Below are 72,089 nucleotides of genomic sequence, written 5' to 3' on the forward strand. Positions count from 1 at the left end.
GTTTACTTTACTCTCAACGAAAGGAAGTAAGACAAAAGTGTGAAATATACCTACTGAAAGTCCACAACCCAAAATAGATATGTATATAAGTCTCATAAAACAACAAATAAAACCAAGGAAAAAAAGTATATTCTATCAAATTAAATATTATCTCAAGATGATTGTACGATCCTTGGACTTAAAGAGCTTCTACTACACCAACTCTTCACAATCGATCGCGGGCTGTGAGGAGTTAAAGCTATACATTCAATCTGTGGCAAAAGGTAAACGAACGGACAGACATCATCAGGCAGTGATCGTGAAACAACAACAACAACTACAACAATAACCCAACCAACCAACGATCATCGATCTTCCATTCGTATCCATCTCTTCGCTCTCGACGGATGACGATCAGTCTGCCATAATATCTATAATCAGGTCCACGTACATATAATATTGGCAAAAAGCTGTTATTAGGATAATCAAATGGGAATTATCGTGCCAACTGATCGATCGTGGCAGATCACCGTCATTCGCGTCGATCATCTGGTATAGAGATGGACAACACGGATCATGTGAAGGATATGGCATCAGTCATCTCAAATGCCAGAGAACTATACCTATTACCTATATCTTTGAGTATATATATACATTTTCTTTTGGTGCGACACTTGAAGTTATAGATGCCGATGACTTTGACTTTAGTTTCTGCGACGACGATCGAAGCGACGGCCTGCATAGAGGCTTTACACGCATATTTGAGTGCTTCTGATTCGAGATTTAAGCTCCTATATTATAATAAATCCCCTTGATCCCTAGATGGTATATTACATAAATCCGTGCATAAATCTCACTTGGTGTCCGTTAAATTATATGCTGCGTAAAAGCCTTTACCGGGTTTTGGGGCTATCGGCAAGTTCTTTCTCGCTCCCTTCCTCTTTCTCTCATAGCTATACCAACTCCTTTATTTTTTGGGGGGAAATAAGTCTTAACGCGATTGTTTATGATACAAATTAAACAATTTATGACAATCGCCCTGCCAAACAGAAGCTTCCGGCTATATCTCCTTGCGCGCGCAGTCCACGAAAAGTGTTTGAAATTATATACACACACAAACGATATAGAAAGAAAACGGTTCGTAGCAAAAGCAGCAGCAGCAGCAGAAATACAACAGGCAGCCCGCACAATGCCCATACATACATCTGCATCTGAATTTTTGCGTTATTTTCTTTCCTTTGAGTTGGATACTGGCTGTGCAGAGGCCCAAGTTGGGGCTCTGTGCAAACGGACTATTATCTGGTGTATTTGCCTCCTGGATAAGAAGTCCCATACCATACTTTTGAATCGTCGATGCCAATATTCAAAGGATCGCTGCTGTTGCTGATGCTGCATCTCACCATGCGCCGCCGCCATTGCGGTGATGTATGATCTTATTCTTTGGCGTAATTTCAACTATTAAAAAGCAAAAATGTTTATTACAAAAAATTACATACCCTCTGGTGGTTTATTTTATATTGATTCTATACCTATTTTTCTTTCTTTTGTTCTTGTTGTGTTTTTGAAAATAACAAAAATATTTATAAACTAATAATTTTTGTTTTTTTTTTTTTGTTTTATTTTAGCTTCACGAATGCCATCGTCACATACATCGCCTCAGGTATGCCGACCACACTTTCATCCGCCCTTAAGTTCATGGTTAACCAGCGATCATAAATCATTTCCGCCTGGCAGTCCGTGGGGTAGTCCGTTTGCATGTCCACAGGATCCGCAGGATAAAATTGGCGGCCAAATACAAAGCCATCAAACGGGCCAGCATTCATTTCCATTCCCTCCAACACCGCCAAAGGACTCTACGCCCGATTCAGTACAAACAGGCCCATCCGAATATCAGGTAACGGTTTTGTTCCTTCTTTGTTTTTATATTAATTAAGATCTTTTTTCAATTTCAATGTATATTGCCAGAATTATGCCAAAAAATTTATGAAATTGAAATGAACATTATATAAAATGAAAGAGTTGAGCAGCGATCTTCATTTTACAATTTAACCAAATATTATGAAGTTGTGAAAGGTTTTCGAATATAATTTGTATTGATGCTTGTTTAAAACCATCGTTAAACCTAAATAATTTATAGAAATAGGCTCATAGATCATAGTTCTGGCAAAATTTTGCATCCTTAAAATTTAAAAAAATTAATTCTTGTTGTTTTTCTCTCTTTTTTCATACAAAAATCAACACAAATTTTAGGCTGCTGTGAACGCATTCATGCATCAAGCACAAGCATCAACTACCTCACTTAACGATACAAGTTGCGCATTGGATATCAAACCAACGATACCAAACGGTAATGTCGGAGTTGGTGGCGGAGGCGGCATCGGTGGAGTATCAAATCAAGTTCCTGCGCCCAAACAACGCGAAGGTACGAATGCGGGTAACAGTAATAGCAATAACAACAACAATACCAGCAGCAATAATCACAATACGCATGGGGCTAGCAATAATAATAATAACAACAACAATAATAATAATAATAATCATTCAACAAGTAATAATAATAATAATAATAATAATTCAGCATTAAATGGTGGTGCAAGCAGTTTATTTGATAGTACACAAGCTGCATATGGGGTAGGTGGCGGCGGTGTAGGTGTAGGAGGCAGTGTTGGTTATGAACCTAGTTATGCTGCAGCATATCACCATCACCATCATCACCACTCTCATCATCAGGCAGCAACGGCTGGAATGTTTCAAACAGCAGCCAGGCAAGCGGGTATGAGCAGCCAAGATGTGAAACCACAAAGGACGAAGCCACGCACAAGTGCCGGTAAGACTAAATACATATGGTGTGGGTGAATATTTATTGTTTTTATATCAAAAAAAAAGAAGAAAAAGTAACTTAAAGTATATGTTTTATTTTTTTTTTACTTATTTTATATATTATTTGTTTAAATGTTTGTTTGTTCAATTCAATTCTGTATAGTTTCCCATTTGTTTCTTTTTTCTCTCATTTATTTATGATAATTTGTTTATATATTCTTACACAAAATTTTATGTTTTAAAGAAGACCAAAAATAATAAGAGGACAGAGGGTATTTTCACACGAAGAATAAATCTTAGATTACACTTTGCAATCCACAACGTGCATTTCTTAAAACTGCTTGACACTTCCTTTTTATTCTAATCCGACAAAAATGTTTGTTTTCTAAAAAAAGCTAAACAGACTAAGGTCCTTTAATTTGTGTGAAATAATTATTTAAATTAATTATTGCAAGAATTTCGGCAAAATCAGGACTCCAATCACCTTCAGTGTATGTGTACTATGTACGTTTATTTTTGCAAAAACAAACTAAACATGAATTTAGGAAAAATACGAAATACACGGATTTTAATAACTCACCTTGATTCAAGGCTTTCACACGATGTTTTTTGCACCCTTGAGCACGATTTCCTGTTTTTTTTTTTAAGTCACGCACCTCATTTGAGGTGAATCGCATATTTACATATGTATCCTCTCCCCATACGGGTCCATATATAATGACTTTTTTCCATCATCACAAAATGACGTGAATTAGCATGAGAACAAATTCTGACGCATGAAATTTGCCCTCTTTTCACTTACTCGTAAATATCTTAAGTTCTTATACCTTTATATAAATTTTGCTTGCATAAAGTAATAAATGTTTCTGCACATTATTCCTTGAAGAGCAACAACAACAACAAAAATTCACCCACCCATCTCAAGTATGCAACAAAAACAGACACAAATTTCAGCACCAGCTTCTTTTCGAACTGTGATGAGATGAGTTTATAGGAAGCTTTGCATATCTTATCCTTAAAATCCACACCACCCGCATATTATTTTACCTCGTGTATTTTTTTCTTTTTTTTGTGTGTGTTCAAAAATCGAAAATAACAAACTATAAACGTAATAATGAATAGGATGATTCTGGTACAGCACACAGCACACAGAAGCACCAGCATCAGTAAAAAGAGGGAACTTCGTAAGCAACCAGGATGGGAAAATTTACTGACGCTTGCTGGGACATATATTTTCAGGTGACAGCGCCTTTTTGTCTTAACGACAACCAAGAAGTCGACGATACGATACGACGACGACGATGAGGTTCTTCTGTGTGGTGTCGTTTTTTTTTGTTTGTTTCTTGAGAATCCTTCTTTACGACTTCTTTTTCCTTTTCGATTCCCAAAAACTCCCTATATCTATACAAGTGGAGTCTTTAAAAACTGTCTTTGCAATCAGCCAGCAGAATTTTTACAAGGCCTTCTTCTCTTGTGCACTATCGCAGTTTGTGCTTATTTTTGTGTGTTTTATTTCTGTTTTTGTTGTTGTTGTTGGGTTGTTTTGTGTTTTTGGTATATGTCTTTTGTGTCATCCTCTCGTGTACCCACAACAAGATACTACTCGGCTCGAAATAACATGTGTCCAATCGATGCAGTTAACCTTTATGGTTATTTTCATTGTATTTTAGGCGCATCTCTCGTATAGCCTTAAACTCTTGAAAAAAATAAACACACTCATACACCGTTTATTGTTGTTGTTGTTCTTTTAATTTTATTTTTATTGAAGTTATGATACTCAGAGGTATAACTTGTCTATATACCGCGCCTTTTTTATTCGTCTGCTCTCTTATAGTCAGGTGCAACTATACACATTCAATTCAAAAAACCCATCATCAAGGTGCAGATAGTTACCACATTCTTTGCATTCTATTTTTGTTTTGTTCTTGTTTATTATTTTCTGTACACACACCAAAAAAAAGGAGAAAATCAAAATAAAACATTATGTTGATTTATATTCATGATTTAATTTTATTTAAGTGTTGAATTTATTTTTTGATCTTTATATTGTTTCAAAAATTTCTTCGATTTTCGTTTTATGTTCACTTATTATTTCTCTTTTTAATTTTTGTGATGTTTTGTTTTCTGTTCAAGTTTACTCACATCATGTGTCTTTGTCTTGCTCACGCACACAAAATTTTATGCTAAGCTTTTGTGTTGATTTCGGCTTCTGATATCAATGATTGATGTTGATAAAAAAAAAACAAATTTAAATTATAATATTAATTAATTGTGGTGTGTGCATGCACTTGATCTCTCTTTGCTTTTATTCGCATAATTATGTGTGAATATCTACATATATAATACCTTAAAACCACAAACATTAAATTAAAAATTAACAAAATTAAATACGTTCATGCACGCAGTATGTGTAATTAAATATTAAAGAAAATAATCAAACAATTAAGAACGTCAAACATTATTTTCCAAAAAAAAAACTCTTAGAAAACCAATTAAGCCAAAGGCATTCTCAATCTTATAGGAACTAACTTGAAAGTCTTCTAGGTTTTAAGAACAAAAATTAACCTTATCTACATATATGTTTCAACTTTATTTAATAATAGAAATTCTTAGGAAAAACATAATATTCATATAACAAATGAAAGAGCTGATACCCGAACTTGATTTTATTTTAAATCCTGTAGAATTTGTTCAACTAAATATATAAATAGGCCAAGTTACAAACATTTTAGAAGAACATAATTTAAAAAGAAAATTCAAAAATATAAAAGTAAATTTTGAATATAACATCATTTTGAAATTAATGAGAAACAAATAAAAAATAATCTAATTTTTCCAAAATCATCAAAACATCATATTAAAATTCTCCCATATTATAATCCCTTTCTGAATTATTGTTTTTTTCTTCAAATATTTAATGAGAAATAGAACCAAATTCTTCGACTTCTCAAAAATCAGAAAACCCTAAGACCTTTTTAATGTTTAAAAAACAAAAAACACGTATATTTACACTTTATCAAACCATAAAATATTCACTCGATCTCTCTCTCGCTATACGTAGCTATATAGGCAATATAATAAGGTTATAGGTAATAATAATTACTCACTGTTGTTAGTATAACCTTGTCTATAAAAACCATGTCAATCTCTCGCCTGGTTACAAACATAAATCTTTTAAATGCCCTCGAAGCGCTCTACAAGTATCCCTGATTTTTTCCTTTGAAAAAAGACTCACTCCTGTTCTCTTATTTCCAATTACAGTTATATTTCGTAATAATTGTAACCAAAAATAAGAGAAAAAATATGTCAACTATGATACACTGCCCACAAAATAACAAATACAAAAAAATAAAGGAGGAGGCTATAAAAGACTTGAGGAGACACAGTAGAAAAGGTCACACACAACAAAAGCAATTCTTATTATTACATTTTTTGTTTGTTGTTTAAAGGCAACATCATTAACTTACTGATTTATTAGCGGTCACCTCGTAACCAACAGGTAAACCAACTTAAATACAATAAAACAAAAAATGAATTCCTTATAGCTGGCTGGCTGGGCTGGATGGCTTCCCTCTTAGGCTATAGTGAGAGAGAGGTTCACATTCATATACCAACAACAGCATCCACCACACATTGTCTTGAAATAATAATAAAACAAAAACAAAAATAAAATAAAACAACCCAAAAAACAAACAAGAAACAATAAAAATGAAATTAAAAGGAAAAATCAAAATTTTGAAATCTACCGTTTTACCTGTTTATAATTGTGTGTATTTTTTAGTTTAACGACAACTAAAATAATTTAAAAAAAAGAAGACAATTTTTTCTTAAAAACTGTCTGGGTCAGGGTCTATAAGGAAAACCATCGTCATCATCATCCAGACGTTGTTGCTAGTTGGGTTGTTTGGCCAGAAGGCAAATCATTTTCCACGGCCATGCCATTAACCGCGACCACAACTGCGACTTCGACTGCGACCACTGTGCACCATGCCTGCCGCGTTCCATGAGACATTTCAACAAGATTTCAAATTTATATGTCGTCCGCGTGTCGTGTTGTCACAGTGTTGTCTCGCACGGTGCAGCATGGTTCTTCAGCGTCGTATTTGTATATTTTATATCAACCATAAGCAGTAAGCACCATCAGGTAACCAGCAGCAGCAGCATCATCTGCATCTTATGGTATCTGAAAGAAAAATATAGCAGTTTATAGAAGCTCCATCCAGCTATACAACAACAATAAAAAGAAAAACACACACAAAATTCACTGAATAGCCAGTGGTCATCTTCGTTATAATTATTTTACCGGAATTCCTCGAAGTAAAGGCTTCTTGCCATGGTTACCAACTGATATTTATGCATTCTTATTTAAACAACATTCTCATTTAAACAACATTAACGTGTTGTAGACAAAAACTTTGCCAGGCAACATCTTAAAAGCTATACTTTCTTAAGTTGCAAATGTTTGTTTCCACTGAAAGTTTTTTAAGGACATTTTTATTAAATGAAACTAAGGTTAACCCTCAACTTGACCTCAAAAAATTTAAGTGTTTTAATATGGAATTATCCAAGTTGGCAATACTTTTCTCCCTAAAGTCGCATCTGTTATATTGCGTGATTTTATATCCGTTCAGTATTAACATATACATGAGTATGCATATATTTTTTGGATGATCCCGATCCTCTAATATCCATATACATATATGTATACCTTTGCTATATATGAAGATACCTTTGGGTTGTCTTATCTTGTTTTTATTTGACTTGTAAATTAATAAAAATTTAATTTATTTAACTGCTACCGAACCAAAAGCAATAAAACATAAAATATCGAGAATTATGGATTTTAAAAGATCCCAAGACAACCCAGCATCTTAAGTCTGAGCCTGGTTTGATTTTGTATTTGTCCCTTTTTTTGTTTGTTTAAAAATATAAAATTATTTAATTGGTGGCGTTTATGCTGGCGACAGACATTAATATGCGACTAGCGAGAAATCGACTTGGAGTATCAGCTAATTAGTTGTTAAATGAACAATAAAAACAAAACAAAAACATTATGCAAAACACTATAAAACAAAATTAAATAAATAACAAAACCCACACCCCAAATACAAACACAAATGTGACTTCGAGTGACCATCATATCGCATCAGACGATAAGAATGTGATATGTGCGATTAAACAACTTGTAATTGAAATCGTTTGACATTCCACTGAGTAACTGTGTTTCTGTTTCTGTTATTATTATTTTTTTTTGTTATAAAACAAATGAGGAACTAACTTTTATACTCACTGATTAAGTCGGTGAATAATTAGTAAGAAAGTATCATCATTATTCTATTCTTATTACACCTTCCTATATGAAGTATAAAAAAACAAACTATACAAGCTACGAGCTGTTTATGACAATCCTTAAAATTCCTGGTGGTAAATATTTTTATATTTTTTATTTTATCTACTACTACACTACATCATCGTTGTAGCACGTATTTAAGATTTATTTGTCGTCATAGTCTTGGGGTTCTTTATTTTTTAACATACTATATATCTATCTATACGAACCAAAAAGTGACATTCAGAACCAGGTTAAATAAAAATATAGAAGGCCCAGGTTGGTTGGGATTTCGGATTTCCACGAAATTGAAATCACTAAAAACCTAAAACATACTTTCATACATTCGACTATACGAATGAGGAAGAAGAAACTCGACTCGGTAGGGGTTCGCCTTAAATAAAGGACATCGTGTCTGAATTGTGTCACAACACCATAGCCCAGCGACAGTCAGACAGTCATACAAAAATGATAAAAATATACAAAAATATACAAACATACCTATACAATACATTCGTATGTATGTATGTTTGTTTATAAAAAAAAAAAATAAAAAAAAAAAACAGAAAATGTTTAATGACATTTGGTCAGGGAAGACACCATGGACGGAAGCCATCCATAATGAACAAAACTTCAAAAAAAATATTACTATAAAGCTGCGCTGTTGCATGCATGTCCTTGTGGACAGATCAATAAAAAACCAAACGCTCTGTATGACAGTTCTTTTTTAAAGAAATATTATATTTAGTTTAGGTATTTTCAATATGAAGCTTATGTATGTCCCCATTTATACATCAGCCCCAGAAGAAAGTAAAACTCATCGCGAGTTATTAATGGTTCTGACAAAAAGGATATGTCAAAATATTACTTCTTCTTATAAAGTCGGAAAAAGAATGTTAAGTTGTATGTATGTATGTTGGTTTTATTTTTCATGTCAGTTTTTAAGTGAGAAGTTGGATATCAATCATCAAGTTTTATTTAGTGCCCATCAGTTTTGTGTGTTTTTCGACAGAGTTGTGCAAAAGTTATCACCCATTATTGGAAGGTGCTCCAAGCACTTTCTATGGTCAACAAATTATATTTAAAAAATGTACACTTAAATAGATTTTTTGTTTTAAAGTAAAACATACTAAAGCCTCCTGTACACGGCAACTTCATGCAACCTGTGACTACAATTAATAGTTCTCCGTCTTATTTTCTTTAAATGAAGCCTCTTCGTTTGAGACAAAAAGCTCAAATTTCAAAATTTTCATTGAACACTTATTTTTAATAAAAATCGACCAACATACTTCTGTAGGATTTTATACACACATAGATGCACAACACATGTGTTTTGTGTACCACTCTGTTTTGAAATAATCTTAGCACACATAAAATCTGCACAGAAATAGAGAATGTTGAATAAACCTTGAGTTTTTATAACAATCTGTTCTAATTTAAAAAGTTGTTCTACTCATTTTGATTGTTTGGGGCTTAAATACCGTTATAATGGCTCTTAACTCACAATGTTTGACTTTTTTCTTCAACAAAGAGATTATGGTCCTCCGGCATTACGAATACATATCAGTATACCCTGTCAAATACAGTAGAGATTGGTTTCTTAACCGTACAACATGAATGTGAAAGGTTTAACCAAACTTTTCTGGTTACTGTAGGAGTCATTCAAGATTACAACCTTTTAGAAAATTACTCTGCAAGAAGGTTGAATTGTATACCCTGTCAAAAACCGAAGAGATTGGCTCCTTAACCGTACAACATGAATGTGAAATGTTTAACCAAACTTTTCTGGTAACTGTAGGAGTCGTTCAAGATTACAACCGTTCGGAAAGTTACTCTTCAAGAAGTTCGAACTTTCTTAGAAATTGAGAACTAGGGCCTAGTGACTTACAATTCTTAATCTTTCCTGTGTGCGAGTTATGTTGTCAGATATGAAGGGGACATATTGTTTTAAGCCGAATCCGAAAAACTAATTTGAAAAACCACATTTTATGACAAGAATTACTCTTGGCGGTGTGTCAATGCCTCGTGAGAGGCAGTATCCGTGAAAAACAAAACTTTAGGTGGCACAGGCAGGCATTGAACCCAAGACCCTAGACAGTCCTACGCACTAAAAATGCCACGGGTAGTACTTTCTAATTAAGACATTTATTTAAAAATTTAAAGCTTCAGCTTCATCTTTATTTTACTTGAATTAAGAAAATATTGCGGGATTCTTAAGGATGGGACGTCTTAAGTCAAGAAAATGCATTTCGGGTTTTTGATTTTGTGTGACAACCTTTTAGGTATTTTGTCTCTTATGTTTAACAACGACAACTTGTTTAACAACGACAACTTGAGTCTAAAACAAAGTGTCCAATACAATTTTAGTCTAGTCTTTAGACAAAAAGACAGACAAATTAATATTTGTTTTGGTAATAACGACTTGAGTTGATTAAGTCTGTGTAACCAGCTCACAGCTGATTCGAGCCAAATAAAATGACATTTGAATCGCTTAATTAACTCTGTAGTTCACCACCAAGCGTTACTAATCCAAAAAGTCATTCTTAAATTTAATTAATTATGCATATGTCTATATACGAAGTATGTATAGATATAAAATAGAATGAATTAAATTATCAATTTAAATTATTTTAGACTTTTTTAGAAAAAACCTTTCACACATCTAATAATATCTAAAGGTTTACCAGATACCTTCTATGCCTATGCAACTTCCCATAAAATGCACATATTTACAGACAGTAAAAAGGTACTCAACGTTACGAGCAAGCAAAGCTCTTTGGATGTATCAAACGACACACAAACAACGAGTATCATCAAAACTAATGACCCTAAATGCTAATTTGCATTCGACTTTAGCGCGCGGTCATGCTGCGGGAACACGTTGTTTTTGGGGGCTGAAAATTGTTAACCAGTCTTAGCCACAAGTCGCAGCCGTAGTAACATCATCAGCTACAAAAAACTATCTACCATACATATGTATGTACGAGTATGTAGCTGTTGTTCAACGCACTCTCTTCGAATTCTTGGTGGTTTTAGTGCGCGGGTGACTAAGACCTTTATTATATTATGAAGAAAAGGAGAAAAAACCATGGAAGCGGAAATGATGGATACATTCTCTCATTTTAATAACTTAAAAAAAATAAAAACAAAATTAAAATAAAAGGAAATGACTTAAAACCACCTACAACAACAGAAACTCAGAAACTAACTACGACTACAAATTCCACCATGCGCTTCTACCTTAAGACCTTAAAGTTGGTTATTTGTTTATAATGGCAACAACAATAAAAAATCGCAATGTGCTTCTCTTTTAATATATGTAAACGAGCGAGAAATAGCAAAAGCACCGTAAAGAAGTTACGGAGTCTAGAGAATTAGTAGAGTAAGGTATTTGTTGCATAATTATTTGGGAAGCCTCAATCTAATAAATCAAGTGGTCAGTGATGTAGTGCACTTTATTAATGATTTTACTTGTAGCAATTTTTAAATAAAAACAAACAAAAAATACCAGAACAAAAAACAATTATGAATTTCGTTGATATGAAATTTTCACTAGAAGGAGTTATACTCATCTAAAGCTGCCCTTACACAGCCGAATTGCTAACACAGAACCAATTCGAAAGTTGTGATTAGACTTTTTCAATTTTGATTTTTCGTTTAAGAAAAGTCTCAGGGTGTCTGGGGAAGATTTTTGTATTACGTATTATGAAATACGATTATTTCAAAAACTACTAAACGGTGCGGGGGGGGTCTTGTCATTATAATCAGTGATCGTGCAGATTTCTCAGTCAGTGCCCAAGCGAGCATCATGCGTTCGGAATTGAGCCATTTTTCAAGAGTAAGGATTCGTTAGGATTCGTACGTAACTGCGCGTCTACAGTTTTGATCATACTTCGGTATTTGACGAATAAGTGATGGTCAAAGACACTTAGGCTATTAATATTCCGGGCCCCAGTCGATCTTCAAGGACTCCCTAAAATATTGAAGTGGTTGAAGAGAGTTTACGTAAAAATCCATGACTTTCGATACAAAAAAAGAAGCCTCACTGCGACTTCCAAGAGCGGTTTTTCATGAAATTTTAAACGAGGCTCATTTTCAGGGCACGTTAATAAACAAAGCTGCCATTATTGGGTTCCAAGAACTCCAAGAATCAAGGCGACAAATGTCAATAGTGACAATTACTGACGAATGATTTCATTTTGACGAACCTGTAAGTTTATTCATCGCTTTCAACCAACAAGATGGTTTGACACACGGCTAGAGATTAGATGATTTTGCTTCGGGAAGTTTTCGAAGTTCTTGAAACTTATCAGTTCTTGAAGTTCTAGAAAACTTATCAGTCCCTTTGGGGACATCTCGTAGCCACCAAGGTTCCCAGACTTTACTTTCAATAGAGAACCTAGAAACTCTTATTCTTCATAGAAAATAAACAATAGTTCGAAGTTTCACAGAAGAATTGTGAGATCAGCTATTTCCTATTAGAAATTAGAATCCCTATAGTATCTGGGAAAATAGGGCAAAAGGTTCAAATAATAATAAGTTCAAGAAATTTAATGTTTTTTAATCGGCACAAGATGTCATCTTTAGTACCACAATAATGGACTTTGCTGGGTCTTCTCCTGCTGCTACTAACTACTTTGAACACATTTCAGAACTTTAAGTAAAATTTTAAGCTCATTTTAGTAAATTATCAAGACAAAATTTAAAAAATTGTAACATCTTTCCAACGTTAACATTTTAGTAACTTACTTAAGGTGATGCTACAGTCCTGTGTGAACTAGGGCCAACTAAACTTCTCCCTAGGTAGATGTCTCCAGTTGTGCGCACTAAGTTGGGTGGGATCACTTTCCACATGTGGGCACCACATGATCCACGGGTCTTCCTCTACTGTCTTGTGGGTGTGGATTCGAAGACTTTCCGGGTCGAAGTATTTGCTTCCATGTGCTCTACATGACCAAGCCACCGCAGTTGTTGGACTTTTACCCTTCTGGTTAAGTCTATGTCGCTGTGCAGCCCGTTCAGCCCTAGGTGCTTCCATCCGCTTTTGTCATAGTCTATGCTTTTGGACCGTAAAGCAGGACTGGGATGATGATTCTCTTATATAGCGACACTTTGGTCTTTACTACTCAACTGCTTTTTTAGCCTAAAGAAACAGCGGTTAGTAAAACATCTTGTACATGAGCTACGAACTGCGAACTTTGGAAGATCGCATATTTTGACTTTTCTTTCACATGAGCTTTATTTCTATCCGCAGACAGCGACAAATTGTCAATTTATAATTACCCTTTTCGACAAACAAAACAAGAGTTGTATAATTTTGGGGTTAATTTGAGCGCGAACAATTTATTCGTTGCAGTGTGGATGTGTATGTAGTGTATGTGGAACGCAAATAGAGTTTGACAGTTCGTAGCAACCACACTGCAATTCGTTACTTCCAAGTTTTTACAAACTTGTCTTGTTTTAGAGAACAAAAGGCGATAGCAGACTTAAGCCCTGTTAACACCAGTTATTGAAATCATGATCGTTCCTCATATTGCTTTTGTTTGCTTTTTTACCATTGATTCAATTTGAAAACAAAAAAATAAATATTTTTATATAAAAACAATAAATTACAAAAGTCATACTTATTAAACTTAATCAATTTTTTTAAACGTTTTCCATTCTTTAAAAATTTAAAAAATATCTATGAGATATAAATTTTCCTTCTTTTTTGATTTTTCATATTTTGTTTTTTTTTTTTCTTTCTTTTTCTCTTAATTTAACAGAAGGACGAGAATGTGTAAACTGTGGCGCCACATCAACGCCATTATGGCGAAGAGACGGAACCGGACATTATCTATGTAATGCATGTGGATTGTATTATAAAATGAATGGACAAAATCGACCACTGATAAAGCCAAAGCGAAGACTGGTAAGTATCTACAACGAACTGCAAATTTTATAAACATAAAACTTAGGAAATAAATGAGAAGATTTCTAAAAACAAAGGAACAACCGATATAAGTTTCTACCCTTAGGTTAAATTGTTTAAACGGTTTCTGAACAAGACCATACAATTTTTTTAACAAAAGGTGAATAACCTTATTTTAACCCTTTAACATCGCGTCGTCGTTGTTATGATGAGTTGAGATCTTCAGTTTTTCGATCATCTCTCTCAGGATACCATCTTGTGCACATTTTCTTACCAAATTCCTTGCCAATATTATAGCCAAAAGGGCGTGTAAAGTTGTCCCTACATATATATTCGTCAATTAAAAAATATAATATCAGACCTCTATTTTTCATCCAATTTTTTTATATAAATTTTGATGAGAAAGATGAGAACCAAAACCTTCATCCAAAGAGGAGCCTTCTTAATTACACAAAACAAATCATTAGAAAATAAAGAAGAATCCATAAAACAAAAAATAAGAAGAAAAAGAAAAAAGAATCTGAGAAAAAAGGTTTTTTTTGGGAATTTCTTGTTATGAAGAAAATCGATTGCCTGCACGCGTGAGTTTTATGTAAATTTTTCTATCTCCAGGGTGGTTTTCAAGAGACATTCATTGAATTGGACATCTCAAATGTCATAATAGTGTCGTCTGTCTCGACATTGTGGTCATTTTCGTTGTCGTTGTCCGTCGTCGTCTATATATTTTTTTGATTCCAAGAAAAATTCCAAGAGAGAGGGAATGAATCCAAATCCGAATGGACCTACGACCTACCTTCCAAATGAAGAATAACTCTGATTTCCCAAATTCGAAAGTATCACATATGTGATAGCTTTTTTGATTGTTGTTTTGTGGGATGCGTGGCGCCATCACCTCCATATCATCATCATCCAATATCCCAAAAGAAAAAGACCCCAAATTGACACGAAAGATTATAGTGCGCCTATATCGTATCTCTGCTGATGCTGATGGTGATGGTGATGCCCATCATCTGCATCTCTATTCTCTTACCTGTAAATGCATATATGTGCGGGGCCCGGCCGCAGCCCCTCCTCTCTGGTGCTTCTGCGGCTGCTGCTGCTTCTGCTGGTTGGTGATTTCCATAAATTTCCTATCTAAAACCTTCAGATTGAGTGTTAAACGGTGAACATAAATATTTAAATTAATTAACGAGGGTTTTTCACCGTCTCATCGCAACTTGGTCTCCGTCTCCGTCTTCGTTTTCTTTTTTTAGTCTTTTGTGGTATTTGAAGACCATTCAAGAAGACTACCTTTCTATAGGTTTGTATGTAGCAACAGCAGCAGCAATTTGAATGATGTGCAGCCATCTTTATTCTTTTGTTTTGTTTGTTTTATTTTTTGTTTTGTCGCCTGAAGAAGGAAGAAAGTTCCATTACTCCTTGAAGCGGTCAGTAGGTAGGTATGTATAGGTATAGGTACACCTTTGTAATACTTCTGAGCTGAAAGTTGGACAGCGCAAAAACTTTTGCATGGTTCGCGGTTGGACAGCACAGGAGACACATTTAACTTGAATATACCCTCCTAATTACCATTCGAGCCAGCACAGTGCATCAGCACCGCGCAGCGCAACGAGGACCATCCATCCGTTGATCGCGTTGGAACGGAAGTCTTTCTACTTCTTTTGTGCTTCTTTATATTGTTCTCCCCCTGAACTATCTCAAGGCTTTGCGGACACAAATACTGGGTGGCAATTGAATTGATTTAAGGTTACAAGGCATATTTCGGTTTCGATTTTGTTTCTTTTTTGTTTTTGTTAGTTTCTGATGCCACGGTTGACGCGTATCGCCATTGTTCGGCAGCTGTTTGCTGCTTCTTATGCTGCTGCTACTGCTTTTGCTGATGTTGTTGGTTTTTTCATGCTTATACTGATGTTGCTGATGTTACTAATGCAACGCTCTGTGCGGCTCAATGATGTGCCAGTGCCATGGCTTGAGCTGAGCTAAACTCAACTGAGCTGGCGGTCTTTCAAGTTAGCCCTGGGTTATACATAAAGAGGGCCAGGCCAGGCCATTTCGTTGACTTATTTCTTATTCAATGATAATTTATAGCTCACTTTAAATATATAATTTTGTGTTCCGTTTGTGATGATGGCTTGTGTTCATGCCGCGCGCTTGAGCTTGCTGGTACTGATACCTAACCTAACCTATACCTAAAGCTGGTTGAGTGCTGTTTGGTGACATTGATGGTTTTGTGCGAATTTGCAGAATGGGCTTTTCTTTTGGGGGATAAAACACTAATAAAGTATATTTTATGTGACATTTTGATGTCAGAAAGTCTCGCTGTCTATCTCTCTCTCACTCTTTATATTGTTCTTTGAAATTCCGCCAGAGGCACCTGTAATTAAAGTTTAAAACAATCACCATGGAGCAACTTTATAACACCAACAATATACATACAACATACAAAGGCTTGCCGATTGGTTTACGATGAAATGGTGGTTCTCTCACCTTGACTCACTTGGTCTGGTCTTGGTACGGTTATACGGTGTATATAGGTATAGGGTTCCTTATGTTTTGCTTGTAACACGTAACGAACATATGCCCCAGAGGTGGTGGGCCATATCTATAAGTTTCTGCATGGTGCATTATATTACCTATTGTGTGATGTGTGGTGGGTGGGTGGTTCCACATGAATATGTTCTTACCTTGCCGCATGTTTCACATGCAAAGTAACTTTATTTCACGTTTGCCTTACCTTTATACCGTGTTTTCATTTTTTCCCTTTCTTGAATGTGCTTCGTTGTGTTGTAAGAAGCTTCAAAAAAAAGGTATTGCTTCTAATGAATATAGAGTTATCGACCATGTTGATGAAAAAAAAAACAACCATAAAGTTCTCTAACAAGAACTTAAAGAAGCAGGAGTCAAGACCGTTTTATTAAAATTTGATATATATTTTTTTTTAATATCGGTTTGGTTTTCTTTGTTCTTATGTTACGTTTCTGAAAGCTTTCATAAAACTAAAAGACAGATTATAAAAAATGTGAATATCGAATTAATTATGTGTCCTGTACAGAAATCAATAAACGGATAAACGGAACTGTTTTGTTTTTTCCTTTAGAAGGTCAAGTTTAAAAAGTCCTATCGTATTTTATTATTTCACTGAATTTAACACCACAAATATTAAGTTAGGTTAAGTAAGGTTAAAGTGCTTGTCCGTGATGGAGTACGACGCACTAAGGCCAGTTTAATAGCCCATAAACCTTGAGGCTTTCTTCTAACCTAAATCGAACCAGTTTACGTTCCTTGCGAAACATGAGAGGTTGATTATTTTAAAATGATTAAGATCATTTAGATCGTTATAGGAGAATTCTTTAAGAGGTGAAGATCTGTTTCCCCCTCTTCTTTATCTATACAGTTTCTGGAAAAGTCATTGAAGAATAACGCTGTCCAAGTGGTTTGCTTGCATTAGTCAAAATTGGTAGAATTTGTTATATTGTACCATTTCTGTCGAGTTCATCTATCTTACAATTTCCTGGAATGTTTCTATGGCCCGGAACCCAACAAAGGTGAATATTAAACTGTTGTGCCATCTGCATTAGAGATGATCGACAGTTATGAACTGTTATAATGTTTGTAGAGACAGAGTCCAGTGATTGTAGAGACAGATTCCAAAGATCTAATAGCGACCTGAGTATTTGAGAAAATCCACATATCAGATGTTGATATGACGTTTTCTTTAAGTCAGGAAAAGACTTCTCTTATCGCCAGAAGCTCCACCTGATACTCTACAATGATTCCGAAGTCGGAATGAGAGACTTAATTTCAGTCGTTTAAAGTACACACCTCCACCAAATAGCTTCCTTTGTTTTTGATCTATTTGTGTAAAAGTCTTCTAGGAATGCCCTATCCTGTCAGGAAGGTATAGAAATATAAAATTTACTGTCGAATTGCAGATAGGGGATGGTGAAGTCTGTGTGGTTTGGTATTGATTTTAAATACTTAAAAATCACGAAATCGCCAATGATGTTGTTACCAACTTAAAAGTGGTTTGTTTGTTGTCTTTCTTATTGAAATTACTGCTCAAATTTTATCATAAATAAGCAACAGAGCATACAATTGACGGTTTTAAATAGATCTAATATTCTACAACTGTTGCCGGTAAGTTAGCTCAAGCCCTTTAGTTCCTATTGATCGACTTACTTAAACATAATTTTTCGACAACGTCAGAACTATAATTTTGAAATATTTTATTTTAATTGAAAGAAAGACTCATTGTCTAAATTCTATCCACCAAAAAGAACCTCTTCATAAGAAACCAAGCACACCCTAAGGACAAATCTTAGATAATTAAAAAAGTTCCACCTGTCTTGAAAAATGCGTTATATTTGTCACTTGCATGAGTGAAGTTATAATTTTGTGACAAAATAAAAAAGAAAAGAAACAAAAATGATTTGAAACAATTCTCCTTGGTCACAAACGACATGTTCCATGACCCAAAGTCAATTTACACGCAACTCACTTAAAAAGGTGAAGAATATATGTATGTGTAGGTAAAGGCACAATACAAAGTTGTAATTTTAGCGGCAAGTTCAAGCATAGTGATGGTGGAATTAATCACATCTTGGCATTAAAGAAAAAAAAAGTCATTCCCTCTTTTTTTTGTGTTTCCTTCAAATTAACAAAAAATAAAAAAGGTGACGCTTTGTGTTATCGATCGCGACGAACAAGCTTCTCAAAAAAATCATCTATTCTCGTTGACGCCAACTTTTAAACACAACAATCCTGTAAAAATTAAACTCGTGACTTTTGTGTCCAGCAAAAACACACACAACAAGCCCGTCCCCAGAATATCTGCAGTAGACAATATGTCATAATAAAGCACCTTTATAACACTGAGTTGTGGTGACGGCGGCGGCGGGAGTGGTGGCGGCAACTCGCAACTACTACCGGCCGGCGGTGGCGGCCGGTGTGCTTTACAAAACAGACTCGACTTGTATAAGTATCTACAGCAAGTACCTACCTACCTACAACTTACCTACCTTTAGATACAATATTTTACATTATTCGTAATTCATGCAATTAGCAGTGATTTTCCCACAATAAATATTGTCATGTTGCATATTCATGCGGTCATCGATTCGTTCAATTTTAATGCATTTGTCGTTGCAGTCTCCATTTCCATCTCCGTCGCCGCCGCTGGCAGTAGTCATAGTCGTAGTCGTATAGTCGTTTTGCTGTAGTCAAAGTCGCCAAAGTTGATGCCTCGTGTTATTCATGTTTGCAGAAAATTAATTAATCGATAAGCAGGTGGTGTGCTAAGCTAACTGCTCACAGTGCTCACTGACATTGCCTCAATATTATTTTATTTTACATTCAATGAACGAATGGACATTCTCTTTTTTTGACATTTTACAATGAAGATCTTCATTGTTGTATCTATTTAATATAACTAAGCATAGAAGATTATAAAGGGAAACCATAATGACAAGTTTATAGTTGTTGATTAGGTTAACGTCAGTTGTCAATTGAAAAACATATGAATAGTTAAATAGTAATAAGGCTTCTTTATAAGATGCTTCATATCAATGTAGCAAAAATTAACTAGTTAATCATGTTTATTTATACTATTTTCTTTAACAACAAATATGTAATTACGCCTCCTCGTATTATGCTGCAAGTTCATCAACTTTAAAAATGTATCAAGAAAATCATAAGAAGACCGAAAGTCTTGGAATCAATTCCTAGAATTCTATAGAAAAATCCCAGTAAAAAGTACTTTATTCAAATTTGACAGAAATCCGCAGGTCGTCTACATTTTAAAATTGTTGACAGAGCCTTCATTTTTCTATGATCTTCCATTACTTATTCGTCCACAAACTTTAGAACAAATCTCATCTTTAGCAAGTGTGTTCCGATAACCGACTTGAGTCTCTCTTGGACAGAATAAAAAACAACATAGGAGCTCTAGAAATTTCAGCAATCAGACAATTACACCACAATTTCAAAAAAATAGATACTCTTGCGAGGGATTGACAAATCCTCTTGTCATGAAAAGTTCTTCTTAAAACTGTAGGTCCCCTCTATCCTTCTACCGCAAACAGAAATGATTGAGTGTTGTAAGTTACTTCGCCCCAGACTGTTTTGCCACATAATTGAGATCTGTAGAATTAGCCAGTTGCATTTCTCCCTCAATCAAATGAAATACTTATCAGCTTGACATTGAGCTCAATTCCAAATGTACTGTAAAGAGATTCTTTTCTTAACCGCACATCAAGAACATAGAATGCCTTACCCAAACCAGTTTTTTCCTCACATTTTGATATTACAAATTTTATCCACTGGTATCTCATCCCTTCAATCAAATGAAATACTCATCAGTCTGACCTTGAGCAAAATTTCAAACGTACTGTAAAGAGATTATCTCCTTAACCGCACATCAAGAACATAAAAAGCCTTACCCAAATCTGTTTTTCCTCCCATTTTGATATTACAAACTTTAACCACTGGAATATATCATCTAAAATGATATAAGCTTGCACTTTTTTTTAAATGTAAACATGTTAAGGGTATTAATAACCGCTTGAGTGCCTGTAAATTATTTAAAAATGTCATAGCCTGAGTACGCGGAGCCTCAAAATTCTTTTTTCTCAAACATCAATGTCTGACATCTGAAAAACCTGATCGTACTATACATTAAACTCAGATATTTGTTAAAGGTATGTGTACCCTTGAGGAGAATAACCTCTAATCCTATCTACCTGTCTTGTATTTGGCAGAAAATCGTAGGTCCCTTCTTGTCAAACGTGATAATGAGTAAAAATAAAAATCAATAAGTATACCGCAAATCTCGCCAGTTTTCTTGTCTCTATATATATACTCCTTCCCTTCTTTCCCTTTCCCATTAAAAACCATCGTAGTATGACAGGTGTTTTGACACCTTAAAACAGGTCATTTATATTCGAATTCAAAATCATTTTGACACTTCTTCAACACTCTTTTATATATACACGACTTTATTCCCATACACATCATACAAATATCTAACCATGAGCGTCAAAATTAAAAAAAAAAACACCCGGTCTGTTGCGCATGAATAATGTGATGTCATTCGATTCGGCTTTACTCTACAATACCTTACCTTACCGTCAATAGGGATGCCTATTGACTTGACACACACATTGAATTGTAAATTGAATTATTAATGATTCAATCGAATTCATTTTATACCCATAAAACATTATCAACCAAGAGAAAGGTATAATAGGTACCTTATATAGGTACCTACTCCTGAATGTGTCTACAGTATGTGTGTTATGTTTCTCGAAGTTATAGAGGAGCGGGTGCCATACGCGCAATTACATTCATTAGCGTCGAATTCGAATTTTACGATATCCCCCCGCGCAACCAAAAAAAGGTTTAATGTACATTTATGTAGTGTAGGTACGCTGATATGCCGCTTCAAAAACGACAATAACAAGTTAAGGGCAAGCATTTTACTATACCTATAACGACCGTCTAAACTATCCAGCGAGTTGACTTTTTGTACATAGTATATGTAGGGCCATCCCCATCATCAGGATAGTCTCTATTATTCGAAGTCCGAAGCCGAACCGGAGTAATGGAGTGCATACATTAAAATTGAGTAGAAACGAGGCACGAAAAGTGTCATTAATATTTGTCACTAAACACACGTTCTCTGTTCTGCAGTACCTATAAAGTCATAGAGTCTATACCATATATGACAAATCCAAGCTCGGATAGTCCTTGCATAGCAAGCATATGGATGCCCTTCCTTACCATACCTATGAAAAGACTGTAGTCTATGGTATTTCTATCGATTTGCTTTCATATTTTTCATGCGCTCTATTGTGTTTTTTGTATTATGGTATATGGCAGGATGGTTTTGAATTGTTTTGTTGTTGTTGTTTCTATCTATTTATCTATATCTTTATCTATACATAAGTATAACTTTATATAGTCGTATCTATTGTGGCTACTGTGTAGACATGAACATGCATTTTAATCGATAACAACAATTGACCATCACAAACTCACTCGACTATGGTCATATAGCTCGAAGTCGTCAAGCTTCTGGAGGGTTAAAATATGCGCCCAACTTCTCTAAACCAACCATCAACCTACACCTTCCCTATAAAACGAAACGAGAATAGGTATAGACTTAGAGAGAGGTATATACAAGAAGGTCTTTGATAAAATAAATAGGGTTGTTCTTCCTTCGCTTAAACTCTTAAAACCCAAACCTCAAAAAGATACTTTAGCGCGAAATATTGTATAGGTAAGGTACGTAAAACTTCGTTGTAGGTTATAAGTAGTTAATGTGTTGACCGGTAGCACGGTGGCGGTGGCGGCGTTGGAGGCAGGAGATGGGGGCCAATGGCTACCGCGGCGACGACGGTGATGACGGTTGTTCTTACATAGGTTTGACTATGCGCGGTCGGTGGTTGTTTTATAGTGCTTAAAGAAGTTGACTGATGATTACCCAGAATGGAAGCGCTTGCATGCTTAGCGGAAGCTCGTATAAAGTGTGCAGCACAGACACTAACTTATCCTCAAAACCGTTTTTGTCTTTTTTTTCATTGGAATTGTTGGAGTAGGTATGTGTACAGTACATATTTAGGTATGTAGGTGCGCTTTTCTTTGTTCGTACCCTTACAAACTTTGGTTTTAAAAGTTCTTATAAAGTTATGAGCGGCTTTGATTGACTTTATGTACTCCTTATAGTTCCGCCGCCGCTCTCGATATATGGTCATCATGTTTGAAGTTGTCGCATTTAATATTATATAGGGTGTTTGTCGGTTTCTTTATAACGAATGGATTCAAGGACGTAAGTCTGTGTGTAGACCTTTTAACGAACTACGAAAAAAACAAATTTTCTTATAACTATCAGTTTTTAGAAATCAAGCTTAGTTTCTTATTAAACAAAAGGTTTACATTACGTCTCTAAGATTCCGACCGACTAAAAAGCACTTTTAGTGCTAAACCAAGTGCAATGATCATGTAATTAGGATGATCCAATATGTCTGTGAACAAAATTTGGGGGCTCAACCCGAGCCATTTCCATTTATATTTCTTTTCTTTTGTGTAATATTCTGGATGAATCAATCGCATTAATTCAGTCATACAGGTTCAATCTATCAACTTGAAGGTTTTTAAGAAAGAAGGTTTCAAACAATTGTTTCAATCTTCTTATTATTTGTAAGCTTAGACTGAAGTACTGTGTAAAGTTTCCAAATATCTAAATTTCCTTGTGCCAAAAAACTCTTTAGACATCCTTGCATATCTGAAAAACTGAATCAAAAATATTATGAAAAAGAATACTGGTCTAAGCATTTAAACTTTCGGCAGTAAAAAAAAATGGTCATTAATTTGAGTTCAACTTGAATTTCTTCTTACAAATTTGGGGGCTTAACCCGAGCCTTTCCATTTATACTTATTTTGTTTTCTTTTTTTTTCTTTTGTGTAACATTCTGGACGAATCAATCGCATAAATCCAGTCATACAGAGTCAATCTCTCAATTTGAATGTTTTCAAGAAAAAATATTTCAAGAAATTAGCTTAACGTGTTTCAACCTTCTTATTTTTTCTAAACTAAGACTAAAGTACTGCATATAGTTTTCAAATACCTGTGTCAAAAAAACTCCCCAGACATACTTCTTCTTATTCTTAAGGTGGCGCTACAGTCCTGTGTGAACTAGGGCCTCACCCAACAAACTTCTCCATCTAGCTCGGTCCCTAGCTAGATGTCTCCAGTTTCGCGCTCCAAGTTGGGTGAGGTCACCTTCCACTTGTGCGCGCCACCTGATCCGCGGTCTTCCTCTACTGCGCTGTCCTGTGGGTGCGGATTCGAAGACTTTCCGGGCCGGAGCATTGGTTTCCATGCGCTCTACGTGACCCAGCCATCTTAGTCGTTGGACTTTTACTCTTCTTGCTAAGTCTACGTCGCTGTACAGCCCGTACAGTTCGTCGTTCCATCTTCTCCTCCACTCCCCTTCGATGCATACGGGACCGTAGATCACACGAAGAACTTTTCTCTCGAAGCGACCCAAGGTGCTTTCATCCGCTTTTGTCATGGTCCATGCTTCTGCACCGTATAGCAGGACGGGGATGATAAGGGTCTTATATAACAACACTTTGGTCCCTCGAGAGAGGACATTACTACTCAATTGCTTTCTTAGTCCAAAGAAACAGCGGTTAGCAAGAGTTATTCTGCGTTTGATCTCAGCGCTGGTGTTGTTTTCAGCGTTTACAGCGGAGCCTAGGTAGACGAAGTCCTTGACTACCTCAAAGGTACGTCTGTCGATTGTGACGTTTTGACCAAAACGTCGGTGTTGTATGTCCTTTCTAGACGACAGCATGTACTTTGTTTTGCCCTCATTAACCGTTAAACCCATTTTTGCCGCCTCTGCCTCAATACTCACAAAAGCCCCATTGACATCACGCTGAGTTCTCCCAGACATACTTGCATACCTGAATAACTGAACCAAAAATATTATGAAAAAAAGAACACTGTTCTAAGCATTCAACCTTGCGGCAGTCTTCATAATCTACTTAAAAATTCACATTCCGTCATGTGCCTATAAGTTGTATTTAGATGGACGATGTGCTAATATGCTTAAACCACATCTGTTACCAAATTTTTTGTTAAACTGATTAAAATACAGCTTATAGTAATATATCTATATCTACTACCTTCGTTCTTATAGCCATTTATTGCACAAAATGCAAACTTTCTGCAGTTAGTGATGTGCTGTATAAAGCAAGATATTATACTTATATATTCTCCATCATTGTACAAAACGAAGCCCAGAGCAAAAGATACAATATAACAAGAGAGAAAAACCAAAAAAGAACAACATTGCAGCAACAGCAAGAGCAACAACAACTTTTTGCCTTGTTCATTATGTTATTGGCACGCCCAACTTCTCGAGATGCTTTCGTATCTACATACTAAAAACAAAAACAAACGCATATAGGTTGTTGTTTTTTTTGTTGTATGTATCTTTTGTAAACTCTAATTTCAGATATCGTTAACTTTTTAATTGATCAGCTCAAACACATACAAAGTAAGAAGTAAAAAAGTTTTGTGCATCTTCATCGACGTTCTCGTCGTCGTCGACATCATCGACATCGTCATCATCATCGGCATCGTACATCCTGGTTGTCGATATAGGTATACAAAGTGCAAATGCAGATGATAGCCCTCTCCTCCGCCCTCCAAAGCTGCATCCTTCACAACAGCCTGAAAACCTGCTACTCAAAGTATAGGTAGAAATAAAAACCTATAACCAGCACGGAAGAGGGAGATTCCTACCTTACCTTCCTAATATTTTCACGTTACAGCCCACATAAGAGATTCCCAACACATCCAGCGCATCTCTCGCATCGCATCTGAATCAGATATTGAAAATATCGTCTCAACTAGGTGGATCCTCATAAAATCAAAATAAAGACAAAAAAAACTGATACCTTGAGAAATTCCCACGATCGTAACGAATTGATCGATTCTTATTTAAAATTCCCCCAAAAAATAAAAATGAATCAAGTTCGTCGCTCAACTCTTTTATTTAAAAGGATGGAATAGAGAGGTAATCATTAAAAACAATGTGCTTGTGCTTGAGCTTGTTCCTGTGCTTATTGCCTTGCGCCATATGGAGGGTGTATTGATTTTGTCTTGATGTATAAACACTCTCGTTGCTGTGTTGTGCATATCCTTGATGCTGATGTGATGAACAGAAGTTTGCGTGAAATTCCTTCGCATTTTCAACAAGAACCGCCTTATACACAAAGTCTCTCTTTCTGTTGTTTTTTTCTTTGTATACTTTGTTTTATTTATGTTAAATATGTAGATATTTATTTAAGGAGTGAGATTGTTGAGAGGATACGGTTAAGTTTCTGTCCTGATTTCACATTGCACATTCTGTGCACTTAGAAGGATACATAAAAACAAGCTAAAAACAACAACATTAAATGACGACATCAGAGAAAGAGAGACAATAAATTTATAATATCGGGTTTAATGTTCACAGAACACAAAACAAGAGCACACACAATCAAAGTTTCGACTCGACTTAGTCGGTATTTGGGGGGTGGTGGTGAATATTGTATATCGACCAATCATGTGACTCAAATAAGGCAAAAGGCACCCTAGCAACCCGTAGTTGTCGGAATGTGCTCGTAAGCATCATCCTTAGCAACGACAACGAACATTATTTACCACGCCCTGGGGAAATTTTCGTCCTTGTTTTCGTTTTCCTTTTTTTTGTTTTTGTTTTCTTTTTGTGTTGGTACTATAAGTTTTTAAAGACGCACTCTGTGTGTACATACCTATCTAGACCACTCCATTCTGTGTGCACCACTCGTACGTACCTATACCTCTATCCATACTTTATGCTTTATTCTGTTTTAAGGAGGCTACACCCCAGCTTTGTAGTCTTAGTTATTTTTGTGTACTACCCTAGTTCCGTCTATAAAGAGGACGTTTTTTTGTTTTTTCTTTTTTCAAATCTTGTCATCTTAACTGTGTGGCATAATGAGTTGGAATTTTATTATATAGGTAGTATCTATGTTTCTGCCCTGCTCTCATCTCATCTCGCATCTCATCTCATATCATCTGATGTTGGGTTATGCGCATTAAGATGCTGTCTTATAATATCTTCTATACTACATTGTATCTATAGAAAGGACGAGACCAAGAATAACATCCCCCCATCATAGCACATTATTCAACAACCACCGCTACAGAGCTATAGAGCATCCTTTGCTTCCCTTGTCCAAAAATTCATAAGATAAACATACCACCATAGTCCAAAAGCACCCATCAGGCCCCCCGCTCCAACTGTATATAGTATGTATGTATGTATATATCTATAAGACGAGGACGATGACTATTTTGCGCAGACAATCTTTTATCTTGCGTGCCTTATCTAGCAAACATATTAGAATCAAAGAAATCTATACAAGAGATGCTTTAGTTAAGATGAAAAAGATTGCAAAGGGCATTGCTACTTTATTCCTTTACTTTTTTTTTACATAGATACCTTATGTACATAAAAATATACATATGTATATAAAAGCTATAGGTATATGCTTATATGAAAAAGATGTTAGATATACGACAAGTGTAAGGGTATTTATAGAAAGATATAGAGAAAAAGAAAGATACTATCGTTAAGATAGATACCGATGGGTTTCCCCCTATTTTCTATTCAAGATAGATTCAGGGTGTAAATCTATGTCGGATTGCCGAAGGGATTTTCAAAGCATACTTCTGTATATAATAGAGAAAAAATACTCATGGTTTTCATGTAACTTTTTAGGTATAGATATAAGAGTAAGTATCTAAAGATTTTCCTTAAAGATTTATTTGAGGTAGATACGAGAAGGAAGTTATGATCTATATATTTTATATGGAATTTATACCTATGTGTGTAATTAATATTGAGGATTTATTGTGATGGTTTACTTAAGTTCTTAAAAATTATAAGGTACTTAATAATACTTATAATTATTTATACTTTCGTAGTATAAGTTATGTTATTAATTAGTTTGTATCTTTTGTAAGATTTGTTTAATATTTTAACAAAGCAGCCATAATTTTCCTATATTAAGTGGGAGTTATTGAGCCTCGTAAGGCATTCCACATTAGTGTAGTACGGCTAAAAAAAGAATCCCTATACTTAACAATATGCTTCCGAAATCGGGCTCAAGAATAAACTGATGAACATTCCTAGAAGTTCGGTTGTTATGGTTGAATTTTTCAAGGAGAGGATTCAATACCTGGCTGTGCGAGGAATTGACAAATTTTCCAAAACTAATTCTTGTCATAAAAGGTGCTTTCTCAAATTATCCGTTCGGATTCGGCATATAAACTGTAGTTCTCCTCCATCCCTGCAATTACTCGCACACAAGAATGGTTGAGAGTTGTAAGTCACTAGTCCCTGGTTCTCTACGGACTGTTGCTCCACCTAATTTATTTATTTATTGTTTATACAAATGACGATATAACAATGATGGGCATTAGACCTTGCGGTGCTGTTCAAGAGAAGCAAATGTCTAGGTAAGAGAAGGATCAAAAGACTCAAGTAAGTTATTGGGGAACCCACCCAGATATGAGAATTATACTCGAGTTTTAGACGAATAAAAGCCTTGTAGATTACAGCCACATTAGAGAGGGTAAGAACTTCTTGTACCGTCGGAGAAAACCTAAATACTTACTAGCACTTTTGGTCGATGTCGAATATGTGATCCATAAAAAGTGGTTTTTGATGGACATACCTAGAACTAAAAGCTGTTAAGTCTCTCGATTCAAGTACCACCCAACGATAGTGGCGTTTAGGGAGGGTTACGCTATTGCGACAGTAGACGGCATTAAGTTTTTAAAGCATTAAACTCTACACGTTTTTTCATTCCCCATTGGATAAAATGCTGTCAAACATCCAAAGAAAAAAGTATTAGAATCTAAAAACGAATATGAAAAGCTAAGGGTACTGTCATCAGCGAAACAATTTAGTGGGTAAGAAGTTTCACACAAACCATCATTTCCAAAAATTAGAAAGAGTGCGGGAAAAAACGGAGCCCTGAGGCACGCCAGTTTTTATATTGTAGATGTTAGATTTAAAACCGTCCAATACTACTTTAATTAAACGGTACGAAAGGTAATTTCTAACAGAACAGAGAAGAGATTCATCAATACCAAAAGCAAAACATATACGATAAGAGAGCTTGGATGGTAAACTCTATCAAAATAAAGTCAAAAATGTAAACTCACTTCGGTAGCCCCGATCTATATTTTTTAAATCTTACCACAATAAGTATTGACAATCAACATTTGACTCAGTAGTTTTTTACTTATACATTTTATTTAATATTTACAGTTTATTGTCATAAGATTTCCGATAACATGAATTTCAATTTTTCATATCTAATCTAATTAGTCTTATCGAATAAGCTTATTAAAAAATAACTATAACATCCGTATAGTAGAATGATATATTTTTTTAAAGTATAAAATTACTATTTATAAAGATTAAAGATGACTTGCATAACTTTCCAAAAAAGGTGTGAAAATCAGTTGATTAGGTTAGACTTTCGACATACACATTGGTACGGGGATGGTTCTCAGAAGCATACAATTATGTATCCATTTCTTAAAATAAAACTTCAGAAATTTAAACGAATTACTAAAGTTCAAGTATTGTAGCGGTAGATTATCAGTCTTGAAAAAACAGCCTTATTGGTTGAACAGAGTTCAAAGATCACTGAAGTCATAAGATACGTCTCTTTTCTACAGTTCTGCATTGACTTTCCATTAAAATTAAAAAAAAAACTTTAACTTTCTCAAAACAACACTAAATGTGGGTTGTTTTAATCAATGTTTTTTAAATGTGCTTGAAAATATTGAATTCTTCAGTAATTTTCCTTAAAATCATTTGTTTAACAGCTGAATGTTCTTTCTTCCTCATCTTAAAAATGAATAGCTCCGAACCTTGGAGCCTTGTTTACTCTAAAAATTGATTTTTTTCAAAAGTAGATAATTCCACACAAAAAAACAAAGATTTAAAAGTGAAACCAAAAAGCCCACCCAATTTATGAAATTTTTTAATAATATAAACTTAAAAATTAAATTAATTAATCCCAACCAATAAAAATGCAAATTTAGGTTAATACAAGTCTTGTTTGTTCTTTTTTTATATGAGTAAAATTTGTTAATGTCTGCTGACATGACATTTAAAAATCAATAAAAATCACGCTAAGTATCATCATCATCGTACTCGTATCAAATTGTTCAATAAAATAAATATTTTAATTGAGTTTATCGACTTTAATAAAAAATAAAATAATTATCTACCCTTACAAAAAAACTTCAATTAAATTATTTGTTTTTTGAAAATGGCAATTCGTATAAAATAAAATAAAATCTTCAAGTACCCAAATAAATTGTAACTTAAAACTAAAACTGAAAAAAAAAGAAATAAAAATAAAACAAATTTCTTTTTTATTTTATTTTACTTTAATTTATTTTATATTTAAATTCAAGAAACGAACAAAATATTCATATCAGAGATTCAGAGATGATGTCGTTAATTACTCTGCTCTCGCTGATCGTTGGCTGTAAGATAAAAATTTTTATTATTTAAATTTAGTTTGTTGTGATTTTAAATTTTTTTGCGCAAGGCGTGAGAAGAAAGCCGAATGAGCTTAAAGGTGTGTTAAAGAAGATAGTTTATAATATGATGTAGATATCTATGTAGATATTGACGTGGTAAAAACAAAATGAATAAACTTAAGACGACACAAATATATCTTCCGCGTCGTCGTCGGTCGTCAGCAGCAGTGCGGCGGCGAAGTTGATTTGTCTTCTTTTATGATACCGTCATGTATGAAGATTCCTGTCCCGAAAAGCCAATAAAGCATATATCACATCAAAGCCATCAGATCTTAAAGTATTCCCTTTGAGTTGAGAAGTTGAGCTGATGTGGGGGCCATTTTGATTGGACAAAAAGAAAAGCTTAAAACTTTTGATGCTGTATCTTTTATGTTTCAGAGATGTTATTCGCCGCCGCCGTCCATCGCTCGCGTTGTTTCTTTATGTTTATTTTGCTGCTTCTTAAATCTTAACTACTGTTGGCTCTTGGCTTTTATTATCAGATCTGAGAACGTCTTAAAAACCTTATTTCCATATGTGTGTTACTCTTTCTTTCTGTGACTTTGTCGGCATCGTCACAACAATGTTTACCATTGGCCAAAGAGCTTTGAATTTTAAATCGATTTTTATTTGTTGTTGTGTATTTTTAAGCTTAATTTATTCAAGATTTAGCATCAGGTATATAAGCACATCGCATAGGGCTTGTATATTGTATAGTAAAGGTCTTCAAGAGACCAATCCAAACATTTTGACGCACCACATAATTCTTTTATTTCGAGTTCAATTTATGATTAAATCAAATATTATCGATTTGTTCTTGAAATCGATAAAAATGAAAATTATTATTTCAAAACCGAAAACTAAAAACAAACAAAAAAAGAAATAAAACTAATAAACAAATAAGGAACAGGTACAAATTTCTTGAAGCAGAAGCCATAATATTTGTGATATTTTAGTGCGATAACTTCTTATCGTATCGCCACTATTTTTCTATTTTTTTAGGTTAAGAAACAAAATTTTTGTATGTATTTCTTTCCTATCACCGAAAAAACACTGATTACTTTTAGGTATTTTATCTAAATATCAATCATAAGATAATGTTTCTTCCTTAGATAGAGGTTTTAGGAACCTTTTGTTGTACGAAGAAGAAGTCTGAGAGGTGGAGGGGGGTAACACAAAAATTGAAAAAATTAATTTCAACTGAACAAGAAGTTCTACAAAAAAAATAATTCAAATGTAGATCCTTATCGCACCATATCAACGTCGTCGCTCGTCGTCGCCGTAGTCGTCGAGGACAAACTATAAAAATTGTTCAATTGATAAGACTACATCAACATCAGGTAGATTATTTAAGACTCCCCGATGTTTGTGATTGGTGTTGACATAAAGTATTATCTTTTTTTTGGTCGATTTTTTGTTGTTTGTCATTTTCGTATGAATCCCGTCGGCAAAAGGTATACTGTGCAATAAAGTAAAATAAGCGCCTATATTGAAGACTTTATGATCTGAAATCTACAAAAATTGTAGTGTATATACGGTAGGTATATACGGAGTAGGAAGTTGGTAGCAAGAATTACGCAATATCAAGAATCAAGATAACAAAAGGTACATACATCTCTATCACCTGCACAATTTAGACATCAAGAAAGAGTCTCATATGGGGGTTGGGTACACGTTTGAATAAAGGGTTTTCTTCGGTAAATACTATGAATCTTAAAGAACTACCGTCATAAGGCTTCTTTTTTTATCAGGATTCTTTCGCAATAAAAAATTGGCTAAAAGTTTCATTATTTAAACCTCGAAGAAAAAGAAGTTCCTACATTTGGGGGAAGCAGTGTCATATTTTTAGCACTGATTCTAAATACTCAAAGTCTTTTGCATTTGGGCATGAATCTTAAGGAACGAATATTAAAGAATCAATTTGAAAAAGTTTCAACGAAATTTCTTGTTTGATCATTCAATTGATCTTCTAAAAATTGTAAAATTGCTATAATTCTCCAAATACATACCCTGGGTTCGTTGTTTGTTAAGCAGCTTTATTGTATTATACTCATAAACTGTGAGGACATCCCTTAGACCTACTGTCTTCTACATTGTCAACAACCTGATAGGTCCTTATCAGTGTGCGGTCTAAGACCAGGAAAGTTTATAGACGATTAAATATTCACATTACGGTAGATCCTCGAAAAAAAAAACCGCGGATCAGGTGGGGCACACAACAGGAAAGTGACCTCATCCAACTTTGAGTGAAAAACTAGAGACATCTAGGGACCTAGGGACCGAGATAGATAGAGAAGTTTGTTGGATGAGGCCTAGTTAACAGCACTATCTTAAGTAAGTCTTCTAAGGTATAATTCGGTTTGCATTGATAAGCAGCCAAAGCACTTCGCTCGGAAGACCAGACCAGCAAAAACATCCATAGTCTAAAAGTTCAATCTAGAACATCTTGAAGAACTTGATAGATAGTTTTGGCGATTGACAAATGCGTTTTGAACCGACTACTCTAGGACATTATCTTCGAATAATATAATGCTCCATGTTAGCTTATAATAAAACCTCTTCTAAGAGACCAAGTCTGTATCAAAAGAATAACATTTATAGAACTAAAGCTTACAAAGGTCTCTGAATAAATTCCAAACCAAAATTGATTCATTGATCAAGCAATTTGGTCAAAAAAACACCAAAACCATCAAACCAAAGGTACGAAAAACAAAATTAAACAAAAATGATTGTCACTCCAAATGACAAAGATGAATGAATTAGCTGTCAAATAATCCTACAAACACCCGCAAAATATGCCTCAAGCTTCAAGAACGATTCATAACGTATTCGTATGTGCTTTTGATCGATTTTAGGAAGTCCTTTCTTAGAGGTTCCACTTATAACATTCTGTCACTTAAAAAAAAGACATCATATCCATAGCCCTGATCCCAAAACAACACAAGACACAAAATATAATAAAATAACTTAAACTGAAGACTGTCTTGTTTGTTAGTTTCTTTCAAAAAAATATTTCATGTCGCCCAAGCCTTATTTTTTGGTCTTCTTGCAAAAAAAAAGTCTGAGCCATTATCATCAACAACAACCTTTTGCGATCATGTCTGACGTTGATTTTTAATTGATGTTTTTCCAATCGTTTTGTTAAAGAGGTGAGGTGAGTTGAGTGTACCTAAGTCTCTCGTACAACTGTGTCTTGTGTTATGTTGTGCAAGGTAGACCATCATCAGAGACAGTCAGAGTCATACAGAGGGATTCCTCGTGTCTTAACTTGGCTAACTCGAACTTGAAATCCGCAATCCAAAGTTCCAATTTTAAATTAAGGTGTAAAATAAAATGTTTTTGAATAAACGAATGAGAATGCCTGAGAGTGAGACATAACACTCTGATACACGATCAATTCTTCGTTTGTCCCTCTGTTCCTGATGGAAGACAGTCCAAGTCCAAACCGTCTTGTCCAGGTCCAACACCATCACCACCGACTGACCGACTGGCCGTCTGACCGTTTCGTAGTATTCTTAGGTAAGGTAGTTTAGTTTCTGCTGTTCATCTGTTATGTTAACGATGTTGTAACATTTTGCTCATTTCATTTGGATTGCATTTTGCATTGGATAACAAAAATAAAAACATTAAAAGATTGAATTCGAAATACGAAATTAATTTATACTCCCACAAGCCAAATGTTTGTTTTTTTTTCTTTTACACAATGATTTGAATATGGATGACTTGAGAAGAGTATATTTACATTTTTGTATACCTTCAAAGATACACAATAAAAGTCCCCGGTTTGAATGTGATGCATACATTGTTGTTACCTGTTAAATTCCTTCGATCAAAACAAGGACACAATATAAAACAACTGTAATTATTCGACCTGAAGTATAAATTAAGTAGTTTAACATGACATTTCAGTTGGCACACATTTCAATGAGTTGATTTTTTGCATCGAATTTCGATTAAAAATAGCAAGTTCATGATTTAGACTTTTTGAATGATGGTTTTTTTCTTGGAATTTGTAATTTGATTTATTTTTCTACTTCAAAGAATCGTCATTAGGTATAGTCGTGGCACCGTCTTGTGGAAACCACATATTTTGTTCGAAAAATCGCCGTCCACCGCCTGTTGTTCAAGCACCCATTCGATGTATCTTTGACGTTGTGGATGGTCAGCTGACTTCAGTTGTTGTTTGAGCTGGACTTTATATGGATAAAGATCCAAAATACTCCATAATATGCCGTAAGACAGTCCTAATTCCTAAGATCGAGGAAACGGCATATTCGGGTCTTCGGCAATACTGTCACTTACAGCAGCGATATTTTCAGAAGTACGAGCGAAACGATGTTGCGAAGGCCTTAAAATATCTGTAACCAATCCAGTCTTTTCAAATTTCTTTCTGGATATCTTTATCAATTTGTTGTAAATTCTGGTGACCCTCAGGGAAGCCATTTAGGTCCAATTTCATTTACAAACGACTTGATTTTGAAAATACAAAATTCGTCCGACCTTATTTATATTGATGACATTAATCATTTCAAAAGTATAAAATCAACTTCTGACTGTTTAGTTTTGCAACAATACTTTATTATATTTAGGGAATACTTACTTACTTACTTACTTAGACCAGTTAAGTCCGTTGGGAAACCCTTAAGGGGCATAGGGCCTCTACGCGCCATCGTGTCCGGTTTCCGGAGATGTGTTTCAGCTCCCTCCAACTTTTGCCTAGTGACGCTATTTGCGCCTTGACTGCCCTGCGCCATGTGTTTCTCGGTCGTCCAGCTCTTCTTCTTGTGTTAGCGGATTCCACTGAATTGGTTGGCCTGCAATAATGCAGTTGTTACCTTTTCGAAGCGTATGACCAAACCATTGCAACTTACGCCTTCGTATTATAGAGTCTGTAGGTTCCTGGCCTGTCCTTTTTTGAAGAACATCATTTGATATACGGTATGGCCAGAAAATCCTGATGATGTTGCAAAGACATCTACTCACGAAGGTTTGTAGCTCTTGTAATAGACAATGGCACCAATAAAGAAGCACAGTTTCGGAATTTGTGCGAAACAGTCGCAGCTTTGTTCTTAAGCTGATATATTCCTCCAAATTTCCGACAACATACCGAACGCCGGTTTTGATTTTCCAATGCGGCAGATGACGTCTTGTTCGGTTCCGCCTTCGATGGAGACGATACTTCCAAGGCATCGAAAGCACTCCACTTTTTCCACCCGTTGCAAGAAAATGTTTGTTAGAGACGATGGGCGCGTTCCGAGGCTGATTATTTCATATTTTATCATATTTGAGGAATGCTACAATAAAAATCGTAATTGCAAGACCCTATACCTAATGTAATTTAAGTTAAATCTCTGTGTTTTCTGATTAAGGTGTTATTCTTGATCCCAAGTTAACTTTTAATGAGCATTTAAACTTCAGGGTTAAGAAATCCGTGACCTTTACGTTCTAAAGCTTCTCTTCGGTTCATTTGTAAGACCTTTGCAGTATAGTCACTTTACTACGCCGTTCATAGAGCAGATCTTGGAGCAATTTAGAAAAGACTTATGCGTTTTTACCCAAGGTCACATGAACAAACAAACTCTCCCTTACTCTAAAAGGCTCGCTTCAATAAACCTTCCAGCACTCACGAGTCATAGGAAGCATTTGAAATTTATTTTATAGTTGGAATTATTTAATGGGTCAATATTATAACCATCAGTTCTAAGTCAATAAAATGTTAGTTTTATTTAACGATTTTAAATAAATAATTAAGCTTATGGACACCACTCTACAAAAACACTTAAACATCTAAAAATTAAACACTTGAATAATTTGCTTTCGATACTCAAATAAAAGTCAATCTGCAGTAATGTTGTATTTGTTACTCATATAAATTTCTACTGTACTACGGATATGAATTTTCCAAAAAAAAACAGTCCTAATGTATTTTTAAGAAAACCCTGGAACTTTTATCATACTAATTTCCAATTTCAATTTTTGACTTTGCAGTCATTGCAGAGCGCGGCCAAGCGAGCGGGGACATCATGTGCGAATTGCAAAACCACAACAACAACCCTTTGGCGGCGGAACGCCAGTGGTGAACCAGTATGCAATGCCTGCGGTCTTTATTATAAACTTCACAATGTAAGTATACAAAACTTTATTTTTAAAAATTCCCTTTATCTTAAAAAAGTATCTTATGGGGGAAAATCAAAAACAAGAAGAAGAACTTAAGAATCAGAGGGGGGTTTTCTATATAAACGTTCCTCGGAAATCCGGTATCACACTGAGCGAACTATGTTCACTCACACCCCGGTTTATAGATGTTAAATAAGTCATCGGAAACTGCAAGCACTGCACAAATTCAAGGGCTAATAAACTAGAGGAAATTATTACAAGCTTGTCTCACTATTAAATGAACTGGTACTATAATATATTTCGCTATAAATCCTTAAACAAATTTCAGAACAAACTCACCAAAAAAAAAAAGATAAACTATCTAAGCGGAATTGAAGATTTTCAGCCCTCGTTAAGTGCTTAAGCGATTTCACACACCATTTCCTCCCCCTAAAATATCCTTATAGGATGATGCTTCCATTCCATATCCATATCGGACTTAGGTAGGAAAGAGGAATAGTGTGTGATACATTTATAAATGTTATGCTGTGACTCTTGAAATGAAATTATACCCACTTTATATCCTCCCAGGACCTCAATTTCTCTTTAGAACAGCTTCTGTTTTCTGTGTATGGTTTGCTGTTATGTTTGTGCATCTTTTGTTGTTACTTATTGGGAAATAATGCTGGGAAAGGAGGTTTATAGGTTGACATAATCCTATAGACGATATTATACCATACCAGCCCCATATTCATGATATACACATTGTGGACGGATGCAGTCTGCCTGCCGATACGCGATAAACACACGACGGCAACGGCGACGCCGACGGTAGATTAAATAAATGACATTTGCTAGATTTTGAGACTCTATAGTTGTATTATGAAAAATCATATTGAAAGGGAATTAGAAAGAACATCGCTATCATATCGTCATCAGGGTTGTTATATACTATATACCTATACGATATGTTCCTATCCTAGGAAGTTAGAAAGTAGCTATAGCCTGAGTCTTTATAATGTATAGAATTTTGTATACAGTTCAGTGGCATGGAAGGTAAATTCAATTTCATCCCTTTTCCGCTTTAATACAGATTATAATATTTTAATGTTGTTTTTGTTGTTGTTGTTGTTTTCGTACTGGTTGCTGGTTTTGTCCTTAAAGGATATGAATTCTGATGAAATAAGAAAAAGTGTGCGGGGGATTTTGATGAATTAGTTGACACTTTTTGTGCGAGGAGTCAAAGCCGCCAAAAGCCAACGGCATCAGCTCACACTTTAAACATGAATTAAGTGGGTAATTTTTATCTCGTTTTCCTCCTTCCTCCATTAATTCCTTATTGCGCCTAACAAGGTGCGCGCTATATAGCAATGGAAACGGTACCTAGTCCTGATGGGACGGTAATGAAATCATTTAATGTCCTTTGCTGATACATTGATGGGTGTTTTTTTTTTATTTTTTTCTTGTAAGAGTTTTAACTTCTTTTTTTTTTTAAGCTTGAGGGTAGATATGTTTTTGGGGTACTTTTTAGCACTTCATGTTTGGAGAAAGTTTTTTTGTTTTTGTTTTAATTTTTTGGTAAAAAGTGAAATTTACATGTCAGTCAAGGACATTCAAAGTTATAAATGATACCCTCCAATGTAGGTTAGGTATAGATTACTTAAAAGTTTTGGAAAGTGGTGAAATCCTCGTTTGTTGCTCTTAAGGGCAGTTAAACTTATTTATTTGTGAAGTTTTGGTAAAACGTTAAGGGACAGGTGTAAGGTACATTATTTCCTAAAGGTATTTACAAGATTTTCTAGGTGTGTCCTTTATCCTTGGCAGAGTTTGTATTTGTGTTTTAAATATTTCGTTACCCTCTTTTACTTTTAAAAAGCTATAAATTGTGAGTCTTTTTCTTAAATAGCTTTGAGAAACTTAACTATAAATTTGCTATTTAGAACTTTCATATTCTTCATCATCTTAAAAAAACTATTTCTAAAATTTTATGATGCTATATTTGGTTTTAAGTTTTTCTTCTCAAGTTCCGACAAAATGTGAGTTAAGCCACAGTTATATAAATTATTTGGTGTATAGTTCTTGAACAAGAACCAAATATTTTCAAGCTCAAGTAAAAAAGTTGACTGACTTAAGGTGGCGCTACAGGCTTGTGTGAGCTTTAGGTCCTCACACAACAAACTTTTGCATCTAGCTCGGTCCCTAGCTAGATGTTTCCAGTTGCGCACTCCAAGTTGGGTGAGGTCACTTTCCATTTGTGCACCACCAGATCCGCAGCCTTCCTTTACTACGCTGCCTTGTGGATGTGAATTCGAAGAATTTCCGGGACGGAGGATTGGTGTCCATGACTTTTATATTTCGGACTAAGTCTACTCACTCATAAAAGTCCTATTGACATCACTCTGAGTTCTCCCGATTATGTCAATATCTTCAGTATGTGCGAGTAATTGGACAGACTTTTTAAAGTGCTAAGGAAGGAGCTTTCTTTCAAGGCCGTTGTTAAGAAAACCGCATGACAGACTAGTTTGACACGGATGGCAAAACTAGACATGGCTCTATACACCTCGTCCCTGTAGATGCTGTGATATGCGGCCTTAAAATCGATGCAGAGATTGTGAGTGTCGATTTGATGTTCTTGAATTTTTTGAAGATTTGCCGTAATGTGAATATTTGATCGATTGTAGACTTTCCTGGTCTAAAACCAAACCGATAAAGACGATGGGCTTTAGACGTTCACATAGAAGATTCCTTTATATTTGGTGCAGTTTAGAAAGTCTACTTTTTTCAGGTTCGGGCAAAACAATACTGAAGTTTCATTCATCGGGCATGCTTTCTTCCGAACATATCTTAAAGATAAGTTGAAACATGCCCCTAACCAAATATCTACAGCTGCTTTAAAGGTCTCGGCTTTAAAGCCATTTGCTTCAGCGGCTTTGTTAGGATTCAGACAAAAGTTGACACAATGTACATGTTCACTGTGACGAGGTCAATTTATTTAGTTTTCTTTCACTTTAAGATCGAATAAACCTTACGACTAAGTATTAGCCTTTCGTTTTGCATAACAAGCTGGTCAAAGTCCATACACTTCGTCTGTTCTAACGTTCCTTAATAAATTCAAATTCAATTCAAACCTCTTAGTACCTACACCATATTGCCTCAAATTACGTGCTCAAATCGACCGTAACGCCCATCAGTCGCGTGCCGTTCTGCCAAAACATCTTATTTCATATGAGTAATCTTAAGTTGAACTTATACATAACAAAATACAATCCGAAACATATATAATATAGATATTTTGCACAGTCACTTTTCATCGGTCGATCACCCACAGTTTTGGTACCTTTAACGAAAATGAATCGCATCATAAAATTTCACAAAATCCTCACTTAAAGTGTGTTCCTTTTCTGCAAAATTGCACACACAATAAGTCCCTGATGATGATCGTTAGTGTAGGCGCCAGTCCAAATCGGATTCCCTTCCAATGCCATGGTCATCATCCAACGTATACAAAAGATACAAAAGAAAGTGTAGTGTCCTTCATGGAAAAACTAAAGTCCATTCCTAGACAATGTACAGTATATATAACATAAACGAAATACAAACAACAAACACCTTGTCATTTGTCATCCTGACGCCATCCACCAGGACGAATATGACCATGTTCTATATCGCAGGTAGGTCTGCGGATAGGAAGGTATAAGTAGGTAAAAGGAAAGTCTCTTGAAAGTGTCCTTTCCTAATCACAGCAGGAAATAAAGTGGTTATGTCAAAAATTTACCCTTACAACATATAGGTATAGGTATAGACAATTATTTTGTCCTCATCCTTAGTTGTAAATAGTTAGTAACTCTGTGGGAGGCAAACCCAGCCGCGCCGCTGCTTACTCCCTCTGTTTATATTCTCTCAACCACCCGCTGCTATTTATTCGTAATTAATTCATTACCTGATGACATCAGCAATAATTTTATTAGAAATCCCAGAACTCACATAAAATCAACAAACCTTAACATATCGTTGCAATAGATGATAATAATTATGATGATGATTAAAATAATGATGGGAAGAGGGACATGGATAATTTGATTTCTCTCTCAATCGATTGATATACCTTGCTTGCGACACTTAGTAAGGTGTTTAGTTACGTTGGTAAAATGCTAATAATGTAAAAACTCTTCTTTCACATTATAATATGCATGCATACTGCACTGCACTGTTAGTATAAGGTTGCAGTTTCTGCTGCAGTGCTGCTACGGGAAGACGAATGCTTTAGGAATTTCAATGCAAAAATTGTCTTTTGTGTAGGGTACAACATGCCGCCACAATATCGCCATCCAAACGCGTTGATGTACTCCAAACATCTCACCGCATTTGACGGTGGGATGGTTAGGATTGAGATAGACTCGTAACGTAATTTTGTAATACTAAGAAGAAAAAAGGAAATAATTACGTACTAGTGTTGCCGTTTTGCCACTCTAAAGGTTCTTTAAACTTTAATTCGATTCACAACGAAGAACTTAGAATTTTACTTAACTGACACTGTTTTTTGGAAAAATAAATTTTTCAAACATTATTTAAAATAATTCAATCCAATCGTTTATTCAGTGAACTAGAAATTTAAAGGTTTCCTAATATTATTTATTTTCTTTAGCCTATTCTGACGCATTTCACTTAAAATTTGAAACGTTAGACAAAATATTGGGAGTCAATATTTGTCACTAAACTAGTGCGCTATACTGCCAGCCACATAATGCACCTGTCATATAAGTATTTTCAGAGTGTGTTTGGTTTCACAGTTTGCAACACATCATTCTTAAGCATCCCATAGAAACCACACTTGTGTGCATACCGAGGTACTGACACCTGGTGTGGCATTTCGACACACACGGCACATAAAACATTACACACATTGGTTGTAAACGAGATCTCAAAGAGGAAATATCAGAATGAGTGACGTTGAAGCTTGAAGCTTTTATAGAAACAACTGGCGACGCACTCAACAATGATTTAGCTGATGCAAGTGTATAGTAGATGTGCACACGCATCTCCATACACACCACATTGATCGAGACACCGACATACGGAAATCAAAAACTTTTGGTTTTACTCGCTCCGAGTCTGACACTGAACACTGGTGTCTGCTCCAGCCCACACAAAGCACACTGTGACATCCTGTAGGAATATGAAGACTTTTCGAGTCGGAGCATTAGTTTCATACGCTCTACTTGACCAAGCTATATCAGGCGTTGAGCTTCTATCCTTCATGGCTCCATCTTCTCCTTCTTTCACTTTCTATAGGTATGTATACGGGCCCTTAGGTCGTGCCGAAAACATTTCTTTAAAAACGACCCAAGGTGCTTTCATTCCCTTTTGTAATAGGACATACTTCTTGATAGAGGGCTTAGCTGCTTGATTGCTGTCTTAGCCCAAACAAATAAGCGGTTTGCAAGAGTAAATCTTCGCTTGATCTTGTTGTTTTTCACATTCATAGGGAAGCCTAGATGGACAAAATCCTTAATTTCCTCAAAGTTAAGTTTGTCTGGCGATGTTTTGACACCGTCGGTGTTGTAGGCCCCTTCTTGATGACAGCATGTACTTGGATTTGTCCCAAAACCGCTTAGTTCATTTTTGTCCACTCTGCCTTAAAACTAACAAAAGCTCCGTTAACATCACGCTGAGCTCTTCCGATTATGTCAATGTCATCAGTTTTGTCATAAAAGCTCTAGACGATTACTTTTAGAACGATATTAAAGTAATCACATGACAGCGCACAAGCTTGTTAAGAGCCTTTTTTGACATCGAAAGGTACGGCTAAGATGTTTTCAACCTTTATGGAGCAGCGCGTTCTCCATGATAATCCTCGTCCTCCAACTCGTCCCTGTAGGTGCTATCATATGAGGCTAAAGATGTGTCGGGTGTCAATTTGATGTTCTCGAAATTATCCCAGTATCTGCGGTTATGTAAATATTTGATCGACTGTGGACTTTCCTTGTCTAAAGCCATATTGATAAGAACTTCTCAGGTTGTTAACGATGGGCCTTAGACATTCACATATTACGGCACCAAAGATTTTGTACGTGATGGTTAGTAGACTAATTTCTCTATAGTTGGTAAAGCTAACAGGATCTCCATTTTCAGTATCGGGCAAACAATACTCAGGTTCCATTGATCGGGCATGCTCCTAACAAAATTATGTCCAGCTGCTTTGAAGAACTGAGAATTCAAGCCATCTTCTCCAGAGGCTTTGTTAAACTTCAGCTTGTACTCGTATATATGTTTTGTAAATCTTTACTTCGTCTAAATTGCGACGACGGGATTGTTGTCTTTCGTCGTGTTAATTGAATGGATTATCCTGCCTGCCAGCGAAATATGGTTCATTGTCGCCGTTATACAGTCTGCAGAAGAGGTCCTTAAATGTCCTCACCATTAATTGTTATTCAAATAATATTATTATGTTTCCACTTTAGTCTAAGCAGCCTTCAATTCGAGTTTGATGCACTTGTGGATTTCGTTTCAAAGAACTTTCTAAACTCATTTCTGCCTTTGAATCTCTTAACACCTTCGAGTGCACACTTCTTGACATTACGAATAAATTCGGCAGATGTAATTAAAAAAAAAATATTCGTTTGAATTTACAAACATGTTTCTTTTGACACTTGATTTTTTAGAAGATGACAATTAACTTGTTCTGGATTCGCATCAAGACATGAATGATTGAATTTATATAATATATATGAATATTTCAGTAAAAGAATATGTGTTATTGTCATTCTAGAGGAGGAACTGATCCAATACCCTCCCCCCCTCATGAACCTTCAAACCTGACTCGAAATGCTTACACTCGCCTCAGTCTCTGTACAGCATCAGTCTGTTGTCTTTCTATAAACATGGGAAATCTGCAAATCCGGCTCGAAGGACCAATTTTAATAATCTTTTCTTTATTTTTGTAAAACAACTACCTTTACCTTTCAATGACGTCATATTGGGCTTAAATTGAAAGTCCCCAGTGACTTAGTCTCTCCTAATGGAAAACACACTTCTATTAACAAATTTTTGTAACAACTTATTTAACCGTCAACACACTGACGCATGATATCTGGCAACTCTTATTTTTCAAACTACGAGTGAGATGATAAATTCTCCTCTTCAACTGTGATGTAAACATAACGATAAGCCCCTCTGGATGTTGTACAGCGATATACCTATTCATGTGAAATTTTATAGTTATGTAGGTCCCCATATTCCTCCACTATAATACTATTTCATCTGACGCACTCTTGTCCGTTTATCTGAGGTGGCTGCGGGCTGTGTTGATGAAGCTGCCGCTGCTGTTGTTGCTTCTGCTGCTGCTGCTGTTGATGCGGTTAACTTGCTGGTTTTTGATCGCATAAGTGCGATAAATCGGTGCGCAGCGCACAGTTTTGGCGACAACAAAGTAGATGCAACAAAAAATACCTTTATCTAAAAAATATACTTTATCTCTATCTACTATTTAACAAAAAAAAAAAAGATACAAATTCTCTTCATCAGGACATTTCTCGAGCGCGAGAACATTATATTTTCTGTCAGACTAATTAGAGAGATAACAATCTTGAACCACAGCATCGCATCGCAGCCATGCCATATGGATATAGGGAGACTTTGAGATACAAAAATATAGTGGGAAGTGAGATAGTAGATACATCAGGCTTCTGGCACAAAGCGTAACCCTTAACCACGTTCATATCACGTCACAAGCTCATAAACCTATCTAACGAAAAATTGAAATGTTGTAAAATTAAATAAATTTTTAATGTAATTATAATTAATTATAATGTCCACCATCATCATCATCATCATCAAGTTGTTGCTATATTTTAAATGGATTTTGTGGTACAATTAAATTGCCAAACTCCTCTCCTGCTTTAGGTACCCCACTACAGAAAAATACACCCTGTGTTTCCATATGTCGCAGATCGTAATGAATTTCAATATAAACGGAACCGTGTGTATACATAGAAAACACTCAACACCATTCCGCTGCGCCAACATCGCAGCGCCGCCGTCGCCCGTCATACATTTGTTCCGTTTCGTATGCAATCAACGTACTTGATTCTGAGTGTCGAATGTCGAATTTCGAAATACGCTTGCAAAACTAGGAGTATACTTTTCGCGCATATCAGCGAAACAAATCGCTACACAAATTTGTGAGTAGGTATTTTGACGCTTCGCTTTTATGCTACGTACGACTGCCAAATTGACGACGACGACGTTTAACGAAAAACATTTTCTATTTCCGTCAAAATCCATGGACATTGTCCAATCTCGATAAGACGCCAACGTCATCGCATCGCTTCGCATCGCATGGCAGCAGATTGAACGAATTTAGTTGCGAATTCGGTCGTTTGCAATTATTATTAGGTTAGGTTAGCTATGGCATAACCTGATGGTTGTGCTACTGCTGTTGGGTCTGACGGTTTCAGTGGCGATAGTGATGGCGTGCGTGTGGGCTTTGTATAGATGGGCAGGTCTTTTTGCTTGATATTTGGCATCTTTCCTATAGTATGTAGGTAGATGTAGATGATGGTTATGGTGATGGCATCCGAATCAGAAAGTTAATTTGTGAGAAAATCAAATTATTTTGTCTTTGACGTTTTGACGTTGAATGCATGTTCGACAACAACTAAATACAAACTTCATATACTATATAAATGTGATTTCCAATTTATAGGTATTTAGATAGGTACATGCGATGGAACATGGTAATTAAATCTGATGAAAGTTTATGATCAATGTTTATAAAGGTAATACCAGTTAGGAGTGTTGCGACGACTGTGACTGTGGTATATTATGATGAGTGGGCAGAGATAAGTGAATGGGCTGTCTTTTGATTGGGATTGAGAATTGATATCATTTAAACTTGGATTTATAACAACAAACAAATTGCTAAAGAAATTTTAAGTGAAAATGAAGTATAAAGGTATATATATAGGAGAAACGGAAGGCATATTTAAGATTCATTGAAGACAAAATAACGTGTGAAGAAGTTAGATGATTTTTGTGTTGATTGTCAAGTACATATATGACTTAAAATTGAAGTCGAATTACTGGGCATCTTCGTTGTTGATTTTTATTATTTCTTCATCCATTATGTCCTTAACGCTGAGGTACCAGATATTTCGGTAGTCGTTTTTGAGTAATTATCCTTCTAATGAGCTGATTCGGTTGATTCGCTGAATTATTTACTAGATTTTTAGCCAAAAATAGTAGAAGTTACCCTCGAGTTGATACCCTCGCTCGTTGCTGTAGTGCTTTTGACCCTCTCTGTTAAAGAATGCAACAGTACAGGTTCTTAATTTCTTCCTTTCGAAGGCTTTCAGCTGATTCTGTTGGTGGCTGTTTTTTAGAGATAACAAATTGCAAAACTATAATTGATGACTGGTCTCAACAGCTGCTTAAAGGTCTGGAGCGTATGGTCTGTTTACTTAGTCCAGTACTTCACTTCATGAATGGATAAAGACGATGGAAGACCCAACTGGCGTTCTTTAGAACTATCTTATCATGTAGGTTGATCTCATCAACTAAAAGAAATGATAGTTCTCTTTATTAACAGTGACGATCCGTCTGGAAATTTAAGGTTTAGACTTCTGCATTTGATCTTCTTTGGGATCCTCTAATCAACTCATTAAAATGACAGTCCTCTTCTGACAAGTAAACAGTCTTCGCAATGAAATGAGTTCAGACTTTGTAGCATTGATTTTAATACACCACTTGTGGTAAAAATCAAAGAGTCGATGGATGACCTTTGACCTTCCTTACAGCTATAAGCGGTGAAATGGTTATGCAATAGGCTAGGGAATCATCGGCGTAGGTAGAGGAGGTTCTCGCAGTTGTTAGGTATAAGTTGGTTTTTTAATACAGTTTCATAATTAGCAGTAGAACAAGTAATTTTATTTACATTCGTGATGTGCTACATCGGAAGATTTATCTCATCAATGATGTCTATGCATTATATTAGAAGTGAATATCACACGGAAGAATGTGCTCCTTAAAAATGCTTACAAGTTTGTTCCTTAATATTTTTAAGTATTTGTCACTTTTTTTCTAAAACTTGACTGGAGTAATGTTGTATTTTCTGAGTTCTCAGCAGCCGAATTTCTTGAGATGTTTCTGTCACCAAATATTTAGCTAAGAAAGATACTTAAGAACCAGTTGTAATAATCATTGGTTTTCGTTATTAAAACCAATCATCGGAATTTTTTCACCAGGATGGTTATACCCATCATTGAAAATTTCTTTCATTACGGGACACAAATTTCCTGATTAGAAATCAAACATTTTCTGATTGAAAATCAAGCATTTCCTGATTGATTCCTTATTGAAGTAAAACATTTGAGGTTAAAGTTAATCATTAAAAGCTGAACGGACAGGTGGGAATACAAATACAATGGAACGCTTCCTTGTTCCAAAATTCGTTCATTGAAGACGGTTCCATCATTGAAAAAGTAAAAACTAACGAATAGAAAGCTTAGCGTTAAACAAAACATAACATATTTAATTCTCTCAATCGCCTTTTAATTTCGAAACAAAATGCTCAATGATAACTTTTGGCCCCTTAAAAATAAATGGAATGTAAATGAGGCCACGAAATTCGTTATTTTGACAGTTTAAATTGTTAAAAAATGTTGTTTTGTTAAAGAAATGGTAGAATTTTGTCCCAACAAATGCAAATTGAACGATTATGCTTTCGGCATCTAAATCACAACAAGATAGTGATACTTTGGGGTTATGTTCCTGAAATATAAAATACTTTAGTGGGGTTGATTTTTCCAATACCCTATTTTCGATATTATAAATTTATAAAGATTAGAATTTCTTAATCCTTATAGCACGTTTATTTCAAAGAACAAAGACAGCTCTCCATTTAGTTTGTCTTTCCAACTTTTCCCCTTTTAAAAAGCTCAATGGTTTTCTTGTATTTAATACTTTCTGGATTTGCAGATAGCTCTTTCTAGTTTCTACATTGTGCAATCCCCTCTGAGTTTTGAAATTTCAACCAACATTTCCCAATTTAAAAAGCTCAATACTTCTCTCGACTTTTTTTTCTGGACTTGCAGTTCGTTCTTTTTTTAACATTTTGTAAGACCTTCTGAGCTACGAATCTACAAAAACTTACAAGACTCAAAATAGTATAGTTTATGGCATAGAAGAAAGGATTAAATCAAATTTTTCTTTGATAGACGAAAGAGTAATTGTATTTTTCGTTACTGTTACATATGTGATTCACAGTAAACCCTAAGACGCTTGTATTTAAAAATTTAAAAAATCTAAAAAAACTTTCATAGATTGATCTAATTTAGCACTCAAGGTGGCACTCTAATATAGCTAAGTACTCCGTTTCTCTAAAAACCCATTTTCTATTTCAAAACTCTTCGGCATCTGTCATTCTTATATTCAAAAATGGATAGATCAAAATTTGGTGATTTGAAAGTTTCAACAAAACAAAATGTCAAATACAAATTTTCCAAAAAAAAGAAAAACAATATGATTCAAAAACACATAGGTATACAATACCGCTCTTGAAACCACTTAATACCCCACTTGATCTCTGCTTGATCCGTTTCCTCTTTCCCCTCTCTGAATCAGCACCCTTTTATATTCAAAAAAGGAAGAATAACTTAAAACAGATTTCCCGCTTTGAAGAATAAAATAAAATACAAATGATGATCCCTAAACAAGAAAACAACATAACACAGTAGTTTCTATGATGGGTAACAATTCCCTAACAATGAAACTGTGGAAAAGTATCTATTACCCGACAATTATTTATACCTTTATGTATATGTAGAACCTAGGCGGAAGCCCTTTTTGCGCAAAAACTAGTCTCGCGAATGTAAGCGATCCGGTCTTTGTCTCTCACTCTAACTTACTCTTGGAAGTACCGCAGGAAACCTATCAGAAAATCATGTTGGGTTTTTTGGGTTGGGTTTTTGATATAGAATCGGGAGGGATGCCCACCTTAAGTAGTTAGTTCCCTTACCTATGTTTTTGAATGTGATGCAACAATATCAAAAGCGGTCCTCTTCACTTAAAAGGTATAAATCGGTATCGTCGCTCGTCGTCTACGGGTAAGGGTTTGATAAAACCAGGTATAAGGGTAACCTAATTCAAAAACGACGGAAAAATAAAACTATAACAATATAATGTTGCTACAATTGTCGCACGTTTGTTGTTCGGCTGCTGTTCTACAAATATATTCACCACCGATTTATATGTAGACACTAGTTATGTATTTTCTTTTCTAAATAAAGTAAAGATCAGCGGACTGCTGAGCTCTGCCGGGAAGCCTTTGTTCCTTCATTTGGACAGCGAGCGACGGATAGAAAAATGCATTTCATGATGATGGTATATTCACGCCCCGAAATGTCTGACACTAATGATGACGACAATGACGATGACGATGACGACGACGACGATGAAGCGCATTCTCCGCCAGTACCGAGCCGCATCAAGGCCTGAGGAGTACCTATACTTTGAGTTCTGTGGAAACTCAATATCGTTGCGCGCTTCTATAGATTTGAATGAAAGATAAAAAATGCGCGCATAGAGAGACTAGGAGGCTTATCGTTAAAGTAGATCGTAAAAAGTATCAAGGCATTTCAGGGCAGGGGTTTTCTTTTCTAGTTTGTTGTTGTTGTTGTTAGCACTTCTATATATACGAGTACAACAACAACAAAAATGAACTATTGTGTTGTTACAATAAGTTGAGTTGCTGATGATGCTCTTCAAAAATGTTGCGCGTATATTGTTGTTTATTTTGAATAATATCTACTTTTTTTTAAAAGAAATATTTTTACTTATTTTTATTTTTGTTTATTTATATTTTAGGTTAATCGTCCTCTGACAATGAAGAAGGAGGGTATACAAACGAGAAATCGAAAGCTATCTTCGAAGTCAAAGAAAAAGAAGGGGCTTGGCGGTGCATGCCTTCCTATTGGTAGTCATTTGGGTATGAGCGATTTAATGAAACCATTGGATTCTAAAGGCTTTGGAGGTGGTTTCTCAACGTCTATGGGTAAGTTTAAAATTTGTTTGATATTATTTATAAGTTTTTGCTGTTTTGGAAAATTTGTGTTTACTTATATTTTGTGGTCAGAGGTTACACATTATGATGAATAATATTTTAAAAGATTTGAGTGGAGGACTTAAGAAATGGAGGGAGAGGGGCAAGGTGGGGCAGTTCTTATAGTAGTTTTAATATTGTAATAGTTTATGTATTTTGTTTAAATTAAAAGAAACAACACTTTTTAATTAAATTGACGTAAGTAAATGGATTCATTTGGATGAGCTTGTCTCTAGCTTGCAGTCTTCAGTTTCCAAGCTGGTGGAGTGTGTTTGGCCTCAACTTTATCACTCCACCGGAGATTAGGTTTGCATCTGCTTTTAGTAGGTACCCTCAGACTTAGCGTTTATTACCCTACGGCAATGCCCCAGCCATCTTTATCGTTGAACACGTAGTTTTTTGACCAGACAATGGTCAGCTCGTAAATTTCGTGATACGATACGATACGATGCGTCTCCTCCAGATATTATTTTGCCAGTCGACACAAACTAGTCCACATATCGTACGTAGAACCTTCCCCTCGAGATATCAAAGCATCCTTCATCCATTTGGACTGAGAAGATCAAGATTTTGTACAGTGTCTCATTGGTACTTCGCGGTAGGGCCTCATTCCTCAATTGCCTACTTCTGTTAAAGAAACAGCGACTAGGTTTAATTTCAGCGCTGTCATTTGCAAAGTTAATAGCAGTACCCAGATAAATTATCAATGGTCACGTTCTGACCTAGTCTTCGATAAGAATCGTCTCTATTTGATGACAGCAAACACTTCCTTTTCTGTCCTCGTAAATCACAAGACCAATTCTGTTAGCTTTACCGATACCGATACCGGAAAAGGAACCCTTAACTGCTCGTTTGCTTCTTCCCATAATGTCGAAGTCATCTGCATATCCAAAATATTTTGAGAATTTTTGGAAAATGGTATCATTGGTGTTAACGTTTGTGTTGAGCACCAATCTCTCAAGAACAATATAGAAGCAGCTATATATATGACAGCTCATCGTCTTGTCGAAGTCCTCTGGTGGTTTTGAAGGTTGCGGTTGAGCATCTACGAATTTTGACGCAGCAACAAGAATTCTTCAACATCATCTTGATAAGTCGTATCATTTTGGCAATGATACCAAAACTCAACATGACAAGGTTGACGTTTATCATAGGCTGCTTTGAAATCGATGAAAAAATGGTGCGTATCGATTTTATACTCTAGGGTCTTCTCTAGGATCTGGAGGAGTGTGAAAATCTATTCGATGGTTTCTAAACATGAAACCACACTGGTAATAGTGAATCAGTTACGCTAATCATAATACGCTAGACAGAGTCGTGGAGGCAATGTTGAAAAAAGCTGATGCCTCTGTAGTTGGCGCAGAGAAGGCTTTCACCTTTATTATGAATCGAGCAGATAGTGCTTTAATTGTTCTCGTGGGGCATTCTTTCTTCCGACCAGATTTTGGTTATGATTTGGTGCATGCTCCTCACTAGATCAGCCCTCTCGCGTGATTGAAAAGCTGCGCCTGTTAACCGCCATCACTAGCTGGTTTTTTCGACTTTAGCCTAGTGATGGAAACTCTAATCTCATTTGTCTACTGAGTCTAGTTTTATAAAATTCTAAGAACTTAAATTTCTAGAGAAAATGCAGGGGTAAAATGAATTTATGTTAAAGTCATTTGTTGACAAGGAACAAAACACAAAAACATACAAAGTTTTAATTTATAAGAAGGTATGTAACTTTCTGTAAAGCCTGTAAAGGGTGTCCCAAAATGTGCTCAGTATCTGCATCCATCATTTCCGTTTTTCCTGATATTTTGTTCAAAAATGAGAATTTTTATTTGTGGTTTCTTATGAGCTGCGAACACTTAGCTTTCTCAAAGCTTGAGTACGTTAATTTCTATTTTCTTAGAACGAAGATCGAATCCAAGTAGAATATTTGTAATCACTGTTTCCAAAGTTATAAAGATTTTGTTTAGTTTTTTATTTATAGAAAATTAAAATCTAATTAATAATTCCTATTTTTTTGATTTACAGGACAACATGGACACTTATCAGGAGGTTTGCATCCAGCTCATGCTCATATGCACGGAGGATGGTATGCCAGTGGAATGGGTGCATTGAGTGCCTCAAGCGGACTACAAGGAGGTTTCTCAACAGCCGGTTCATTAGGAGGAGGTGTTGTACCTCATTCCCAGTCATACCACTTAGGACTTAGCTCCATGGTAAGTTTAATTTTCGAACTTAATTTTAAATTTGTTATTTTAATTAACTTTCAAAATATTCGTTTTGAATTTTATTTTTTTAATTTTTATTTTAGTGATAATTAAACTTTCGATTTTAAAATTTCCCTTTTTCTATTTTTTATTTTCAGGGCACATGGAGGCCTGACTACACGTGATGGAGCGGGAATAATTTGAACAGCAATATTTTTAATTAAAACTTACTTCAAATGCAACTTAGACCGATTTACAATTAAAAACACACACAGAAACAGAAAACACCACAAAATAATGATTTTTATTTTTGTCACCAAAACTTCTTACCACATTAGGATGAGTTTATACCACCAACTTTATAATATCTACAACTGGGACTTAACTGACTTCATATCCTTGCAAGCATATAAATGATTTATATGACCTCTTTTTCTATAAATATGTATATATATGTACCTCCACCCTACACACCCTACACCCTATACCCGTTATCATTGTAAAAAGTCAGCCAGGTGAATTTATGAGCTTGGACATATTTTACATATTTACATCATTCAGCACAGAAGTCACCATGCCACAAAATCATGCAATTAGTGGTCGCGCCACCGAACAAAACACAACCACAGTGTGAATACGAATAAGGAGACTACTGTTACCCCTTTACTTTTTAACATCCTTCGAGCTATACACAGTACACTTACAATACAACCCTCTAAGGAGAATAAAAGAAATGGCTGGTTTTAATTGAGTGCAAGCAGGAAGGGAGCAGGGGGAGGGGGTGGCTTATAAAGGGGTTGTTGAATGTGTGACGGGGGAGAGAATCAGGAACCCAGTGCGATTTAACTTTGATTTATACAGGCGTAACCTTAATTTATTTTAGTAATGAATTTGAGCTACGAATTACATAAATTGCGTGCAATTCCTATTATTTAAGGACCTTACACATTATTTACATTTTATTTTATAATTCTTTTATTTTTGTTTGTAAAAAGAACATAATTTTTGTTTAACTAAGTTTATTTTTTTAAGTAGCAGAAATTGTATTAAGTTAAACCGCTTTTCTATAATTTATAGATAGCTATGGTAAAAAGTTGCATACCTAAATTTTTGGTTAAAATTTGACCGAAATGGGGCGGAAAATATTACATATATATAAAAATTAAATATGTATAGAAATACACCACAAATCTGCCATAACTGTACAGTGTAATGATATAATATAGAATAAAATGTAGTTAAAAATTGATTTTATTTTTTATTTAATAAAAAAAAACAAAATTTATATCTTGTGTATAGTTAGTAATAAAATTAGAACTAAATTTTTGTCACAGAAAATATAAAATAATTAAAGAAAACATTTTGTATATATTTAAAAATATTATAAATATAACAAATAAATGCACACATTTTAATGTGGAATGTGGAATCATGTGTGGAAATGGAAAGGACATTGAGGGAAAAAGTTATGTGTTAAAAAATCAAATTACAATCGTCCTTTTTTGCAGCCAATTTATCATTAAAAAAAATATGTAAATTTTTCCTCTTTGCAAAAATTTAAATATTTATAAAAAATGTAAACTAAAAATAAAACAAAAAAAAAACATACCGTGATAATATTAAAAAAAAAAAGAAAAATAAAATGAGAGAGAATTTATCAAAAAATATATATATTGTGTTTGTACAGAGTTAGTCATCAAGCGATATAGGTAGGGTACCCACACAAGGTCAAAGAGAATGGAAGTTTAAAATAGTTAAAAAATAATTTAATACAAAAAAAAAAAAAAAAAAATATACTGATATATTTAAAATACTAAAATTAAGATTAATTTAAATAAAATATGGAAAAACATAGCAAAAAGAAAAAAAAACAATTGTAAATGTAAAAAACAAACAAAATATGTCTTGATGTGTTAATATTAGTATTATTACATTATTATTATAAATATTGTATTATTATTCTTATTATTGCTATTAAAAAAACAAACATGTAACTGGCCATATTGATTTTTAAAATGAAACAAAAATGGCAGAAAAATCACACACAAAAAAATATATATATAAAAAAAGAATAAATGAAAAATTAAGAAAAAATAAAAAATTAATAAAAAAGAAAACTTTGTCGTTTTTTATTTAAACAAATTTGAAAGTTATATAAAGTTTCTATCTTAAAAGAAACAATGTGCGTTGAATTATGGAAGTCATTTGGTCCTGTTTTCTTCACTCTAGCGGGAGACATTCTTTAATATATTTGGAAATTGTTTGAACCATTATCGATGTATCTCAAAGGTAATACAATGATTGAGATGAAACTAAAAATTTAAACAAATAAAAGGTTTGTATACGCATTTACGCAATTTTCAAGAAATACACCTAAAATTAGTAAAAATCGGTTTTCGGCTAAAATATCTATGATAGGTATTGAAATTAAACTTATTTTATCGAATGCAAAATGTTGTTTTGAATAAGTTCTAAGTTTTTGAAATATCCATCCCTTTTACCCTAACGACGGCGATGGCGAATCGAATTCCCCTATAATGGAGATAAAACCACTCAACCACTCAAGCTGACGTAGGTCAACAATTTCGCCTACCCAAGCTCGACGAAGTGAAGATAGCTATGTCTAAACTGAAATCCAACAAAGCTACTAGAGCTGACGGCATTGCTGCCAAATTATTTAAAGCAGCAGGTGATGATTTCGTAGGGAGCATGCACCAACTCTTCTGCAAAATATGGTCTAGAGAAAACGTGCTCGATGAGCTTAATCTCAGCATAGTTTGCCCAATACACAAGAACGGAGACCCTCTAAATTGCGGGAACTACAGAGGCATCAGTCTTCTAAAGATTGCATGTAAGATCCTTTCTGCCATATTAATATTATATGAAAGTTTTAAGACGTTCGTCAAAAACTTGATAGGGCCTTATCAGTGTGGGTTCAGACCAGGAAGGCCCGTTATCGACCAAATATTCACACAACGGCAGATCTTGGAAAAACCCAGGAACTTTAAATCGATAACCACCATCTCTTTATCAATAATTCCGTGTATTACAGTTCCTTTAGGAAAGAGCTCTCTAGTTGTGGCATACCTGTCAAACTTATCCCCTTGTGCAGAATGACGATGGAGAATGCACACTGCTCTATCAAGATCGGAAAAGATCTAATCGATACGATTCTTTAACATCGTTCTGGAATGAACTGTGCAAAACTGAACTGTCAACACTGTGGGCACAATCATCCAAAGCTACATTCAATTAACATAATTGGAAGATCAACCGTGACAGTTTAGCGTTTTTGGGCTGGATGAGAGCGTCGTAGGATGCTTGAAGAGTAAATTTGTCCTTGTGATTCTTGATCCCCTCTGCATAGATAGTGAGCAGGGGAGAAGATACAACGAAGAACTGTACGAGCTGTAGAGTGACACTGACCAAGTTAACAGAATTTAAAGTCCAACGACTTAGATGGCTGGCCCAAAAAGTCTTAGAATCCAATCCTGATGCACCGCGCAGTAGGAGAAGACCGCGACTCAGATGGCGCACGCAGGTGTAAGAGAACCTCAACCAACTTCAAACCGGGTTTTCCTCGTTGGTGGTTGCTTAAAACCCAGCACGTCTCTGATTGCATCTTGGCAATGTTCCCTTTGGTTCTCGATACATTGCAGAAAACGTCAAGAGAGGTTACTTGTAACTCAGTCGGAGAAGGATTTGGCGATCTTTTGCGATTGTAGCAGTTCGACGTTATACCTTCTTACAGCATCTCCCTGTTTTCCCTTGGGTCTGGAAATCCGAAGTGCTACCTTGGCTACAACGTGGTAGTGATCCGAGTCGATGTTAGCACCTCGGAAAGTTCGGACATCCATGATGCTGGAAGCGTGTCTGGAGTTGATTGCAATATAGTCAATCTGGTTGTCGGTAGATTAATTTGAAGAACTCTAAGATCCTTTGTGGATGCTGAGGTGTGGAAAACGCGTACTGACTGCCATGACGTTTTGCCCTGCAGCAAAATCTATGCGCCTGAATCTGTTGGAAGTGTTGTAGTGCACGCTATTTTTTCCAATTATTCCACCAAAGATATCTTTCCTTCCCAGATTGGCATTAAAATCGCCCACGACAATTTTAATATCGTAGCTAGAACAATGCTCATATGTTTTTTTCGAAGAACATATCTTTAGTGTTGTCATCCTTCTTTTCTGTAGGGGCTTGCGGGCATATGTATAAAGCTAATGTGCCGAATTTAGCCTTGTTGCGCATTGTCATGATTCTCGCTGATGCACCTTTAGATCAAGACTTGTTGCCTAAGCCTGACTATAATGAGAAAGCAACATTCAAATATCCAAATATAAACATAGCAGTTTACATCCTCTTTTTGTCCGGCCCATCCCATCCTATTTCCTGGATGGCGTAGAAGTCTGCTTCTAGGGCCTCCGCTAATTCTTCGGCCTCACGTGGTCTGTTAAGGGACCTAACATTCCAGGTTGTCAACAGCAAATTCGTCCGTATCCGAAATTTCTCGGTGCTTCGCAACTAGGAGATTTTTACGTCGTCAGGAAGTCACCCCGATGGCATAACCCCCGACCTGGAGGGCCAGATCTTTTGTTTAACTACAAGGACGGAGAGCTAGATAAACTCTCCTTATAGGTGTGGGCTCCGAATAAGTCGTAGAAGCCCTATAAGGTGTTAACTAAGTAGTTCAGTCTTACTGGAACTGCAGACGCCAACGTCGATTCCATCTCGGGAATCCTTTCCCTACCGTCTGGATAAGGGAAGATGCCTTAGTTGAAACTTATTCTTCTAACTTAAATATTCAGCCATAAAAGCCATGCTTCGGCATTATTTTGCGTTAGCGGGAATTGTTATTCTACGTTGTCATATACAGACCAAAAGTTAGGTGAGTATTGCTCTTGCCTACTTCTATTAAGAATGTAATACACTTTGAAACATTCTGCTAAACTATGTGTGTCGTTCTCACCTTTCAAACTATTTTTCAAGGAGTCATAATAGGAGGAGACTTCTTCGGGTGGAACAAAGAATTTGGATCATTCTTATTTTTATTTGTTATGCAAACTCGTTACATTATCCGTATTTGCTCTCAAATCCTTATTGTCCTGAGAAAGAACTTCTTTCGCAGCTAAAAATGTCTTTCTCAGTATTTCTTTCGGGCTGTTACTCAATTTTGAACTCAGTTGCAAAAAAATATCTTATAACACTTACTTGTCTTTTTGACATAAAACAGAAATAAGTGGGATAACACTGTTGTCCAACTGACCGTGGATTGTAAATAATAGACGTATGACAGTGGAAACGACATAAAATATACCGTCCATTAAACAACATTTTGCTGTTTTTAGGAGAACCAGTATGGACATTGTTTCTAGATATTATAATTTTTTTGCCACCACTTACTTTTGCTGACAATACAAATAATTCACCATTTAGAGTCTAGATGCTTTTAAACATCCGGTAAATAAATCTCATTGATATTTTGCAATCCCTTAATCAAAGTCATTCGAACACGAGACATATTTGGAAGAAGATTCACATTCCACTACTTTTTTAGGGATATTCTGCAAAACAATATGTTCTTTATCTTTAAGTTCTACTTAGTCTTCAATTGCAAAATTTGTTCGTTCTCTGCTAACAGCTCCATCGGAAAACCGCACTTCCTTGTTTTTCAAGGTGATAATCGTTGCTGTCAATTAATAATATTCTGCCATCTTTGTTTGATTTAACTTCACTAATAGTACAATTCATCTCTGCGATACTTCTGTTTTCATTTCAATACTAAAAAATTAATTTAGGTTCAACTTGTTACTGACAACAACATTGTCAGCAATAATTCTGAAGATCTCTTTTCCATGAAAGAAATAAATAAGCTTACTGCGGAGATGATAACTTTGCTGAGTAATTGTAGATTAAATCTGATCAAACATCGAAATTTCGTTAAAAGAAAATGGATAAGAAACCGAGAACCCAACTTACTTAATGCAGTAAAAACACTCAACATAATTATAAAGGATTAAATCTGGTACCATACGAATCGATCTTGGAATCGAAATCTTGCGGGTTTAGATAAAGGAAGTAAGCCTTTCTGGAGTGTAGTTAAAATCGTAAAGAAGAAAAACACCCACATTCCTGCTTTAAAGTAGGTTCTGATCACGAACAATGAAAAATCAAATGTTCTAGCAGAAACATTTTCTGCAACCCACATGGCCAATAACAACATGACCAATAACATTATTGAATCAATTGTCAGCAACTCAATTAACAAGGAAATCAGCTGGTTTTGATGGCATTAAAAATACATATTTGAAAAACTTACCAACATTAGGTTTAAAATACTTGCAAGAGTTATTTAATAAATGTCTTAAAATTGGCTACTTTTCAAACAATTGGAAAGCTTGCAAAAAACCTATTTGTTTGTTGAGTTCAATTAGTAAATGTTTTGAACAAGTTATTAAAGCTAAAATAAATTCACACTTAACCAATAATAACATTTATCCAAACGAGCAGTTCGGCTTCAGATTGCATCACAGTACAATCCATCAAGTACAAAAAATTACTAAACACATAAAAAGTAACTTAAGGTCTGGTAATTTTTACCAGCTAAATTTTACAGGTATGGTACTTCTTGATGTCGAAAAAGCATTCGACACAGTCTGGCATAATGCGCTTTTTTTTCGCAAGTTGTTGATACCCAAATTCCCAGTGTTTTTAATAAAAATAATTCAATCATTTTTACTTGAGAGGAAATTTAAGGTTTCAGTCAATAACTGGTTTTCTGAAAAATATGTTATAACGGCCGGTTTACCACAAGGATCAGTCTTAGGCCCTATTCTTTACTCAATATTTACTTCCGATTTTCCATTACTTCCTTTTTGTAAAACAGCAATTTTCGCTGATGATACTTGCATTTTCTCTTCGGATTCAGTTGGTTTCATAATCGAAACTAATCTGCAATCTAGTCTAAATGTTATACAAAGCTACTTCCATGACTGGAAAATAAAAATCAATGCTTCGAAAACGCACGCAATCTTTTTCACTCGAAAAGGAAAAGCCTGTTTTTTACCAAGCAATAATCTTTTTATGGATGGCACAAGTATAGAATGGAAATCTGATGCAAAATATCTCGGAGTGCGTTTAGATAGAACATTAACATTTGGTTTACATATACAAACAACGATTCAGAAAATAAATCACACAGTTAAAATTCTTTATCCTAACATTAATCACAAATCAATGCTTAGCACCGATAATAAGCTTCTAATTTACAAAGTTGTTTTCCAAGCTATCTTGTACTACGGTTCACCAATATGCGGTAATTGTGCATTCTCTAATATACGACGGCTGCAGTCTGCAGATAGCTCAAAATAAGATTCTGAAAATGATTCTGAATCTTCCAAGATCATTTTCAACTAATGAACTTCATACCATTTTAGCTATGGATATGATATCAGGAAGAATTGCCAAACTTAATTTGCCCCAGGCAGGGGCGAACGCAGTTAGGGGTTTTGGGATAAAGCTGCTATTAGTAAACAAGTTACCAGCTCTGTTTAGTTAGAAACAGGTTTAAGGCATATTCTACTACAATTTTGAAAAAAATCACTTAAACCTATACAAAATGGCTTGTAAAGGAAAACAAAATAAATTGCGTTAGCTGTAGAGCCAAAATCTTTGAAACCCTTTAAACTATTTTGTTTGCTGTTGGTTGAGAAATTGTATGAAGTCGCGCTAGTGGTTTTAAGACTTGAAAGCACGCAGATATTAGCAACATTTCATTAAACTTCGATATACATATAATATTTAGAAGGTCAATCATAGACTTGACAGTTTTTTTTTCTCGAATCAATACATACATACCTTTCATACAAATCGTCTTCATCTATTTCAAAGGGGTCCAATCGGGTTACGTAGAGCTTTCGGTTATTGTTAGTTGGTAGCATTCCAACATCAAGCAAAATATACAAATATTGATATATGGTTAAGTCTTTTGAAATTCAAAATTTTCATTTTAAATTTTTAAATAAAATGTCTCGTTTGTTTATTTTTGAAGTTTAATAGATTTAGAAACAGCTTAAACATAGGTTCCGTCGTGTTTATTTTTTTCGTGTTTTAAAATGGGTTTAAATTGTCTATGAATAACATAAACTGAAGTTTAATGTAACGAACACTAAATCAGAACTTATCAAGGAACTATGAATATGCCCCTATGTCTTCGGTCTAAAGGTTCGAAACGCATTCAAAATCATTATTTCTAGTATTTTCATGGTGAGTTTAAGACAAACTTGTTTGACAATTTCAAACTTCAATCTAGCAACCTACACTCATCGGAAAACGGTTTTGCGAAGTGAGTATAGAGCAGCTCAAAAGGTAGTGCAGAGGTATGTGAGACGAGATAGGAGGGTCAGATTAGACATACTGGCAGAAAGCGCGAGGAAGCTGCAAGAAGAGGTAATGCGAGGATGCTGTACAAAATCACTTAAGATCTTGTAGGCCAACAAAATATTGTCAACCATCCTGTTCGTGACAGTTACGGTAGTCTTTTAGTGTCAATTAAAGATCAATTGTAGATATGGAAGGAGTACTATCGTATATTGCTGAACGATGACCAGACTGCAAATGCAAACGCTAATGCAAATCATCAACTGCCGGACATACGTCCGCTGGGCTGGATGCCATCTGCCCCCCCCCCCTGCAAATTATTTTGCGCGAAATTTAATGCTTCGAAAATCTAATGCAGTCTTGTATTGTTAAAGCGAGATATACCCTCTTTGCGACTTGGAGCGATCACATAGATGTAGCCAAAAATGCCGCAAGATGTCTAGGTTTTTTTAAAAGATGCAAGAAATTTGTCTCCCCGTCTGTTCTGGCTACAATCTACAAAACCTATGTATATACGCCGAAACTTGAATATAACTTTCATCTCTGGGCTGGTGCTCCAGTAACTTATATAAGCCCCTTGGACAGTATTCAAAGAAGAGATTTTAAACCGATTGGCAACATTAACATTAACATCATCAACACGATTACGTCACTCGAACATTGTCGTGATATTTCTTGTCTTACCTTTTCTTACAGTTATTTTAACGGACTTTGCTCTAGTGAAATATTCCTCCCTTTAAACAAGTTAACCGTAATTACCGTGCTTTTAAAAATCCCCATCAGTTTACCCTTGAGCCCAACATCGGCCGTACTATGAAGTACAGAGATTCATTTTTTAGTAGTACTACGCGAATGTGGAATGCCTTGTCAAGCTCTATCTTTCCCTATTATTGAAATGTTCAGGAATTTAAAATCAATGTACACCGGCATCTCCTGTCTAACCCTTCCCAGTTTTGCTAATGCTCACAAAAGGTATACAAAACCCTTTTAGTGTTTGCAAATTATAAGAAAAAAAAAAAAAAACGAGATTTCGTATAAGCGGAATTTTAAAACGCGGAATTTTTAAAAATTTGAATTTAGAAAAAATGATTTTAAAACTTTTTCGGAATTTAAAAAAAAAAAAATTTAAATAAGATTCCGATACGCTCTCATTTCAGACAAATCATACAAAATTTCTTTGCGATCGGTAACATCGACAGGGGCAATCGACAGATGGGCACCAATGGGAAGTTATCAGATTGAGTCGCATCCCAGTTAGTGTTTTTAAAAAATGTATTAAGATGTGCACTAATTTAATAAAAACTGTCGTTTAAAGTAAAGTCCCTTCAATGTTTTCAATAATATGTATAGCATATTTTTATTTTCTATTTGGAGTGTCAAAATAGTATTAATTTTATTTGAAAGAAAGTATAATTCAGATCTTTCCAAAACACACAGCTTCTGGTACCTTTTTTGTGTAATGTGCAATTTCAGGGTAAACGATCAGCAGATTCGTCATCCGCATGCAAATGGCATGTGTTAAATTTTGTCGGACGGAATTTTCTATCAGCTGACCAAAGTTTTAGATAAAAGTAGGAAGACCAAGAAAAGCTTTTGATATATGTTCAGAAAAAAGCAAGGAGATAAAAGTACTGGGGTCTCGCTGTATTTAAATGTCTTCACACTTCAGAGAAAGCGTTAGCAATTATAACAGACTCACTTTCTTAGATTCGTCAATATGTCCGAAAATGTATACAAATGTTCCTAATTTACTAGCATCTTACCACAAAATTAAAAATTTGGCAAGTAAGAGACAAAAAGGCTAAAGAAAAGGTGAAAGACAGTGTAAATAGTCGATCTTGTAAAGTTATTTTTTTTTTGTCAATCATTACGTACAGTTGATAGATTTGGCGTTTGGTCAGAAAATGCTAATAACAAATGATCTACAAACAAACTAAAGACAGAACAATATTCAATACAAATTTATTTTATGGTACAGAGACTTCGACTTTTCAGCGGTATCTTTAAAACCTATGAGTTTTTTTGAAAATGCTTATAACCTTCTTTAACGAATGTGAGAGAATCTTTTTGCGATTCCGCACTTTTTCGCGAGAAAGTAATTTTTTATAATGAAACGATATAAACTACGTATAAATACGGCTCTTCATCAAAATTAATCTTTGACGGAATCGAGGTCTTTCGAATTGATTATTTAATCTTCCCGGAGTACCATAGATATTAATGTACTGCATGTGAATTTGCCGTTCTCATACACTAACATGTATACTTAAATACATTACCTTTTCTTAAAGGTTTCTTTCTAAGATAATGCAGGGCTTGGCCAGGCCATACTTGATTAATTATTTGTTTTGACATATTTTAACAGTTGTTAATAAAATACCAAACATAAGCACTTCAAAATCAAATGTCATATCAGTTTTAAAAGTCTTTTGTTATAATTTGATTTGTATTGAAAATAATTTTGTTTTTCATATTTTTGCTGAATAATGTTCACATTCATTTTACCATTAGGTGCTTGAGGCTTTTTGAATTTTCCACATCGAATTGAAAATTATTGTTATGTCTTGTATTGTAAACGTAAACGTAAACGAATTTCAAGTCTCTGGGGGAATAGAATTTAGAAAAATTATGATGTTATTGTTATATCGAATCGAGTTATATGGGCATGGCATAAAGGGCATACACCTCGTGTACCTTTGTGCTGATACAGGTATATGATTACTTTTATACCTAAGTTTTAACTTTATGTTGACATTAAATGTTGTTTTTTTTTTTGTAAATCAAATGGATATTAAAATGATATCTTTAAATTGATCTAAATCGCAATACAGTTCATCAAAATATAAACATTTAAAAATTATCAAAACAGTAAAACAAAACTGGTAGACAAAAATGACACTCATAAAATGGTTCTAAGGAATTCACTAAATGTATAGAACGAACTAGAGTTTTGTAATTCAAGGTAACTTAGGGAGCTAGGGACATTGCATATACATACAAGACGTAAGCTAATTTAAACAGTTGTACAAGTTCATGGATGTGTTGTAAAATATAAAGCTTCATTCATATTAACTCCCAAAATGTAATATTAACATTTTTCGACTTTTCAAGGTCCCTAGAATCCTTAATTCATAGTTCTTAAAGGCTTCTTTTATTCAATCATATCTCAAGAAAATTGGTTTTGATTTACATATTATAGTTACAAGACACGCAGCTGAATTATTCAAAGAAATAGGTGATGATATTGTAAGGACGATCAATAAACTCATCTTAAAAATTCCCAAGAGCAAAAGCCCGCTGAACTATGCCAATTACAGTGGCATCGTTCCTCTAAAGATCCTTTCTGCCGTATTAATTTTATCGTCTGAAGCCATTCGTCAACAGCCTGATAGGTCCCTATTAATGTTGCTTTAGACGAGCAAAGACCAACATCCACCAAAATTTACAATACGAACTTCAAGTCAATACCCACACTATTAATTCATTGATTTCAAGACCTCGTATTACAGTATCTTTAAAGAAAAACCCTACAGATCAATGTCTCGTTTTGGAATACTTGTCAAATTTGTTCATTTGTGCTCTATGAAGGTCGGAAAATATATCACCGATGGTTTTGATATAAAAAAAGGTTTTAGACAAGGCTATGCACTGTTGTAGGACTTTTCTAAGATCGTTCTGAAAAGAATTGTGCAAAACACAATCGTTAAAACTAGAAGCACATCCTTCTAAAGGTCCGTTCAATTACTCGGATATTTCGATGATATTGACATACATTATAAATGCGTATTTTTAGTGTCACGTTTTTGATCATTGCGACAGAAGTGGAGGACAAAACGTCACTATGGAAATGTATAACTTTATAGTAGTTGAAGACTTGGTATACCACAGCCACAGCTCAATTACACAATTAAACTGGAAATAACTCTTCCAAATGGGTGGTCGTTTGGACTAAGAAGACAATTGAATAGTGAAGTCATCTCTCAAACCAACTTAAGTTACTCTCTTAAAGACACTTATCATCCCGATTCAAGTCAAGTGAAGATGAGAGCGGCTTAAAAAAAATTGGCTCCGCAACAGCTTGTAGATTATCAGGACATAGTCAATTACTACTCTAGTCTATTTATGAGTACGAGTCATGTTAGGGATGGAGTGGTCCTACAGTTTTTATACCAAATTCACAAGGATAATTTTAAAAAGGACTGCTCTTGAAGGAATTGCAATTCCTCGCAAGAGGTAGTATTCCCATGAAAAGAGCTGTAGGTGGCATGAAAGGAACTGACCCAAAAGCCTCTGACATTGCAGATGTAACAATCACGCCATAGGTACTTCGTCTTTGGATGCTTCGAGAGACTATAAAGTGACATGATGGTAAATGATGACGGCGACTCAGGTGGGAGTAGTGATTTTCAAGTTTCACTGTATGACATGGACACATGGTTTGGAAAGAGGATATTCAACCAATAGCTCCTCCTCCTCCCATTTGATCAGTAAGAACATTGGGCACTATATTATTCTAACTGTATAGCTTCGACTACATATAACCCGTCATTCACAATTTAATAAGAACTTCCAAGTGTTCATTCCTTCAAGGTCTACCTGGGTTTTAACAGAAGTAATTTTTGACAGACGAAACAATTAACTTTTTACTGACTTATTTAAAGTCGATGACGGGTGGAGGAGTGTACTCCAACGGAATAAATCTATGCCTCTTATTTCGTCATCCCAATTACTATAGAGTGTTCCAGACAAAACTTCTTGGTCATCAAAGAATCAATCATTGTATTGACTACTTTTAAACTCATAGTCTCAGATAGTCAAGCTGCCATAAAGTCATTAGTGTCTGTGTGGAGATAGAAGGGCAGTTCAGCATTCACCTTTATCTGACGAACTTGCAAAAAATCGGAGACCTTTACCTTCCATAGGCAACAAATCCAACATCAGTATACCCCTAGCTTATACAATTATGGTTAATCATAATACCATAAAGAAAACAAAATACTAGTCGGTCAACCAAATTAATTTGGTCAGTGCTTGATGCTGAACGGTTTAAGCCACTCCTGAACACTAGCTGCTTAAAACGTAGGCTAGGAGAGTGGTGTCACTGGAATCAGTGATACTGTGGATTATTCAGTCTCAATGGTCACGTTAGCATAGCGCACTATCCATCGATGCATTTTTCAAGAGTAACGATTCATACGTAACTGCTCGTCGATTGTTTTGTTCACACTTCTCTTTGCGAAGAATAAGTGATGGGCTGAGCTGAGTTCGTGGGTGCAAAGGTTCCGCTCAACTCCTTCGGCTATAAACACTTTACGGCCAGGGCCCAGTCGATCTTCTAGAACTCCCGAAAACACTAAAGTGGTTGAAGAGAGCTTACGTTAAAATCCTATACTTTCGTTACGGAAAAGGGCAGTCTCGCTGGGACTTCCAAGAGCGATTATTCATGAAATTTTAAAAAAGGATTTAAAGTTCCATTCATTCAAATTTTAAATCGTTAAAAAACTCAAAGAAAGTTATTTTCTTTCACACACAAATTTTTGCCAGACAATGTTAGAGCGTTTTCGTACATTCAATCCTATTTTTCGGAGCGACGAGGTTCATTGTCATTTAAACGGACACGCTACTAAACAAATCTGCTGTAACTGGGCTTCAAGAACCCATAAGCCTGGACTGAAACACCAGAAGCTATTCCATTGCCTAGGGTTACTGTTTGGTGATCCTTATCCATGGGAATATTGGACAATTTTTTTCGAGATTGCTCAGGGCCTGTGACAAGTGCCAAAAGTGGCAATTACGGACGTATGATACGCGATTTCTTTTTCTCCTATCTGCAAGCTCATACAGAATAGTGCGACCGCACACACTAGAAATTCAATGAATTTGCTTTGGGAAGCTTTCCCTCAAAAACTTATCAATAGCTTTGATGAGGACATCCAGTGGCCACCGAGTTAACTCCAATGGATTTTTTTGTATGGCGCTACCTCAAGTGGAGAGCTTACAGCAACAATTACCGAACTTTAGTTAACCTAAAAGAAAACATTCGTCAAGAAATCAGCGAATTAGGGGCGCGTAACACGAGGCTCCGTCTGTTACAGCCACCTCAACCTAAACTTTCCCCAGAAATTTTATTTTTTTTAATTTTTCGTGTAGTACCCGTGGCATGATGGTTAGTGCGTTGCCAGAGTCTTGTGTTCGACCCCTGCCTATACCATCTTAATGTTTTTTCTCACGGGTACTGCCTCTTGCGAGGAATTGACAAATTCTACACGAGTAATTCTTGTCATGAAAAGTGCTTTTTCAAATTAGCCGTTCGGAATCGTCTTAAAACTGTAGGTCCCCTCCCTCCCTGACAAAAGTACACGCATACAGGAACGGTTGAGAGTTGTAAGGATCTAGGCCATTGTTCTCAACGGACTGTTGCGCCACCTATTTTATTTATTCATAATTTTTCATTACTAGGAAAGAAGCAGGAGCTCGAACTTAGACGTTTTTAAGAATTAGTAAAAGTATGAAAGGCCAACTTTTTTAATTACTTCAAAATATATCTGAGTCATCTTTAAAAGCTGTATGCAAATTCAATTTTTATTTTTGGCGTTTAAAAAAAGAACAAAAATAATCAAATATAATTCATCATCATCAAGCTTGAGTAGATTTTAGATTTTACCATAAAATACAAAGTGTTGACAACAAAATGAATGGTTCCGCCGGCTTATTAAACCAGTTTTTAATTGTATTCTATGCGGCTGTCACCACCAATTGCTGAGCTCATATTAAAGCTTTTAGCTATTAATTAAACAAATAAATTTGTCTTTATTTATATATATGTGCCTTGTGCAGTGCGCATAAACGTTAAGGTACGAGTTTCTAAGTATTTTGCAGACATTTTATTCCTATTTAAAACCATTTAGAGATTCAAGATACATAGAAAAAGATCAAAAAGATTGAATATTTTAGAACATTTTGTGTTGATTTAATCGCTGTCGAAATGTATAAATTGTAACAGTTTGGTCTGGCTTTGCTTTTAGAGTGAGGGAGGTTAATTGTGTCAAGCGTCAAGCCACTGATTTTTAACAGATTAAAATTGACTTTAATATGCATTTTTTATTTTTATTTTTTAATAAGATGGATTGATATGTTATTTTTATTATAAATTGAATACTAGAACTGACAAAAAGCTGTTGGCAAGCTTCTGTTGCGGAGCGGTGCGGTTGATGATAAAAATGGGTATTAGGTTTGGTTTAGCAGGCGACAGGTGACGTTCGTGCAGCTAATTGATAAATTCATTACCTATATTAGAACCATTGGTAAAGCAAACACTAATTTCAGCTTAATATATAGTTGTGACTATGAAGGTATAAAGAAGCTAGCTCATATTGTGGTCGGTGGTTCTGGAAATTATAGGGTACCTACACCTTTAAGCTACATACCTAACCTAACCTATACCTACTGCAGCATGCCTATTTAATATTATTTTTTTTAAATAGGAAGCTTCAGGGCTTTCATTAAAATACTATAACCAACTTCGTCATCATTAACTAAACATCCAAGTATAGGTATATAATGGTCCACCTTCCAGAACTGATGAATGCCAATTAATCGGTGTTTATAATGTGCATGATGGAGGCAGCTATGATGTTTAAACGCTTTAACGGAAACGGATATGACTTTTTGCTTATAAATACCATCATATAGCGACTTTATTCTATTCTATTCTAGCTTAGTTTTTGTTTTTTAAAGTACCTTAGTGGAAAAAATATTAATTCTGTCATTCTTCTAATTAGTCAATATAGTGATATTAATTACACACAACACGCTCAAAAAATTAATTAGCCGTAAAATAAAAATTAGAAAAAAGAAAAACATCCATGACAAGATGAAAGGGCAGGCAAGCAAAAGGTAGGCTCCATCGATGCAACTTGGGTATAGAAAAGGCTTTGGACATGTAAGCTGTTATACTATGAGACAACCATATATACAATTTAATGACAATAATTGTTAATTTAACAAAAAAAGACAATACTTAAATAATTAACAACAACATCGTAGTCATCAGAATCCTCGTTCTATATTATTCGATGTCACTTCCACACGCATCGGGTACGGGTGGTATGTGATTTACAATACGTCAAGTTTTTAGATGCCTTCAGATAAGACTGTTGAATTTTGTTTCCATAGATGAACTCAAAAAATATGAATATAAAAACTCTTGTTAGCTGAGCTACTATAGAGCTCCTAAAAACCGGGGTATATTCTAGTTGCTAGAACCAAAGCAAAGTAGTACCCGTGGCGTGATGGTAAGTGCGTTGAAGTCGTCAATAAAAAATGTCAATCTGTTGATTAAGTAGAACTACAGGTTATCTACTAACAACTACTGGGACCCCAAAATCCGGTCAATTAATTCTAGTGACCCTAGGTTGTTTCCTGCAATCAACAAGATATTCAGGAAAAAAAACGATAATGACCTTCCGTGTCTAAACTGCAAAGAACTGAAGAGAACAGAGAAGTATTAAGAACGAAGCCATCTTTGACGATGACCTTTTCATAATTAAAGATCCGAAGGAAAAAGTGGAGGAGGTAGGAGCTGCTTTCCAGCAAGTGTACAAGTTGAATGTTACCATTCACCCCAACCAAGACTTGGAAAACAGAGCTTTACTTAATCACTTTTACCTTCGAAATGATATGATACAAAGGCTATCTGAGAACCGCGGTTTCATGTGGTTCAATGACGATTCCTTGGCAAATGCTATAATTTCTGAGCAAACGGGACCAAGTCCCTTGTTAGTGACGAGGGTTGAGCTTCAGCTCATCTTCAACTCAATAAAAAACAAAAAGTCAGCAGGTGTCGACGGAATATGCAACGTTTTACTAAGACATTTACCGATGGAGGCAATTGCCATTTACACCACATTCTTCAATAATAATGCATATTATCCAGCGCATTTGAAGACCGCTGTGGTTCATCCTCTCCCAAAAAAGTAAAAGAGCAACTCCAACAATGTAATGTAACTTCTACCACTATATTACAGAACTTACAGAACGGACCGAGAGGTTGATATTGTCCCGTTCTGTTCTGTTCCGTGCTCAGAATAGGGATACATAATAAAAAAATATAATCAATAAAACTAAAACAACAGAAAATAATAATGATACAAAAAAAAACAGTGAAAAATAACAATAAGTATTGTTGCCTGTATCCTCACACTGAAATCGTTATTACGGGCGATTTCAATGTTCAAAATTCTCCGTGCGTTCGCCATTAGGGCCAGAAAACGCCCGAAGGAATGTGTGTTGAGATTTTTGCTGAGTTTAACCATCTTACTTAAAATCGTATATCAGACGTTAACGGCCGAGCAGAAAATACACTTGACTTGTTTTTCACTTCTGATCCTGATAAGTACACAATCAGTGTATTGACGCCTCTAGGCACATCAAACCACAGTGTCATATCTGCTTATTTCTCGTGTCCAAAAAATCCAGTTAAAGAAAGAGCTCCAGAGAGAACCATTTGGCAGTACGAGAAAGCTAACTGGGACGGTCTCAATAATTACTTGAGGATCTTTAACTGGTCACTATGCTTCCTCGATAGTGACGTTGACGCCAGCGCTGATATGACCACAAGTATGATTCTCCTGGGAATTAGAACTTTTATCCCGAATAGGGTTAAAAGCATCAGACCTAAGGAAAAAGCATGGTTCGATGCGAGCTGTAAAGAGGTTATTAGGGTTAAGAAGGTAAGTTTCCTTTGTTTTAAAGCCAATCCAACTGAGGAAAGCCGGAATAAGTTCAAGCAAGCCAGGAAGGCCTGCAACGCCCATATTCGACGGACCAAATTTTTACATGACATAAAATTACGGCGAAAAATACTGCAATGTCTCAAAGGCAGTAAGAATGTTTGGTCATTTGTAAAAAAATGAGGATTTCTTCCTCTTCCTCGGTCCTACGCTTGCCAACTTATTTGCAAGGCAGTTCGCCTCCCCCAGTTCTTGAACGCGTAAATGATTCTTTGGGACTAATCTTTTTTCGTACTCGAACTGTGGCGAGAGTTCTTAAAGATCTCAACATTCATAAATCCGCTGGCCCAGATGGAATCCCTGCTATTACTCTGAAGAGATGTTCTTCCACGCTAGCAAAACCACTGTGTAAGCTTTTCCATCTATCCTATTCTTCTGGACTCGTTCCGAGTAGTTGGAAAACTGCATTTGTTCTGCCAATCCCAAAAAAAGGCGAATCTTCTTCTCAAACAAATTACCGACCGATAGCACTAACATCCCTTCTTTCTACGGTCATGGAAACGCTGACTTATTATCAGCTTAAGAAATATCTTTATTAACGGAAGCTTTTCAATGACCGAAAATAATGCTTTCGTAGCAAAAGGTCCAGTGGTGATCTCATGGTTTATCTCACCGAACAGTGGGACAAATCTTTACATCGTCTTGGAGAAAGTAAGATTATTGCACTTGATATTTCAAAGAAGAACCAGTTTTGGTAGCTTCAATCTGCACTTGATACTGAGTAATCGGGGTAGGGCTTTAAGTCTTTTTAAATAGTTTTAAGGTTGAGTTTTAAGTAGATTAAATTAATTCATGATCATACTTTTATTTTTTCACCATTCGGTATTGGAGATCAATTGAAAATGTTTTTTCTTACTTGAAAAATATTGAAATTCTAAAGAACAATTGATTCCCTTATACAGTAATAAAACGCTCTTAGAAAATAAAGGATGAAGCTTTAAAAAAATGAAAATGTTTACATTTCTCATATTGGCCACATCGAACCATCGGCTTTAACAAAAATTTATTTTTACTGATCAACAAATGCAGTGACGGCTTTAAAAAAATTGAGTTTTTTACAATAACACTAAAAGAAAAGGCTACTACCCGTGGCATGATGGCGTTAGGCTGTCATGCCAGGGGTGTTGGGTTGAGTGCTGCGCCACACAATTTATTTATAATATAAGAAAAGAGAACATTTTGGTTTACGGCTATTTTTTGAATCGAATATCTTGGCAACAATTGATGATATTACCACAAAATTACATTAGCACAATTTAACAGCCTATTGTTAAGAGTTTAACAATTTACAAGTTAACAATTTCCTGAATATTTAACAAATAACATAGGAAGTCCTATCCATCCATCCAAAATGTCGGAAAAGTTACAGTTCCCGAAAATAACCAAACCAAATACGCTTAAACGGACCTATTAATTGGAGTTCCCAATTGTTGACTGAACCGTTTCATCCACTGCTCTTAAAAGAATAATTGTACAGATGGCAAAAAGATTGATTTAGAAAATTGCTTCAACTTAAAGCAGCTATTCCGTGATCTTAACTTTAGCAAATTTGTAAGAGATTGCAAGACGTTAAAATCTTTTAAAATTAGGTAAATTATCTTTTAAGTTAGTAGGTACATGGCTAAAAATGGCTTTCAAATTTTACTAAATCGTTTAAAATTCTGCATAATTGGCTTTAAACTAAAGTTTGTTTTTAACATTTATACAATTTTCTTGTAAAAATTAAAAAAAAAATGCTTTTAAAAAATTGAATAATTGATTTTTGACTAAATATCAATAACATTTATTTTACCATTTATGCAAAATATTGTTGTTAACTATAAGTTAATTTTTTGATGAATTCAATTGACAACTTCTTTTTACAAAAACAAATTAAAACTTATTAAAAATGAATTAACACAAATATAGATACTGACTTCAAATATTTGATTCTTAGACAAAATGTTATTAACATTTTGATAGACTTTTATAGATACATCGACGGACGGAAACGTGTGGGAAGATATAATTGTTGGTCACACCCAGACTCTTTCTCTTTCTGATTCCGATTTAAAAAACTGTCTTTAAAATAAAATTTCATTCTTCTTAAAAGAGTTCTTGATTCTTTAATGAATCAAAATGACATTTCAATTTATGTCTAAAAAATTGAGACAATTTTCCTCAACTTATGTCATTTTTCTTAAGAAATAATTGTCGAAAAGAAAAATAACACATTGAGATGATAATGAATCGTTTAAATCGTTTTCCTTAGATTATATCAATGCTATATGTATACAAATATCCTTTTATAATTTTCTTTTTTAATTTAACAAATTATGTTTTGATTTTTGTTCACTGATACATAAAATT

At 35.1% G+C, this 72,089-nt stretch overlaps 1 protein-coding gene across 1 annotated transcript; it reads left to right on the forward strand.

Moving 5' to 3' along the window:
* The first annotated feature begins 1,609 nt into the window (after positions 1-1,609).
* On the forward strand, positions 1,610-53,544 carry LOC129941441 (GATA-binding factor C-like). The gene is made up of 7 exons (XM_056050066.1): positions 1,610-1,873; positions 2,230-2,806; positions 13,894-14,037; positions 36,161-36,306; positions 49,141-49,327; positions 51,395-51,582; positions 51,732-53,544. Exons 1-7 carry the CDS (start codon positions 1,613-1,615, stop codon positions 51,756-51,758), a joined length of 1,530 nt encoding a protein of 509 aa, XP_055906041.1. The 5' UTR covers positions 1,610-1,612; the 3' UTR covers positions 51,759-53,544.
* Positions 53,545-72,089: the final 18,545 nt, after the last annotated feature.

The sequence above is a fragment of the Eupeodes corollae genome, chromosome 1 (genome assembly GCF_945859685.1).
Source record: "Eupeodes corollae chromosome 1, idEupCoro1.1, whole genome shotgun sequence".
Taxonomy (NCBI): domain Eukaryota; kingdom Metazoa; phylum Arthropoda; class Insecta; order Diptera; family Syrphidae; genus Eupeodes; species Eupeodes corollae.

Bases quoted from the DNA above. Each gene is read 5' to 3' on its own strand.
- LOC129941441 (XM_056050066.1), top strand. From the start codon at position 1,613: ATGCCATCGTCACATACATCGCCTCAGGTATGCCGACCACACTTTCAT. The intron at 14,038-36,160 runs TGGTAAGTATCT...AATTTCAATTTT, and splicing joins GATAAAGCCAAAGCGAAGAC to TGACTTTGCAGTCATTGCAG. The intron at 36,307-49,140 runs GTAAGTATACAA...TTTATATTTTAG, and splicing joins TTTATTATAAACTTCACAAT to GTTAATCGTCCTCTGACAAT.